At 38.3% G+C, this 72,089-nt stretch overlaps 1 protein-coding gene across 1 annotated transcript; it reads right to left on the reverse strand.

Annotated features, from left to right (window-relative positions):
* Positions 1–7,746: 7,746 nt before the first annotated feature.
* Positions 7,747–55,213, reverse strand: LOC126355795 (splicing factor 3B subunit 3). The gene is made up of 20 exons (XM_050006214.1): positions 54,538–55,213; positions 49,060–49,317; positions 48,804–48,974; positions 41,520–41,692; positions 39,674–39,928; positions 37,254–37,495; positions 29,317–29,495; positions 28,923–29,078; positions 19,226–19,377; positions 18,072–18,227; positions 15,820–15,975; positions 15,335–15,601; positions 14,909–15,103; positions 14,456–14,796; positions 14,054–14,173; positions 10,568–10,733; positions 10,196–10,408; positions 8,370–8,519; positions 8,073–8,270; positions 7,747–7,990 (listed from the first exon to the last, which is right to left on the reverse strand). Exons 2-20 carry the CDS (start codon positions 49,283–49,285, stop codon positions 7,850–7,852), a joined length of 3,657 nt encoding a protein of 1,218 aa, XP_049862171.1. The 5' UTR covers positions 49,286–49,317; positions 54,538–55,213; the 3' UTR covers positions 7,747–7,849.
* Between the last annotated feature and the right edge of the window lie 16,876 nt (positions 55,214–72,089).

Raw genomic sequence — 72,089 nt, forward strand, 5'->3', positions numbered from 1 at the left:
CTGGGTAACACAAGATATATTGAATTTAACTGACGAAAGGAGAACATAATAGTGCTGTAAATGAAGCAAAAAAAGAAAGAGAGAGGGGCCGTCGAAAGTGCAAAATGTCGAAGCGGGAATGGCTAGAGGACAAATGTAAGGATGTAGAAGCATTTACCACTAGGGGGTAAGATAGATGTCACCTACAGGAAAATTACAGAGACCTTTGGAGGAACGAGAACCACCTGTGTGAATATCAAGAGCTCAGATGGAAAACCAGTCCTAAGCAAAGAAGGGAAATCAAAGGTGGAATGAGTATTATAGTGTCTACACAAGGGCGATGTACTTGAAGGCAATATAGTAGAAATGGAAGAGGGTGTAGATGAAGATGAAATCGGAGATATAATACTGCGTGAAGAGTTTGACAGAGCACTGGAAGACCTGAGTTGAAACAGTGACCCAGGAGCAGACAACATTCTGTTAGAATTGAGAGCAGCTACGAAGGCAGATGTCTTGCACTTTCTGTGCAGAGAGTAAAGATACATTGTGATGCTGTCAATTTCCTTCCATCAAGTCAAGCACAGACAGCTGATGGCACACTAGCATAAACATCGTTCCACAGTGAACTTTAAGAACTGCATTCTTAGTAACAAGAGGCCTTTTGCGTGTACTCGCACAACCTTCCACAAAAAAATAAATTATGTTGAACTCAATCACAACATTCCCAATCGTATAAAATATAGAAACAAATAATTTCTCTACATTAAGTTCTATAAGGTTTAAGACAACAGACTCAAAGTAAAAGAGCTGTAACTAAAATAAAAACAGGAAAACAAGGTATGTATGCAAAACTTCATGCTATTTTCCGATTTGTAAAAGCTTTCTTGAAAATTCTAATTTATATGTAAGTAACAACGAATATTTTTCCTATTGTAAAACATAAAGCAAATTAAAGCCCAGCGATGACGCTGAAACCTCAACGGAATGTCTCTGGGTGATAGCACAAAAAGAAACAATGTTTTGCTCAAGTCCGATCCCTTCCAAAAGACAAATTTATTTGTATAGCAGACAGAAGAGCTTCAACCTCAAGATGATACACAAGATTATTTTGTCAGTAATCATGACGTAGCTCCATTTTTTCTTTAAATACTGTCAATGTTTGATGTTCCATCTTTTGAACGACTATTTGTTTTGATAAAAACATGAATGTTTGCATTGCTTACATTAGGCACCCACAGTGATCAAATACTTTTAAAGCATTTTCTAGTTTTAATAATATGTGACCATAAGAATGATTTAACGTGTTACTAAAAGTTAATTTCTTTCATTGTGCAACCTGCTATGGAGTTATAGTATACGTACTTAATTGAACTAAATATGTTTTATGAAGAAAATGTCATTATTACGAGGTCAAAGATGAAACTTGAGCTACTAAATTTTTTATACTGCTGCACTCAGTCATTCACAGTCACACAAAGTCATACTTGACAGCAAGAAGTCCATGCCATCGTCTTCACTGATGTAGAGGGATCAGACTCTGCAAGATTTAGATGAATGGTTCCAGATGGAAGTTTTGGCCTGGCTGGCCCTCCCAAGGCTATCAGTAGTTTTGGATTGGAGAGTAGCTGTGAAGGTGGGTCAGGGTCAGGGTCAGGGTCAGATGCACAGAAGCATGCACGTGTGTACCGTGTGACTCTCAGCCAGTCGCACACCAGTGACATTCTTGTCTTTGTTCTGTGCGGGTTGCGCTGTGTTCAGAAATTCTTTTTGTTTCAGTCAGTGTTCGGTGCTGACGGCCTTAATAGTGGTCATGAGTGATAGAAAGCAATCATGCCAAGTGCTATACAAATAGGCAAAAGGAAGTGTTCCACGTGTACCAATACTTTGAGACAATCTTCCGCTGAATCCATGCTGGCACAACGAGTGCGTTCCGTCATGAAATGCCAGGAGCAGCAGACATCAGAGAAGACTGTGGTATTGATTTGAGGACCATTCAGAGAATATCCAGCATAGCTACGACGTTAGTGCAAGCCTGCAGCTCAGCTGTTTTCAGATCACCAGGAAAGCAACACAACCGGGGGCAAAAAATAAATAAAAAATAAAAAAAATTGTAGGTGAGCTAGACAATTTTGCAAAAAGCGTTTTGTGGCGCATAGTGTTCAGCATGTATGCTGAATACGAGTATCCAACAGCAGAAACTTAAGTTTCGCGTATCAAAGAAGATGAAAATTTTAACAGAAGCAAATGGATCATGTCGAGGATACCGAAAGACATGGAGTTCAGGTATTAGAAAATGAATGGTGGTAGAAAATTACTGGAACGAAGTGATACTGTAGCTGCAAGAATAGTGTTTTGAAAACAATGCAGATCAGAGAAGCTGGCACATCTTGAATTTATTACTTAGATGAACAACATTCCATTGGAACCACTGACGGCCTTGGGAGAGCCAGTGCTGACAAAACCCTACCATCTGGTGAACAAGATGTATGAGACAGGCGAAATACCCTCAGACTTCAAGAAGAATATAATAATTCCAGCCCCAAAGAAAGCAGGTGTTGACAGATGTGAAAATTACCAACACAAATTCTTTATATATGAATGCAAAAACTAGTAGAAGCCGACCTCGGGGAATATCAGTTTGGATTCCGTAGAAATGTTGGAATATGTGAGGCAATACTGTCCCTATGACTTACCCTAGAAGCTAGATTAAGGAAAGGCAAACCTACGTTTATAGCATTTGTAGACTTAAGAGAAAGCTTTTGACAATGTTGATTGGAATACCGCCTCAAATTCTAAAGGCAGCAGGGATAAAATACAGACAACAAAATCCTATTTACAATTTGTACGGAAGGGGCATAAAAGTGAAGGGGCATGAGAATGAAGCAGTCGTTGAGAAGGGAGTGAGGCAGGGCCGTAGCCTATCCCCAGGGTTATTAAATCTGTACACTGAGCAAACAGTGAAGGAAACAAACGAAAAATTTGGAGAAGTAATTAAAATCCAGGGAGTTTGACTGTTCAGAGATGTCAAACCCACCCAAAGATGTAAACAACTGTTCACATGTGCAGCACCTATTAGATGGAGGGGGCCTAACAGCCAATCGGTTCCAGTTGTTCCACCAGGAAGGAGGTACATGGCTTGTGTTGTCTGTTAGTTCAACCATGGTCAATACCACAGTTCGTTTGCATCCACATTGTTACTTTGTTCCAGGAAGGGCCCAAGTGTCCCGGCATGTAGGAGTGAATCAAAGCGATGTTCGGACATGGAGGAGACACAAAGAGATAGGAACTGTCAATGACATGCCATGCTCAGGCCACCCCAAGGCAACTACTGCAGTGGATGACTACTACTCACAGATCATGGCTTGGAGGAACCCCGACAGCAATACTACCATGTTAAATAAAGCTTTTTGTACAGCCACAAGAAGTCCTGTTACGATAAACTGTGCACAATAGGCTGCATGATGTGAAACTTCACTCCCGACATCCATGGCGAGGTCCCTTTGCAACCAAGAGAGCATGCCAGTCCGGTACAGATGGGCTCAACAACATGCCGAATGGACCGCTCAGCATTGGCACCACATTCTCTTGACCAATGGGTGTCTCATACGCATTCAACCAGATAATTGTCAGAGACATGTTTGGACACAACTCAGGCTGAATGCCTTAAGACACTGTCCAGCAAGTGCAGCAAGGTGGAGGTCACCTGTTTTCGTATGGCATTACGTGGGGGGCCAACATACGATGCTGGTGGTCATGGAAGGCACCGTAACTACTGTACAATACATGAATACCATCCTCTGATAGCGAAACCATATTGGCGAGGCATTCGTCTTCATGGACAACAATTCACTCCCCCCATTGTGCACATCTTGTGAATAACTTCCTTCAGGATGACACTGCTCAACTAGAGAGGCCAGCGTTTTCTCCAGACATGAACCCTATCGAACATGCCGGGGACAGATTAAAAGGGCTGGTTATTGACATGACACACCAACCACTCTGAGGGATCTGCGCTGAATCGTCGTTGAGGAGAGAGAGAATGTGGACCAACAGTGCCATGATGAACTTGTGGATAGTACGCCACAACAAATACAGGCATGCATCAATGAAAGAGGATGTGCTACTGGGTATTAGAGGTACCCAGTGTGTACAGCAATCTGGACCACCACCACTAAAGGTCTCACTGTATGGTGGTACAACGTGCAATGTGTGGTTTTCATTAGCAATAAAAAGAGTGGAAATGGTGCCTATGTTGATCTCTGTTAATTTCCTGTAAAGGTTCTGGAACTCTCAGAACCGAGGTGATAAAGTTTTGCCTGTGTGTAAAAACCTTGAGATTTACCAATGATATTGTAATTCTGTAATACAGAGCAGAGGACTTGGAAGAGCACATGAACAGAATGGACAGTGTCTTCAAAGGAGGATATGAGATGAACATCAATAAAAGCCAAACAAAGATAATGGAATCTAGTCTAAATCAGGTGATGATGGAATTGAGACTAGGAAACGCAACACTTAGTAGACAAGTTTTACTATTTGGGGAGCAAAATAACTGGTGATGGTCGAAAGAAAGGATATAAAATGTAGACGGGCTATGGCAAAGAAAATGTTTCTAAAGAAAAGAAATTTGTTAACATCGAGTATAGATTTAAGTGTCAGGAAGTCATTTCTGAAAGAATTTGTATGGAGTGTAGCCATGTATGGAAGTGAAACACTGGCAATAAAAAGTTTAGACATGAAGAGAATATAAGCTTTTGAAACGTGGTGCTACAGAAGAATGCTGAAGATTAGATGGGTAGATCATATAACTAATGAGGAAGTTTTGAATAGGATTGGCGAGAAAAGTTTGTGGCACAACTTGACTAGAAGGAATCGCTAGGTAGGACACATTCTAAGGCATCAAGGGATCACCAGTTTAGCATTGAAGTGTGGAGGGTAAAAAATCAGAGACGGGCCAAGAGATGAATACACAACGAAGAAGGATGTAGGTATTTAGTTACTCTGAGATGAAGACAGAGGCACAGGATAGAGTAGGGTGGAAAGATGAAAGATGCATCACATCAAGACGATGGACTGAAGACCAAAACAACACTTTTATTGATATTAAAGCTCATTATGTACCATTTAACGTATACCACAGTTTTTGCGAAAAATAGTGTCATTTTGAATCGATGATCCTTTTCTCCAAACCCCCACCCACAGACCAATGTGTCTGCAGGGATGGCTACAATTTCCTGGATGACTGCATGTTTCAACTGGTTCAAATTTCGCAATTTGTGGTTACACACACTGCTAGAAGTATCTCCACAGAAAGGGGTAACACACTGATAGTTCTGGAGATATGCAAGGCCACAGAACATTGCCAAGAGAGAATCAAGGAAACTGCCACTCAAATATTTGTGGTGTGTGATGTAGCACTAGCGCTATCTTGCTAGAACCAAGTACCTTTTAAAGGGATTCTTCACCTTGTCAGTTCTTGTTCCAAGCAAGCTGAATGAACAGTCAGTCACCCCAATTTCATTGAAAAAAATACAATCCAATAATGTTGAAAGAGCCAATGGCACATATGAGTGACTTACAGTGTGCAAAGGATGCTAGTGAATAAGGTGTGGATCCTAAGGAGCCCAGTACCACAGGTTTTGTTTATTGATGGTCCCACTTAAAGGAAAATGAGCTCATCAATAAAATCACATCATCCAAAATCACTTGGGTCTTTGTGTACAACAAAATCAATTTGTTCGAATGGAATTTTAATATGTGCAAAATATGTCAAAACTGATTCACAACAGACTGCTACCTCACTAGTGTGACATCTCGCTGGCCATCCTGGGCTTCTGATTATTGCTTCCCTTGTCCTTGCACCATTTTCTGGTGTTACACTGGATCTGAATCTGAAGTCTGTACACTACTTCTGTTCCCAACTGATCTGAAGTGTTCCACCCATCATCAGAACTGTCACTACTCTGAACAACTCTGTGTCTACAGAGATTGAATCTTACTCATAGCATTCACTATGTAACTAACACTCACTACTACTAACAAAACTGCCAGACCAACAAACAAGGTTGCAGTACAACTATTCAAGTGTAACTGGAAAGGCAGCTGGTGAGGAGAAGTACTGGCGGTGGTTAGTATTTAACGTCCCGTCGACGAGGTCATTAGAGACGGAGCGCAAGCCTGGGTTAGGGAAGGAAATCGGCCGTGCCCTTTCAAAGGAACCATCCCGGCATTTGCCTGAAACGATTTAGGGAAATCACGGAAAACCTAAATCAGGATGGCCGGAGACGGGATTGAACCGTCGTCCTCCCGAATGCGAGTCCAGTGTGCTAACCACTGCGCCACCTCGCTTGGTGGAGAAGTACTACCTACCCCTATTACAATATCTCTTAGCACTGCACTTTCACTCACAGTACTAGGCAATTCAAAACTATCCATCTGCCATGTGTCACCCACAAAGCTTTAGTTTCACCAAAATTTAAATTTTCACACAATACAAGTTGGTTCTGATGCAACACTGCACTTCTGGCTATGAAACTGCTTGAATTTCTCAATCTCTTTCATATCTGACTACTGATACGTACGTTATCAGATGATAATGCATTTGAAACATGGTGCTACAGAGAATGCTGAAAATCAGGTGGACTGATTAATGAGGTTCTCTGCAACATCAGCAAAGAAAGGAGTATGGAAAAAGGGACAGGATGACAGGAGGTGCTAAGGCATCAGGAAATATCCTCCATGGTACTTTGAAACTGAAGAGGAAAAAATGTAAAACAAGAATAGAGACTGTTACACATACAGCAAATAATTGAGGGTGAAGGGCACAAGTGTTGCTCTGCAATAAAGAGGTTGGCACAGGAAAGGAATTTGCGTGGCAGGCCATATCAAACCAGTCAGAAGACCAAGGAAAAGAAAAAACCCACACAGCCCTACTGTTACATGAATCCAATTTACACTTCTGGTTTTCTTTTTAGAAATTGCAATCAACATTAACATTTACTGAAATGTAAAACCACTTCTTATTTGCAGTGACAACATGTGGAACATCTTCCATGAACTAATCCTACCAAGGCTGGTAAGCTGAGCACTGCCAAACTTATTCCACACTTTCCTTAAAAAGCATTTTACCGCATTTGAAGTACTTCAAAGTACAAGATCAATATTTCAATTAATGTCAATTAAACTCATTAAAATTCACTGATAAGTTTCAAAGCTTCTTCCCTAGATTAAATCCAATTCTACTAATCAAATGCAAATCATCTGATGTGCAACCACCACATTTTGTTTGGTTTTACTATGCTGAGTGCCTTGTTAATATACCCGTAGCACTGTCAAGTATAGCTCATCCATGAATGTCCACAGAAGATCAAACTTTACATTCTGCAGATTTCTAACAATCAAGTTTGGTGGGCAAACAAAAATGTCAAGAAACACCTTTAGTCAGAGAAGCCTTAAGTTCACTGGGGGAAAAAAAACCACTAAAGGAAATTTTTGCAAGAGCAAACAAGTCTTTCGAAAAGACTCTAACCACAATTTTTTTCAAATAACCTATTTCAAAGCACCAACACTTTGTTCTGGCTGCGTAACGATCTTTTAAATTTTCATGTACTTACAAACAAAACAAAATTTTGTTGGTGTGAATTCTGCCAAATACAGGTATTAAATTTTCAGGTCCTGAGGCATGCCTCTACAAGCAACACAGGGAAGCCTGTGTGCCATTGACCAATATTAGGCATATATTACACATTTTAAAAAATAGAATACCAATCACTTTTACTAAACTTTATTTACAAAATATAGCATTATAAAGAAATAGAAGTCATAAATAAAATAATTTGTACTCAATGGTAGTAATATAATGGAAATGTGCTTAAAACGCATAACGTGTGCGAATATCCTCAAGTTTCTTTGAAACTTCACTCGGTGTCCGGTCGAGATCTTCTGCAATACTTTTCTGTTTTGATATGTCTATGGAATTGAACTGCTCACACAGGTCCCCATCCAACACATTCTGAAAAAAAATATTGCAGAAGATGAATGTTAAGCTTACTTCTTGACTGGAACATAATATGAAGCATTTGAAGTTGTCATACCTTTACTGGGTAATAGTATGATCTGAAGGACAAATGATCCCTTCCACACAGAGGTGGGTTTTCTGACCTCATATGCATTTCAAGATGCTGAAAGAAGTCTTGGTCTTCATGGGAAGTGAATGGTACAAGAACACCTACTGTTCCTGATAGTGTAGTATACACCAAGGATTCACTTCCACCTGGGATCAATGTTGCTTTCTAAAGAAAAAAATCAAGAGCAAAGTATGATTAAAATCACCAGCTGAAAATATTTATATTTCCCAAAGAAAGCATATATCCTAGCAATTTACTCCTCACCTGAAGGGACATGCAGATCTCTCCCACATGAAAGTTAGCAACCACACCAGCCTTTTGAGAAGCCCCATTTAGCAAGCCCCTGTCCCAAAGTGCTTTGTTTCCTGTTGGATCTTCATCTACATCATCCGAGATATTACCAGATAGTCTTATCTAAAAAAGAATATGTGTACAATAATGAAGAAACAAACTAACTTTTCGCACAAAAGACTAAGTACTACAACCACATACATTAAACAGAATACTAACTACTAAGGATTAACTAGCCGTGCTATACTGGTGTAAGACCTTTGAACTTTTAAGTGTATTCGTGTGGTGCAACAAGTTTCACATGAACTTAATTGCAGCAGCATATGAAACAAGGTAACTGCAAGAGTGCTAGTGTTCTGCTGGGAAATATGTGAAGGTTTAATGAAAAATAATCTAGCATCCTAGCCTTCCTACAGCATGTCTATTGAAAAAGGTGAGTGAAGCTGTATCTTAAGTACTACAGTAGTAAACAGTTTCTTAGCAATATGATTAGACTTTTCCTTCTTTTGTATCAAAATACTACACCATGTATATTGAATGCACTTTTAATACAGATGAACTAAATTTTCTATAAGACAGAACTACAGGAATGGGAAGTAACTGGAAACGAACCTTCACTACTTTATGAAAAATTTACAACACTGAAATAGAATAAGTAGTAAGTTCTATACAGATTTAAAGCATAGGTTCCCTACCCCAAAATAAGACAAAATATCCATCAAACATGGGGCTCTAAAATGCATAATTTAAGAGTTACGAGCACTTTTTCAACGTAATAAGACATTTCATAATAGCTAAGATGAGCAAGTGCCCATAGCACACTCTAGAGCACATGTTCAGAGTTTTTTCTGGTTTTGATGTAAAGAACATGTCCTCAAAGTCTTTAAAGGGAATTCTGTTACAACCTGTACATCATTTCAAGTCACTCAGTGTCTGGTAACAGCAGATAAAATTTAATAATTTACTGTACCATGTCAAAACCGTGACAATACACAGCCATGATTAAAGCATTACTCATAAAGAAATGAAGAAAACTACTTTCATTTTACACTTCGGTAACATCACAAAGCTTAGCTTAATAACTAGAATTTACAATAATATTCACAAGCCTTGACAAATTTTGAGGAATCCTTTAAGGGTGCTTAATCATGACAGATTAATACTGTTTATCCAGGCTGTTGTAATTTTGTCTAAAGCACCACCAATGTCCACACTATGAACTAATCTGCTGACAGTTCATCTTTAAACACACACAACTGAGTCCCCACCACATTTTTCGTCCCTCTGTAAGGGCTTATATCAAGAAATACGGTAGGGATTTCAATACAGTTACCACTAACAGACTAAAACACAAGGAAGATTTGTGTCTATAATTTATTATCGCTGTGCCAGGCAAGTCGCCTGACTAGATATTTAGTGCTACCCATGTGAAGTCATGACAGGTCCTAGTATCTTACACTTCACTTGTTTGAAAGAACTCCAGTCCCTATTACTTTGAAGAGTTACTGCACTGGTCACCTGAGCCTTAAAAAGCTGCAGCTTCAGTAAGGCTTTTGCACCATTGTGTCAGGTTTAATTTATGGCAGCATGTCACCGTTAGTGGAGTGACTGCCCTTTCCGACAAGACAATCAGTTCCCACAAAATGATTTTGCTGTGACAAATTGAATTTTCTCAAATAACAACAACAACAATAACAACAACAACAACAATAATAATCCACTGCAACATCCTGAATTTGTATAATATAGAAACACAGACTGGTATGTTAAAAGTAGGTTGAATGTTGTGACCTACTTACCACAGCAATATTGCCAAATTTGTCTGCAGTGGCTACAGTATCATAGTCCAAAATAGTTGCTGTAGTTATCCACCGGGGGTGTGTGTCATCAGCAAAAATTATTAACTGGTTTTCACGCCTTTTGTAACGCACCATGAATACGCTCTCTTGTACATCAGATACAAATATCCTCTGACCCATGGCCTGAATGTTAACTATTAAGTTAGGTATATGCTGTGGAAGAAGAATGAATTAGATATGCAATGTTAACAAGGAAAAATCCATCTGATAGTGACAGATCAGAAAGTTGAATATATCACAGTGTATCAAAAGTCTAACATGTGCGAAGCATCATTTCATTAAAAGGCATTATAGTTAATCAAATATTCAAACCTTGTTCTCACACTTCCGGAGTAGTTTTTTTTTGCCCATGTCATACAGACGCAGCATGCGCCCAACCCCAACAAGTACACGTCCTTGGAATGGAGTGATAGCTGTAGGTACTTCATCAACAGGGGTCTTGTGTACTAACTCCATGTTTGTACAGTCCGCATTTAATCTAAAAAGTGCATAATTGCAAAAGAGCAAATGTAATCCATCTTGCATAAATATTCATGTGCATTCACATCCAACAGCAAAAACAATAACTAAAGACAATGACCATCTGTACATATTTAACTGAATGTCCACCTTGATCAGCAAAAGTAAATCATTCAAGTATTAGTTTTTAGCTATATCAGTGTCTGACAGCACTAATACTCCAGCTTTACAGTGTGATAAATTAGCTGTCACTTGACAGGTACAGCAATGCACAGCTCCCACCATCAATAAACCAATGGGAGCCTGGCAATGTTGGCACACAGTATGTTGCCAATTCTGTTACACTGTCCTGCCTAAAGCATTCTGCCAGTCCGCCCTCAGCGACCGGTTGCATAGTGAGATTTTGGTGACTTAGCTTCACTTGCCTATAGATGTGGATGAAAGCAGTTGAAAGAGGAGCAGACAGTCTGCACACCCTGAGGAAACTTACGAAAGTGTCAGGCATGGTGTGATCATAAGCAGTCAGCTGCATGGGCCTCTGCTTCCTTAGGATAGAGTGGTGGAGTGCACTGTAGTTGCTCTACAATTCAACAAAATCAGGGATAGGAAACTGCAAGGAGAAATTCACAAAAGAACAATCAGCACTGTCATAAATTGGACAAAGAGAGGCGCCACGAGTAGGGGCTCCCAAAACAGCTCTCTTCAGGAAGATGCAATTTGTCATCATATACACACAAATTATTGAAGGAATGAGTGTAAATCCTGTTTCAGGGTACTAAAGCATCCTTGTTGCGAGTCATGAGAAAGTCATGATTCTGCTGTCAATTCGTTTGTCGACTAGTTATTAGTGGAATACTAAGATATTGATGCCTGGTGCTGCCACTTTCTTAGAGTGTTAGGAGGAACAAATTTTGACAATATCATTTGGCTTGATGAAACAAGGGTGAATGCAGCACACAGGCTGGAGAGATGATACCATCAGCAGTGTGGTAGCTTTGAATGGAAAAGGAAAAGAATAATTGTAGCACATGCCAGAAATTCAATGGTTTTATTGTCTGCTGTTATTCAGTTCAAACAAGTCCTTTGACTACCATGAAAAAAAGAACCACAATAACTGCTTCAAAAATTAACAACACACTATAATTTTTATGGATAATGTGCCACATCACTCTGTTACACAAGATAGGCACCTATAGAGGCAATGATAAAAAGGACATCATTTATTGTCCACAGAAGTGTAAAATACAGAATCCAACAGTGGCAGAATTATTAGAAAGCAAAAGTATCCAGTTTACATTGTGGACAAAATTGTGAAAAAATACCAGCTCATAAAATGCTCAAATTGCCTCCCTATTATTGCCACTTCAATGCAATAGAACTGTTACAGGCTCAAGTTAATCATCATACTGCTACAGAAAATAATAATGTTAAGTTGACCAAAATGGAACACCTTTTGAAGGAGCATTTGAGAAAGAGCCACAGATGACTGGGAAAAGATAGTGGATAACATCAAAGGAATGATACAGGAAGTGTGGAATAATTTAGGTATGCCACAACAGTGCACCGAAGATGTGATGTGTCACTACAAACAGCAACACTGATACTTACACTGACTCTGAATTAAGCAATTTTTCCTGTTGTCTGATTTGTGAGTAATGTAAAGTACACTTTGAAGAACATCTTACTCCCATTAAATATTGTGCCTGTGAATTTATTTCGATTCATTTCTCTTTCCCAAAGTACGACTAAGGAATACTGTCCATCCATATAATAATAACAATAATAATAATAATAATAATAATAATAATAATAATAATAATAATATGGTAAGTTAGACTGAATGTTAAATATACTTCATCTTATATAGGCACCAAGATGTGACAATAATCTATGAAGATGGAAATTGCGTAGTGGAAATAATGAACTGCAGACTAGTACAACAAAAAGCCTTCTGAAGTAAGTTTCTGGCCATAAAGCCTTCTGAATTACAACACACTCAACACACTTTAGAGTGTGGTCATCTGGGTGATAGTTTCCATTTACATTTGTGTGTTTTTATCTAATTCAGAAGATTTTTGGATAAAAATGTACTTACTTAGTGATCTTTTTGATGTACCTGTCAGCAACTTCATTTCCACTATACAGTGAGTAGTGATCTATCCATTTAATAATATCATCCCATGCTGGATACTTCACTGTTCAGTTTTTACATTCCTGTCAAAGATTATTGCTGGGGATCAAAGTTAGTGCTACCAGCATGACCCTTACACACAGTCAAAGTTCTGGATCACCAGCCTCAAAAAAAGTAAAACGACAACCCTTGAGAACACACAATGTTTATCGCATTCTGTGACAGTAAAGAATTAGTTCACCAAGACTATGTTCCTCCAGATCAAACAGTGAACTAAAGTATTTGAAACATTTGAGAAAAGCAAATCGATGTTGCCACCCTGATTTGTAGCACTCTAGGACTGGTTCTTACTGCTAGACTCCATAATACTGCTTTATCTGTTACTCAGTACCTGGCCAGACAAGTTGTCATTGTCTCCCATATGTGCTGTACCTGCCAAACCTCTCACCTAGTGATTTTTTCTTATTTCCACGAATGAAAAGGCGACTGAACGGAAAGCTTCAAAACATCGGACATATCCCAATGTGATGCGATAAATGAGCTTACAAGCATTGCAGTTGAAAATTTCCCTGTTCACTTATGTCAGAAACATTAGCAACTGTGTATAGACAGCCAAGATGACTACTTCTTAAAAAGACTTGCATTTGTACTTTTCTGACAAAGGTAGTAATACTACAGGGACATTCTGTGGTACTATTATTATAGCCATAATTGTAACTGAAAAATTAAATATGGAAGTTACGACAATCTAATCATAAGCACTAAGAAAGTTTCAGAAAGACAAGTTATCAAGCATGAAGAAACAAAATGACCTCAACTATCTTGAAACGCTGGGCAACAAGTGCACCACCGCAAGCTCCTGTCTGCCACCCACTAATTAACACTGCAGTATCTTTTTCACATTTACTATATAGCACGACATGGTTTAATATGTCTATGTCCTATATTCTTAATTCTGATAGAAACAGTAGGAATATTTTATTTAGGATTTAATTTTGTGCATTTTTACTGCATCTTTAGAACGGGTCCCTACAGCCATGGTCCCTTGAGTGCGCGTAGATATTACAAATCTGGATCTTATGGAAAAATAAATAGAATGACTTCAGTGCTGTAATTATAATCAATGGCTTCAGAGTCCCGGACACAGCTTAATCATCATAGTCACTCATCTTAAAAAATTCTATATATGTATTTCCAATGTTACTTACTTGTAGGTATACAGAAAACCTCCAGCAACTTGTCTTGGATTCAGCTGGTAATCTTTGGCAACACCAACAACTACAAACTGCTGGTTATCTGGTTGATTAGCAAACTTCACCAGGGTTATGCTAGTAAAAAAAACCACAGCATGTATTAATATTTAACAAAATCAAAGTTTTTTAATATTTGCATCAAACCTTGTCAGTACTGCAGGACTATCATCAACAATAACAGACTTTTATTTTATCATCATAAATTATCCTAGAAGATTTACTCCTTCATATCTGAGCTCAACCCCCCCCCCCCCCCCCACACACACACACACACACACACACACTGTATCCAAAATTAAATTCAAGCATACCAAACTATAAACAAAACATACAAATGTTTCTGAATTTCCAACATACCACATGGCAGCTTCATTTTGATCAAGCTTTATGAGCTGTTCTGTTTTTCCCTCCACTGGATCAAGAAGCCTTATAACAGATGCCCACATTCCAGGGCCTGCCTTAGGCGCACTGAATATATTTTCAGGTAGATCTTCATTCAAGAACGCTTCTGCCATTTCGCGAGCAAGTTCTTGCTCTTCTTCTCCAGCTGCTTCCTTCATTTCTTCTGCCATCTGAATACGTCGCTGTTTTTTAGTTTCCTCAGTATAAGCATTATGCTCCGTTTCTGTAATAATCAGATGAGCTGACTCTTGATGAATTACAAATTTACGAGGTGTGTAGTCTACTGGAAACGAAACCTGCAAGGGAAGTAAATTTTTAACTGTTGTGAACCAATACAACTCTAGGACTGTAGTTTAACATTTGAACTGAGCTTAAGTTTCGGCATCCAAATGCAGATTAGGGTGTTACCTGGTTAAACACAGCTCCCAGTTTTTCAAGGGCCAGAATTCTAAGTGTATTGGTTGAAATTGCAACAATACCCTCCGGACATTGCTCAGAAGAAAAACCAGATGCATATTCAAGAGACTCATATGAAAGTGGTGTCAAGTGGAACCTGTTCTGGTAATAGTAACTAAGCCAAGACCTACTGGACATAGCCAACACCTGAAACAAAGAAAATTACAAATTATACAATTATATGTTCGAGCACACATTTAAAAAACCACCACTTTATGCAAAGAGTTTTTATAAAAAAAAAAACACCACTTATGCAGAGTTTTTATAAGGATATTTTAGAAAATGTGTAACAGCACAGTTCAACAACTTGAGCAAGATAAGGTACAATTCATTCTAATGACTATTATACTTGGCAACCACTCACTGAAAACCACTTACAGCTTCACTATCCTGCATTCTGATGCGAAATAATTTCACTGGCCTCGATCCAAGGTATCGAGTACGTGTGTCTGAGAGATCACCAGTCACTGGGTCCAAAACTGTTCTTAGTAACACCCCATTCTGCAAGCCAATGTTGAGATACAAGTGGCTTGCAGCACCTGGACCAGATTCTCCTTCCTGACCCTCGCCAGCTCCCATTTCAACAATACACAAGGATTCTGCTGCTGCAGGTAGTGCTTGCATGCTCAAAGGTGACAAGCAGTCCTGAAAATATATACAGTCTTATGACAGAAAAATTTATGTGGAGAATAAAGGTCAATCTTAAACAGTTACAATCAGTGTAACTTTTTGCAGCAGCAGCAGTCAGATGAAACACGGACAAAATCATCATAATAACAACAACTATCCACAATAACTTCTAAATGTGCATTAGAGGCTATCTCAGACTAGTCTAAGTGCTTAAAATTCAAATTATAACTTACTGATGGATCCAGAGAAATTATCCTGACAGTGTTATCAGCAAGACCAACAGCTAAAAATCGTGATCTTTGTTCACCTGGAGGAACATTTGCAAGTGCCATACAAACTGCTTCAGATGGCATTTCTTTCCTTTCAGTGAATTCATTCAACTGTCCCGTCTATAACAGCAGATAACACCACAATGTAAACAATGTTATCAAGGTAAACAGAACAAACTTCAAGTAATAAAAATTGCTGAACTATTTTTTTATTTTGGTTCTCATCATACACTTATTGACAAACTTAATCCTTCTACAGTCATTTGCAAAAGTTCATTTTTTATAAAGAAACCTTCGTATGATGTTTGCCTTATTACTTCATTTTAATAACTAGCCATGACATGATTTAAGAAGCTTTCTTGGCAGCTTTCTAAAAGTTACAATACATTTCTCCCAGGAGCCACTTTTCTACTGCACAATTTTTCAACAAGCTGATGGTAGCTGCCAACAGCAGATACGAGCACAACACTGAAGATGGAAATACTGTACACATGCTGTCCCCCTCCCCCTTCTTTGGACTGCACCATTACAATAGCTCTCAGCTTAAGAAATAAATAAGCTATTGGAGCAAACTCCAGTCGTCTTACAATAACAGTAAAAATTACACTGACATGTTTGTGCAAAACTACAGCAAACAAATTAGTGAACTGAACCTGTACACACTTGAGTTCACTCCAACTGAAACCGATTTCATATGGAGGCGACAAGTGGGTATTTATTTCTGCACAATCTTGTGACCATCAACAACCATGATGCTGATGGTGTTGCTGTGTGCAGTAGTCTGTCTACAATCAAGTCTGTTTACAACTTACAATGATTACCTAGTCAATTACAAGGAGGACTGAAGGTGTAAACTGGTGAAATTTCGTAAGTGGAATGCTGATAGCAATATACCTAATCACTACACATCACGTCATTACAAAAGTATAAGCAAGTATTACAGAGTGCTTCCTAACTACATTTTTCTGACATCCACCTTCACTCTGCAATACTCTCTCACTCTTTAAATACTGTTACTTTTGTCTGCAACTAAAGTGACTGCAGTTAATATTTGCTGAAATGTAATTTAAATACAGGAAGCACAAAGTCTGGGAACACTTTACTGTACAAGAGCTTAACATTGTACAGATATCATACATATTGCATTTCAAAGAGAAACTCAGTTTTTTTTTTTTTGAACAAGCATTTGATATGCGAACCATGTGTGACCTAAGAGACATCAATATGGTGATCAAATTCTTGCCATACCTGTCAGAGCATGGCATCATCGATTGTGGCCGTCCCTTCCCGTATTCTCACCCAGAGTTCTGCTACATCACATGGTCGAGGTGGTACATACATAAGATCTTTAATGTGTCCCCACAGAAAAAAAAAAAAAAAAAAAAAAAAAAAAAAATCACACCGAGTGAAATATGGTGATCGGGGAGGCCATTTCATGAAACAGCTGACCCCTTCTGTAGCACGGCCAATCCATCAAAATGTCAGCTCTGTGTTCAGATACCCACAAACTTCACAATGAAAATGGGGTGAAGCCCCATCCTGCTGAACGATGAATGGAGAGTTCGATTGCAATTGAGGCATCAGTTATTGCTGCAACATGTCTTAGTCTTTGGACTCCTTATGACTGTCCCTCGTACGCACTCCACATTTGCTTCACTCGCATTGGGACATCTGCTTCTCTTTGCTGGGCACAAGCAACCTGTCCCTAACAGATTTGTTGTGCCAGTGGTAAATGGCCTTTCTTGTTGGTGGCTTCTTACCGTACTTTTTTCTAAACATCCGTTAAACAGCTGTAGCACACTATTTGTTGAGCGCCAACACACAAAAAGCTCACACCGCACCTGAACTCATCATGTTGGCAACTAGCGCTGACTATTGGCAACTTGCTAAACTACGCTGTGGCGGTATACACGGAAAATAACTTTCAGAGTTTTTCTTCAAAATGACATATGTACGATATCTGTACAAAGTTTGGTTCTTGTGCAATAAATAATTGAAAAGTGTTCCCAGATGTTAAGTACACCCAGTATTTGTAAGCCCTCAAGACACTATTCACTATTCCCAGGGCAAGCAATGCAATTTTTCACAAAATCTATCATTTTCTTTAGTAGCTATAGGTGAGCTTCCTCTTGCCAAACTCTGAAGCACAAGAAACACATCAATACAATCTAAAATAAAATTACTCTAACAAAATTAGTTATTATGAAAGTACTCACAGGATCCATCTCGAAATATATAAGTTCACCTCCTGTCAGTGCAATTACAACCTGCCGCTGATTGACAGCACATTTTACAATTGTCTTCTTTCCTGGAGCTGACCATTCATTGACACGTTTATCTGCTCTGATATGTCTGATTCCATTTGGGTAAACCTGGAACATACACAACCTCTATTGGATTCATTTAGATAACATCAGACAACAAATACTGTAGCGCCAAATAGAAGAAAGCATTAATTGGAACACAAATGCCTTTAAATTCTGATAGAGCAGGAAGGCTATTTTCATTTATGCCATCTTGCTTTTGTGCTTAATCCCAAAATTTAGGGAAGAGTTTCTACTGCAATGTCTTTGCACAAACATTGTATGAATCAGCACAAAACAGTATGTTCTGGGTAAATGTTAAAAGATTACAATAACTTGATCTCTGAAGACACCCAAGATCCAGAATTATCTTTTTTGTTAATTGTACAGTGACTGGCACAATAAGCCACAGCTTCAAGTAAAGAATTCAGTTTTATATTTACACATTTTACAGTGTATTGGCACCACTGATTGATGGATAAAAAGTCAACTGTGAAGTACCAGTAACGGAAAGCAGACAAGTATCATGTGTGTAAGGTGTGCTTGCTTCTATGAGTGGATGGTGTGTGTTTTTCTGTATTTTTTGCTGACTAAGGTTGTGGCTGAAAGCTTTGAGTAAGTGTCTGAACTGTGCATGTCTGCAACTTAACGTGTCATCTGTATGGTAAATAGCAATCTGTATTTCCCTTATACTAATAACTTTTACGAGATACTGTCACGTTCTAGAACAGTGATAAGCAGGGTTTTATTCACAGAATTATTCTCATTTAACTCTATAAGGTATTCTTTCAGTAAGAATGTAGAAAAAGTGACTATTCCTGCCATGAAAGTGCTATTTCAACACTTTCCAAATCTGTTGCTTATTACACTTTGCACAGATGTAGTCTGGGCGCACACATTTTCCTGCTCATCACAACTCCACAGTTGGTAAGCACTCTGCCAGCTTCACTCCGGTTATGGTATGATATAAGTGAAGATAAATTAAGAGGAAGAAAAAGAAGTGGAATGAATAATGTGGTCATAAATATTAAGTGAACAGATAAAAGGATAAACCACTGATTGCACACCTGCACTAGAGCATCCTCACCCAATGCTGAGCAGGAAAGTGTTGGCGTAGTGCCCAGGAATCCAGAATCTGTCACTTCTTCTACAGTTTCTCCAATGGAAAGAACCAAAGTTGCATTTACGAATGCCACAATGATATATGCATCATATTCCTCTGAAAAACACGTTAAAAGTTCATCATCAGGCAATTTCAGAAGACAGCATACAGAAAGATTCCAACTACACAAATAAACCACTGTGTTATATGCAATATTACTGAACTGTTAGACCACTTTTCTCTAAACATTAGCACCCTTTATAAAATTACTTCTGATATTTGATTCATCCAGGCCTGCAGTAACTACCCCAACTTATTGTATGACTAAAATTAGTTGCAACTTTTGACATCTGGCTAACCGGAGGTGATGTGCTGCCACTCCCAGGTAACATCAATGGCAAGGAGACTTTCCCTACAGTGCCAAAAGTTCAATCAGTACAGTATAACTGTTACCATGCCATGAATAAATAGTAAAACGTCGTGTGCGCATACTGGTACTCAAGAAAATTTACATCCGAATCTGGACATACGATTGTGAACTATAAGCCAAATTATGCATTTTAGTATAGTTCACGAAATTCCGATGCTCCTGAAGTATCCTTTGATGCCATACGAGCTAGAAAATGGACACTGGAAATGCAGTGAACAGTTGAAACTAGCCAACAGTGTGAAACTAAACACATCGCTTCAAATAAATTGACCACCCAAGCGCAAAATATTAATAAAAGCCAAATCTCTTTACCAAACTGACAAAAACAACTTCATTGTTCTGCAAGGTGATTAATGCTCAACTGTCAGAAAGGTGGAAATAAAACAAACTAACATATTTTAGCCTTCCGTAATTATGCGAACATATTTTAATTAACATTGGTAGCTCCCGGCCACAGAAATCTGTTTTGTTTTCATTTAATGTGAGAGCAATAAACGGAGAGGGAACGGCAAAATCACTAAACAAACAGGTCACGTGGAGACTACCCACCTCCCCACTACAACTCAGACTGCTCTATGCATCAGCCCTGGATGTACGATATTTCCGAACCGGAGCAATTTAGATAGTGGCGCCCAGCCACACATCTGTAGCCAGAAGCGGGAGAAGGTACTACTCATAGGCGACTGTACTACGCATGCGCAAGAGCCCACCCAAAACTGCTCAAATGAATCAAATGTAAGCAGCTGTCATGTCACGCTCAGAGGCAATTTTTTGTTAGGAAGCACTGCACAATCTTCCTAAAGGCTTTGACACACTTTGGTTGGCAGACGCTTGTAAGAGCATTGTGTTTTGTTGTTATATATGGCACATTTCCTTAGCAACTTAAGTTTTTTTTTTATCCCGTTCGTGTTTTTTTTGCTGCAGCATTATTCTGCAGAAGGAGGATACAGTAATATCCTTCGTTAGAGTATTGGTTCTTACCAGTGAAAATCACAAAAATTTAACTGGTAACCAAAACAAAGAAAAGTTCCAGGAATTCTAAAAAATTCCCAGGTTTTCCCCCCGGACGAAAAAATTCCCGAGTTTTTCCAGATCATATACACCCTGCAACAGTAACGGACAATGCACCATACCTCTGTTGTGATGGCTAAAGCTCCAACAATGTAGTGGAAGAAACCGGATATCTTGCTCTGGGTACAAATAAATATTTCATTGGATGAAGTTCAACCTAGCACATACAAGGTGCGAGTTAATGAAACTTTTAGTGCTGTACAAGCCAAAAACTCCATTGTACGAGGTCAATAAACTGGCAAATGCCATAGGACATAGTTTTAGCTGGCTTTTTCTGTATAACATTTAAATCAAACTGAGAATGTATGGGCCTAGGTGAAAAGTAAGCAAGTTTATGCTCAGTGAGGTTGAAATGTTGACAAAAATAGCCATTCCAAATGTCACACCACAGGATTGACCTCGAGCTGTCATCTATACCAAAATGGTAGTTGATGAGGTATGGATTCTTGAAGTACTATTACGAGTTTTGAGTAGTATGTAACTATGACTATTGCCACATTAAAATTGCTTCATTTGCCAAAACACAGCAGAGTTTACAAATACGAATCCCACTAACATCTAGTGCAGCTGGAACTGTCACAGGATCCTAAAACAGTGTTAAACTTGCAAGTCAGGGCAATAGTTTACGAAAAAGCCCATCCACAGAATAAAAACCAAACTTTTGTACTTATGTTGTTTCTCAAGATTGCTGTCTGGCTCAAAATATCCTTCCGGCCTTGTAGAATAATTCGAAGCAATCCCTATTTTCACTGCAAACTTTAGGAATTTCTTGCAGTAGTGTACCTGATATCAAAATATCAGAATAACTATAATCATTTACAAAAGATAGGCAGTTCATCACGAAGCTAAAGAATTAAGCTATAAAATGTACAAGAATCAAGACTTCTGGCTCACTGTTTGTGCAGCCAAGTGAGCCGTATAGATTCTGTGCAGAGCATTACTTGCTTTATCGTCACCTCAGCACATGTTTGCAACTATGCTTACCTCCATTCACTCTACACTGAACTGTCAAAAGTTACAACTAATTTTAAACACCTAATCAGGCAAATAAGGCACATATGGCAACAAGACATATCTCAGTTTAAGTATTTTTGCCACTTGACACATGCATTGTCTTGAGCTTCCTTGCCAAAACTGGTATTTTTCCATGTATCTTTTCTGTAGTTGGTCCAGAGGGTTAGCTTAGTATTATCTTTATACTGTGACCAGTAGAAAAGACACAACACAATGATCTTTCCATCCCACTACATTGCCTTTGCTTTGTTGGGTGGTGATTAAACAATATGCAACATGTTTCCACTGCTATTTCTCAGAGGTACAGTAATGCTAACAAATTTCATCTGCAGTCACAAACAGGCAAAATAAATTTTGTTGGTTTCTCTGAAAACAGGTCAAATTGTTTTGACATTTCCATTTTCATGCATTTCTGATCCTGCATTAAGAGATGTGACACCCACCTAGAAGATAATTTTTCACAACCAATACCACTGTTAAGAAGTGATACGTCCATTTAGATGACATCCCTACTTCAGCAGTTTCTCGCCCCTTTAGATGACATCCCTACTTCAGCAGTTTCTCGCCCCTTTAGTAAGTGATCCCCATGACCATCTTATGCACTTCTGCAATAGTTTTTGGGGTAGGGGGCACATCTTGACCAACCACTATGCAAATCATCTAACCTGTTGCAACCAAAATTAAACTTGTCTGTACATTTGGCGGCAGTTTAACATGGAAAAGCAGAGTCAAACAGTGCATTCTAAAAATCTGCATGCATTGCACTTTGTTTCATATCTTTAAGTAGTACTTAACTACTGCTCAAATCGCAAATTATTTTTTTCTTTTCATTCTAGCAAATCAACAGACAACATCACAGATCTCTACCCAGAACACAGGCAGATAACTTATTTACTCAAAGGATGTGAGGATCTCATTGCACTATTGCAGACATCTGGTGGTGAAGATTAACTAGGAAATTAATGTTTGGTACAGAGAATAGTACAGTAGATCATTAAGGCAATTGGCAGAAATATTCTTGAACTTTTAATTGCTTGTGTGATGCAGTGAATAATAGATGGTCATGTAAACAATTTCTTAACTGCAATGTGAGGCAAATTAAATTAGGCTATACTGTGATCAAACTAAATTCAATGACTGGGGAAAGGCTTTATGGTGTGTGGCAAGCTATCTTTCTTACAACAAGATTTTTCTTTGTATAATTTTTAGTCTTGTACAGTGCTGTAGGTAGTTAAAATACCCTGAAATTATGCTCATTACATAAAAAGCAAGCAGAATTCAAGTATTCCACTACAAGGAACACCTCGGAGTGCCCAACATTCACAGCAAAGTTACCTAAATAGTGATTTAGTGTTGCTGTATAATGCAGTTATTCATTGAACAACACTGACTTGACAACTTTTAATGATCACTAATTTATATGAAAGATTGTAGTGTAGGCACTAACTTCAACACGGCAACCACAAGTGCGAACAAATGTATTTGTACCACCATGGGGAGAGAAGTGCCTGGGAACAGACGCTGCCTCTGTCTCACAGGGCTGGCTGTAGGACAGCAGATCCGCCTTTATGCCCTGGAAGTCTGACTTTAACCGTAAGCTGTATCAGGATTAGTCTCTTCACTCATCTCAAAGGACAAAAACAATGAGTAACACGAAACTACCATATATACTCAAATCTAAGCCGCACCTGAAATTTGAGACACTAGATTTGGAGGTGTGGCCTGAAACTTTTCTCTCCCCTTGAATTTAAACAAAGTTGGTCCATAGTATTATGAGACAATTTAGGTCAAATGAATGACGATAGAGCTACAGTAGTTTGGTTCGAGTTGTAAGCTTAGCAGTGAAGCTTTACCAGGTAGCCATTACTATGCGTCAGGCACTCCGTCCGTATTTATACGGGTACCCTTCCTTTTTCACGTGTTTCATCTGGTTTGAATTGATTGCTTATTTTTCTTTGATCTGATAAGTGCCATTCTCTTTGTTACATGTGTTTACATCACTAAGCTGAAGATTCATTACTGTACTGTCATGCATTGTCGCATTCTGATAATGAATGTTCATGACCTGCCGCCACTCACGGCATGGCTTGCTTTTGTGCACACTACCGCCGCTTACAATTAAAAAGAGAGGAATCGTCTCACTAGCAAAACAATGGCAAGAGACTGCTATTCGTTTTCTTTGCTGCTTTCTTTGATGATGATCAACAAGAACCAAATAATAAGACTGCACATGATCGAAGATGTTCTGAACAATAGTTAAGCGAAAATTTTTCTCTGTTTGAAACACTTTGCAGGCGCCTCTTTCGTACATTACATTCTGCACAGAAATTAGAGTTGTGTTAGATTTAAAAATCTAGTCAATTGCCGTGCTTCATTTCTGACTATCACTATTACACATAAGAATAATACTCTTGTTTCTTAGTTTATTAGGCAGACAGGATTTAAATGAGATAGCAGCAAACACGAAAGTATACACGGCAAAATGTTTATATTCGTATTATTCTTATGGTGAAGAGAATACTGCATGTGATTCACAATTCATGTAAGTTCCTATCTGCAACCATATCTTCTCACATGTAAGAAAAAATTCAGAATGTAGAGTTGACCTTATTGACAAACATCCCAAACAGTCTTATCAGTCAGATTTTCGTAGTACATTGAAATGCTGCAACATTCAAAGATGAACAATACGGAATTTGTATTTACTTTGTTGGATAATGTATGAAAATGCAATGGTCGAAACTCGGGGCGGAGGAAAAAGCTAGTCTCCCACCTTTTTTTTAAAAAAAAATTTATTTACTGACAGAGGTTTTGGCTCCAGTATTTATCTTTGTGCCTGCAAAGCACACCTGTGTAGCACTACACATATTCAACGGCACCTACCAACATTTCTCCGAACTTCCGGTTACTTTGCACTCTATTCTAAGCAGCAGGTGGGTTTTTTTTTTTTTTAATTACAGAAACCGGAAGGCTTAGATACGAGTAAATATTGGTAAGCAGAGTACACACAGGATTTTTTAATGGCCCAACTTTTATCTTAAGCAACAGTTCACGACATATCTACCTGAAACTGCCACATTAAAATGTCCACACAATAATTAAGTCTCAGTTTCTACTAAGAAAGCCATATTTAACGCATCAGAATACTGAAAATAAGTGCTCTTAGAAAACTATTTGCTCAAAAGCAAGTGCTGTCCTAGATTCTTCGTCTACTGCAGCATATTCATTCTCCTCTTATCCAAATTTTTGCAGAATTGTGGAACGAATGCCAGACAAACTATTTTTAACAATATTTATGCCATAGTTTCAGTTAACTCTTGACTGCTATTTGTCTTTCAGATTTGTTCTCCAGCATAATTTTTAATTATTGGAATACAAAAGTTCCACAAAATGCCCAACTTTAAGATTAAACTACAGGCACAGTAAATCAGTATCAACCATGTTATACAGGAGCACATGCTGAATATGCACAATTCTCAAAAACACATTGCTTACATCAAGAAAAATGGGGACACAAAATACTACTTGCAAGAATTAATACAAAGTATATCCTGTCCTGTATAAGCAAACACTACAAAATTTGTTGTTCTGCTTCAGTACAACAGTGATTTGTGTAGTTACCACAGCCTGTTATAGAAAATCAGACAGCAAACTTTTTCAATATTATGTATATTCTTCACCTAACTACCTTTACTAATCTATTATTGAGGTTTCTTCTTATTCAGGTATATATGGAACACAGGAAGAATTATTCTTCGAATGCCTCTGCGAAGAGTAACTATTCTAATAGTACCTTTAGGATCCCTTGGTGAGCAACAATTAGGGGGTTTTAATATATTCCTGGAGTAGACATTTAAAGCCAGTTCTTGAAACTTTGTTAATAGACTTTCTTGGGATAGTTTAAGGCATCTTTAGGAGTCTTCCAGTCCAGTATCTCTTGTCACACCCATGGAATAAATGAACCTGGGACCATTCATGCTGCTCTTCCCTGTTTACATTCAACATCCCCTATTAATCCTATCTGGCACAGGTCCCACACACTTTAGCAATATCTTAGAATCAGTCGCATGTGTGATTTGTAAGCAATCTCCTTTGTAGACTAATTGTACTTCCCCAGTATTCTACCAATAAACTGCCGAAGTCTACCAACTGCCTTACCCACTACTGAACCTATGTGATCATTCCATTTCATATCCCTACAAAATGTTACACCATGGGATTTGTAGGAGTTAGCCAATTCCAACAGTGACAGTCTTAGTATATTACATTTTTCGTTTTGTGCAGTGCAAAATTTTAAATTTCTGAACATTTAGAGCAGGTTGCCATGTCTGCACCATGTTGAAATATTATCAAGAGCTGACTAAATATTTACACAGTTTCTTCCCGGGGCACACCCAAAGTTAATTCTACATCTGACAATGACTATTCAAGATAACATGCTGCATCCTTCCAACCAAAACATCTTCAATCCAGTGAAAAACTGGACTTTATACCACATATGATAGAGCTTTTAACAATATGCATAGGTATAGTTCTGAGTCAAATGGTTTTGGGAATCAAGAAATAATACAGCAGTACCTGGTTGTCTTGATCCAAAGTTTTCAGTGTGTCATGTGACAACTGAGTTTCATATGATTGATGTTTCCAAAACCCACGCCAGTTTGCAATGAGGTCATTCTGTTCAAGATACCTCATTTTGTTTGAGCTCAGCATATGTGGTCACATAATATTAATTGCAATAATTAACATAATGCATAGGATAGATCAATTCTAAAAACAGAATTTATGTGGACATTACCAGGAAGGGCTCACTCACATCTGTATTTTGTAAGTCTTTATAATGTCACAGTATTTGTTGCAAGAACAGCTAATGTACAGAGTAACTATTCAGTACTCTTACTACACACACCTGAATTTTACCCACTGCCTCTGCACAAATGGGAAGTTGGATGAAGTATGTTCTATTTAATTTTGACATTAAGACTCATCACACTGCATTATACTCTTCTGGACATGTCTTCCCATTGGGACTTAATTTGTAACAACATCCAGCATGAATGATGCAGCAACAGGACTAACATATTAATTATACAAATGATGAAAAATTCTGCTAGAATTAGCAGCAAAATATTCCTATGGAAAGAAGCTTGAAACAACAGTTTGGAATATTAACCTGCAGAACAAGGCAAAACTAAAGGTCCAGAACTAGTCCCACCTAGTCCAGCAAATTTTACTTCTCAAGAAGGCTATTTCATAACACACTGCACTGCAGAAGTTTCATTCTGCAACCATGAATACTCCTAAAAGCAACTTTTCAATTTTTACATGTTTTTGAGGTGGTGGCGGAGTACAGCTTGTGAAAACAGTTAAAAATCATGGCTGCACACATGTATTTAATTATTACACAACCAGTTTAGGTCATAAAACGACTATTTTCTGGTGTATTATTGCATAGAAATCTAGTGTCAGCAACCCACAATACTCTGTATTGTCACGTGCTTCCCCAAAGATTTATTGGGTGTTGTAAGTGCTTCTGATTTACGGTTGTTGAGATTTTGGTTTTCAGCATGCTTGTTAGTGGTTGTGGGTTGTTGTGCATATGGTTACAGTTTCACAATATTCAAGATGGTCCATTTAGCGTAAACTAGTTATGTGAAATATTGCCTTGTCCAACAATCATTTTTTTAATAATTTAAAGTTTTGACTGCACAAGCAAATCAATGACCATGCTAAACTGGGTGTAAAAGAATAAACATTTAGCAGCCACAAGCATAAATCAGTGCCTTGTTTTATTATCAGTGCTTGTCAGCAACACGGACCAAAGCATTATCATCACAACGCTTGTGAATGCCAATTCTCCCTCGAAAAAACTTTTGAAAACCGTTCTATTTTAAATGGGTAATATTATTAAAGACATTTATCTCGATATGAATGTGTGTTACAGAATGAAACTTTTGCCTTAATGGGTATATGCTCATTGTCTCAATTGCCCACTCTCGTGGACCCAGTTTAAGAATTGAATAATACAATTATTTTACCCTATTAGTTCTCACCTTATTCAGAAGCTTGCCATATTCTTCAGTTCTACCCAGTGAGGCCGCCTGAAAGAAAAATCAACTGGTGTTTGATAGATTTTATCAATTTCACCAGTCTGTCTATTATTAAGCTCAGAATTCCAAAATACATAATTATAACATATTAACTTAATATATTTTTTAAAATAATAATGGTGCGAACCAATATGTAAGTAAAGCAACATACATTGGCCAATTAATTGGTAAAGAATCTGAACTACTGATTAAAAATTGATCAACTTATTTTCATTGTTAAAATATATACCTAAGAAACTATTGAGTGTGCCTGCTACTACCAAAGACCCAAGTACGAGCAGAACTCTTATTTTCTCTTCTCACTCCTGAATAAAACAGAATTTTGATGAAATCACTTTTTGCCATAGATCAAACTAAAATTGGCTCGAAAAATTGCCGTCAGACCAAATTACACCTCTTATTAATTACTGCTTTTCATTTCCCAATACGTCATTGCTTGTTGCTTAAACAATTTTATTCACTTATATTTCAAGAACTTTTGAGCTTAAGCATCAATACTTTGGGCAATATTTATCCCTCTCTATTAATTTAAGTAACAGGTTTCAACATTTCTCTGATGTCTTATTCCTCTCTAATTCTGCCTTTAGGTATAGTCAGGAATAGTTGGGTGATTATTCAGCTTAACCAGTCTTTATTTTTTTTTAAATTAGGAGATAATCTCTTTAGCGAAATACAGATACAGAAGCATGACAGTGGGAAAAAGTTTGAGGAAGTTTCCTTAAAATGAAGGGTACAGCGAAGAACCATAGGTACAAGCCTAGGCAAAATGGCAGGAAGGGGAGAAAGATGGATTTGTAAATATTCTCTGATTGACAAGGCTGAAAATTCTCAAACTTACGAAGGAAAAAAAAAAAACACCCATGAGGGAGACTTTGTTTAACTAGTAACCATCTTAGTATTAACTTGCACATTTCATGTCCAAACTGAGACTAGAATTTGAAATTTAAGCACACTTCCAACAACCAATACATTCTAATGATGGGATTACAAAGTCTTACAACCTTGTGATATTAATGCTTTACAAGATAAATGCTCACCATCAACTCTTCGTTTCACTGTCCAAACGGCATTGGGGTTGCCTGGAAGTTCTGAAACTGCCATCTCTGACACTTCCAGACCATGTCTAAGGACCCTAACAGTAGAGCGAGGTCCTCTGCCACAAAGCATGTACAACTGTGGTGTATCTTCATTTGCTGTTGGGACAAAAATAGCACTGAAACTACAAACATTCACATTAATGTTACTTATAAATAAAAATTACTTTCCCTCAGCTCTCATAATCTCTGCACACAGGGCAACCCTGCATTTCTACGCAACCCTTACAGGTTTCACAGAATCGCAGCCCCCCTTGCAACGGTTGCTTTCATCATAAGGAACTATGAACTTATGTAAAGAAAATACTTATTACAGTGTAAAACAAAGGAAACTCACCCAAATCTGCTACCTGACAAGCCATTATAGGGGACAAAGAATCAAGTTCATCAACCAGCACCAAGTTCCTCAAATGTCTTGGTGCAAAGAAAAATGTGTCTCCTTCTTCCAAAGGCATTGCAGAGCTAAATTCTGGCTCATCATCGTCATCACCTAAGTGTGCAATCTGGTACAAATAACTGTAAGAAAATTTAAACAATTTTCAGACCAAAAATAAGACTATCATCTAGTATACATTTTCAATAGTTTAGTCACAAATTGTAAAAACTTAAAATCTCACAAAAACAAATTCCATCACTTCAAAATATCACGTGATGGTGAAAAATAACACTTTTTCAAATGAATGTTGACTTCCTATTTGTGTGTACATAGGTCACAATTAAAAATACAGAAACATTGAAAGCACAACACATTACCACACTTAATATGGGGCTGGAATGCCACGAGCAATCAAAAACAGCTTTTAGTCATCCCAGTTTTCAACGTAATCTTTTATCATTCCTTCTGCAAAATGGTGGCAATTCCATGTAGTGATCACACAATATTCTCTTCAAAGTGGACCATAAAGCTACAATATTGAGATCTGGTGACCTGTGGCCAGGGAAGATGCCAAAACTCATCCATGTGCTAACAAACGTCATGGATGATGTGAGCTTTGCGAACAGGGACCCTGTTATCTTTGAACCCATCACCATTGGGGAACAAACACTGTAGCATCGGATAGACCTGAACAGCCAAAATGATTACACAATCATAGACAGTAATGCGACCCTTAAGAGTACCAATGGAATGCCACAACATAGCTGCCCAAATCACCACCAACCCCATCCACATTTCACTCTTAGGATGAAACCAGAAGTTCTGAAGACTGTGCAAGAATACTCATTCAACCAAACAATTTTCTTCCATTCACCATAAACCAGGTTTTATTGCCTCACCACTACACTTTTCTGTTACAGGGATTTACAGTGATGAGTAGTTTTGGAATTCCAGCTCATCCTAAGATTCCCTGCTTTTAGAGCTCAGTGTTGTTTGGCGTTGACAGGGTTCGAGAGTGCAACTTTCAGTTCTGCAGTGAGTCAAGTAGTAGTTTTCATTTTGCCACTGTCACCTTCACTAGCCACCAATCACAATCACATTAACACAGCCCTTTGGTCTGCATTGTCACTGGGTGGATGATTATTTTCCACTTTCTTTGTATGCTGTATAAATCTTTTGATCCAGTGCCTCTTGAAACCACATTGGTGTATGCATGTCTACGTGTTTCCAATTTTAGTCCGATCTCTGTACATTTGCACTATTTTTGACCATTACATCTTAATGCCTGCACATCATATCTCACCATATCAATCAACTGGTGGATCCCACAGATCAGAGTAGCCTTCTCCTTTCCAACCCTCCTCAAATCTCATTTCCCAAGAAGGAACTAACAGTTCCCAAAGTTCATCCTACTTTTATGTATAGACAGTAATCGGAATTACAACTCACCTCCCCCCAAAGCCAAGTTCTGGCCAACAATTTCATCTTTTTGTAACTTAAGACATTTCAAGTAAGCATGAAAACTTTCTTGAGTGGATGGAACCTGTGGAATTCCATGGAGCAGATCTTAATGGAGAGTTAGTAACAAGTTTTCAGATAAATTTTTAAGTTACATTACACTAGAAAATAAACAATTTTTAAAGACACAAAACTATCAGAGAAAAATCAATGAGCTAGTATCAGTTTTAATTATAAAGGGACAGGTTACAGCAAAAAATGAACAAAGTACAAAAGTTTAACAAGCAAATATGGGTGCAACTATGCAGTGAGGAACAAATGGAGAAACTATTAAGTGAAGAACATGTTAAGAGTGCAACCCCACTTCCAGTTAAGGGAAACACCATAGTAGCAAGTCCAAGTATACAATCTGGTATGATATACGGAGAGTATACATGGTTGAGGAGAAAAAATTCCTGGATTTATCCCAGATTTCCTGGTTAAAAATACACTTTCTCCCAGATGAAAATACACCTTTTCTGTGTTAAGTAATAGTATACTTTTTCCTGGAAGTGTAAAACTTATCAATCCTTTCAATGGTTGTGGTTTTATACACCGGCATAGAATTTCCCAGCACTTTTGAAATCGAAACTCAGGGGAGAAAAAAAAAAAAAAAAAGTTTTGGAAAGATAAGTCTGACGTGCAGCGACATGTACACTGCACATTTTCATATTATGAAAGTATAAATTAGAATTCCACCAAAGACCATATGTTACTTTCTGAAGTATTGACATCAAGATTGCAATGAACTTTTGTAAGCCAGCCGTAGCTCATGTCAAGCCATCTCGCCAGCAGATGACAGTGGATCTTCAGAGCATAGGACACATGATGTAGTCAGCCAATAGCAACAACACTTAAGCAGCACAAACACACAAATAGGAAATGGGAATGGTTTAAATTAATATACATAGTGTTGCTACAAGAAAGGAAAACAAAAACTTTCATATATAATATTGGTCTCTAAGATTAACAAGCTGTGAGAGAAGCTAAGCCTTCACACATAATGTTGATCTTTTTTTGCATGTGTTTCACTTTAAGATACATCACAGAAGTGTACCAAGAAAATTTTTTAACAACGAAATAAATGGGCTTGAAAATATTCTAAATGGCCATCCTCAAAGATTGATTTTTGAATGAGAGTCAAACACCTGTGATTTAAAAAAATTCATTGTACATTCTCAAACATAATTCATCTTGCACAACAGGAAATTTATTTTGAAAGTAACGCTTTACAAACAACCATTTGGAATAGTTTCCTATGACCTGTTAGAAATATTCTTTTCAGCAGTTGCCAGAGAGCATCAGATAACAGGTGTTGCCATGCTTGCACAGCTACGATGACGCAGGAAGCCCGTACATATAAAACATAAAAGATCTTACATTATGTCGTAAAGAAAGAAGACATTGGATGATACTCCAAGAGCATGGGAATTTTGCGAACCATACTAAAATGCATTATTCAGCTTGAAGTGCACATTCATATGTATAGATTCACAATGCCATACATGCTACAAGATGAAAATGTGAACTTGAAATGCAGTGAACAGTTGAAACTAGCCAATAGTGTGGAATTAAACACTTTGTTTCAAATAAATTGACCGCCTCAGCATAAAAGATTAATAAAAGACATTTCTTTAACAAACCGACAAAGAACTTCGTTATTCAAGGTGTTAATACTTGATTGTCAGGAATGACATGAGAGCAATGAAGGAAAAAGCAAAATCACTTAATGTAAACAGGGGTCACGTGGAGACTACCACATCCTCACAACAACTCAAGAGTGCTCTGTGTATAAGGTCTGGATCTACGATATTTCTGAACTGGGACAATATTAGATAGTGGCGCTCCCCCTCCCTTGAGCATTTGAGGCAGGACACCAAAAAATTAAGAAATCAACTTTTCAAAAGTATCTTCCATTTTATAGCACACATCTTTCTCAAGAGTCTGATGCATAAAACATATGTCCGAGGGAACATAAGACATGTTATTTGGTCTTAAGTGCGCCGAAGTGCAGTGCCATGCCTCTTCACACAGCATTATTCTATCGCACATCTATATTTGGCTCTGTGGAATTCGAACGTGTAATATTTAGTAATGGGTGCCATCAAACTATATTCAGGCCAGTGGAAATTAACATGTCCTGGAATGCCTCTCCTGGTCCCAGTCAGCCCCTTTTTAAAAAATCTGCAATTAGTACTGGATGGGACTCTTTGTAACTGGCAGAACAAGAACTCTTCAGAAAATTTGCACCCTTTACTGCCTATTAGCTAGTAACTTGCTGCTTTGTGCGACAAAATTGAATATAGGATACATAAAACGCATAATGCCAAGGGACAAGCAAAACAACACATATTTCTTCAATCGTGCCACAGTTTCATATGGCATACTTTCCTTTCTGGAAAAGAATCTAAAAAATGGATCTGAGCACCATAGGACTTAACATCTAGTCATCAGAGCCCTAGAACTTAGAACTACTTAAACCTAACTAACCTAAGGACATCACACACATCCATGCCCGAAGCAGGATTTGAACATGTGACCGTAGCAGTCGCGCTGCTCCGGACTGAGCACCTAGAACCGCTAGACCACTGCGGCCGGTGGAAAAGAATCTATTACCTCATCAAAGTTCATCAACGTTTTGCTACATGAGAAAACGGAAGGTCATTGCCTAATACTAGACTGCGGCCGGTGGAAAAGAATCTATTACCTCATCAAAGTTCATCAACGTTTTGCTACATGAGAAAACGGAAGGTCATTGCCTAATACTAGAAAAGCTGAAAATACAAACAGTACCCAAGACTGATGTGGTTCTTAATCTGATTATGTATATTTTATCACTGCTATACAAAACGAAGTAGGCCTGTTTAATATTGCAGCAATTGTTACACATACCAAATAAACTAGATTTTTTGCACAAATGTTTAATTTTCATGACATTACAGAATATAATTCACGAAGCACCGATATCAAATGCCTATTAGGCCTACTGCAAGCAATAAGTTTTATGTTGGCAAATAGTTTCATATTTCATTCATACTATCTAGCTTCTGAAGCTAGAGATCAAAAAGTAGTTAATATGAAATTTATTTATAAATTTGAAATAATCATTCTTCCATAATTTGTGTGGGTCCCTATTTCTTCTCCTTCCTCGTTCTAACAAACAATCCTGTCATCACTAATTCTTTAACTATTCTTGCCAGTGTCAAAACTTATTCTGTTTAACTTCACTATTCCTGCCACAATCACCAGTTTAGTTTTCCCACATTTATTCTCCAGTCAGGTGTTATTACATGTTCACACAACGCGTTTTCGACGCTACTCGCAGAATAGAACTTCAGTGGCTGCTAGCCGGGGACTACATAACTGGCCCTTAGTCATGTAGCGGTCCAGCCAAACCTTTTCTATCAAAATTTCTTTTTTTTGGATACACAGAAAAGATTATGGAGACTTTGTTGCCTGTTATTCCTGTTAGTTGTTTATAACAATGCTGAGCATTTGCAAATCCAGTCATCCACATGAACAGCGATTGGCATTCTCCCATTTTCGATTTATTCTGCTCAGCTCATATAGACTCGTCCCCAATAAAAGCCAATCAAAAGCAAGCGATTGCAAATCCGCGCATGCCCACTGCGGGGCGCACGAACACAAAATGGCTAGCAGACAACACAGGTGTGCTATTCTTCCTAGTACCGAATATTGTGTTAACGTTGTCATAACACATGACGCCACTTTCCATCAAGCTGACGTGCCCGCCTTCATTGCCCTTGCCTCCTCCTCAACAGTATCAGATGCAGTATGCCCATTTCCATGATTCTCAGCTGAAATGCATAAAATTTTTTACAGTTTCTCTGACTGCATGTTTCCATGCATGCATAATAATGATAGCGTATTTGACTGTATTCTGCAGATTGTCATAAATGCTGCATTATGTCATCTTATTCTCATTCACACTGACATTGTGATTTGGATTTTGCGTTTCATAAAATGAGTTAGAAATAGTGTGTAGTACCACATTGTACTAATACATCTATAACAACATATAAAAAATTGATTCTGAGAGTTTCAAAGCATGCTCTCAGATTCTTGTCTAACCACATACTTGGAAATAGTTACATATTCGGAAAAAATTGTGAATTATTTCTGACAAGAAAAAAAATGTCACTGTCCATTGTTTCATTCACAGCAATTTCAGCTCCAACATATTTCATATTTTGTATCTTTAACACACAGAAATCACGGAATAATTACCGAGGAAGTGTGCTCTTACATGTAAGTAATGACTAATATTACACAAAAAAATAAATAAATAAAATCTTAACTTACACAAGTAACAATGTCTCAGAACATGGTGAATACGTTAAGAGGGAGAGGGGGGGGGGGGGGAAGAATAATTTTTTTTTTAAATCCAGCCATGCGCGAACCTGCGTCTGTTTCGCATTCCCGCGCGCTAACCACTTGGCCACGTCAAACAACAGACAAACAGAGCTCGATTCTTTTAGTATTATGTAAAGGAACGTAGGCTGACCGATGTCAAACGGTGCTGCGTAACTCAAATGCGTGATAGTTTGGAAGATTAGAATATCAGGCTCCACATAATTGCTTTCCGTTGTTACTTGAAAGTTGTAAACACATTTCTATAATTACTAACCCATTTGTGAGAAAAGTACACAAAGGCACTAGTAAAGTCAGTTCACACATAAGCAGGGCCGATGCCTTGATATTTAATGATCTTTAAACTCTTATTTGCATAAAAATAACACGTATTTTGAGAGAATATTGACCGAAAACGTTTCTTTTGGATGTAATCATTCACAGTAGCAACCTAAACCTAACCACAATTCTGACAAAGGAAAATAGTCTATTATGAACTCGCTTTCCAACCGGATGCAACCTCTGGTTATTTCTTTAGTAACACAATTACTAAATCCAATATGTGTAAAATAAGAAATTATAGTTCTATGTAAACCACAGCTCACCGATCAACAGGGCCAGACTGAAATCCAAAACCTCTCAGAACAATTGTTGTAAAATCAGTGGGAGGACTGTTCGGTAAGAAGTCTTCTGCTTACTGAATAGGCTATTTCGATAAAGAACCAAAAATGACGTCACTACTGAGACTAACCTACTACACCAATCAGTATGAACGATACAGAATGGGGACTCTGGCACACATCAAATACACTATGCATGCATTCAAAAGTCGACTTATGATTCATTCAAATTCATATGAGTAATCGATAGACCAATGAATGCTGGATGATTTGTGAAACAAGGTCTTTTTCCTCAATAATATGAATTGCCCCCCCTCACCCCCCCCCCCCGAAACTGTCACCTGGGGCTGATACCTCTGTTTGCCCCAACCCCCTAGTTCCTGGTCTGATGCGCGTACGTGAATACGGCAACTTCAGTGCACCAGTATAATTTTTTCTGATATTTGGCTGCTTGCTGCTATTGATTACACAGCTAACTACCACACTTCTGTAGCCAGAAACTGAAGAATGTACTACTCATACGCAACTCAAATGAACATGCGCGTAAGCTCGCTCGCAACCGCTCAAACAAATCTATTGTAAACAGTAGTGACGACATGGTCATCGGAGGAAATTTGTTATGAAACATTACATAGTCTTCCTAAAGTCTTTGACATATTTTGCTGTTGGCAGACACTTGTATGAGCACTGTGTTGTATATGGTCCATTTCCTTTGCAACTTTAGTTTTTTCCCTTATTCGTGTATTGCTGCAGTACTACTCTGCAATACCGAGATATAATAATATTCTTTGCTAGAGTATTGGTTCTTACCAATCAAAGTTAGAAAAATTTAACTGACAACTAAAACAATGAAAAATTTACGGAATTCTGAAAAATTCCCATTTTTTTCCCAGATCTCCCGGGTCTTATGCACCCTGAGGATACTATCAGGAAATTCATCCAGTATGGTCTACAGCAGTCGCATGCTTGACTGTCTCCTAAGTTGTTTTTATTTTCATCTACAAGTCTGATGGATTTAACCGTATGTAAAATATTCTGTTTACACCTTTTTAACAATGACAGAAGCAGCTCTCTTAAATTGGATGCAGTAGGCCTTTTCGCAGTTTGTATCAGGTAATCATATCTATGTGCTGCCTTTTGAATAATATTCTAACTTATTCCTGCATTGGAGAACAAGTAACCTTATGTTGTTACTTCAGTATCTACCTCTAGTACTGTAACTTAATACATTTGTGGCTTGAAAAATCCTCAGCTCTCATAATCTTTGCACACAGGGCAACCCTGACATTTCTTCCATAGAACCTTACGGTTCCATTTCAGACAGTCAGTCCCCCTTGCAAGAGTACTTGTCATCCTTGGAAATACATAGACTACAACCAAACATATTAATACTGAAAGCTCTTCACTTACTGATTGCCAAATTCTGAAGCAACAAAGAGAAATCCAGTTTTCATAACACACATGGCAGTAGCCACAGGTACAGTATCAAAGTATTTCAGTTTTATTTCTGTAACCATATCTTCATCAGTTTCTAACGTTATTTTGAATATGTCTCCTTGTTCTGTCTGAGCCAAGAAAAAGAACATTGATTTTGTCTTGTGTGTTGCAGAACACACAAAAATCATTCCTCGTTCAGGATCATCTAAATCATTCTGTAAAAAGAAAGCAAAGAACTAGGTTATTTTGTTAAGGAAATGACAAAATTCAGTTCTAAACAGTAACTTAATTACATTTTTCCTTTGCACACACCAATTGATGATCTATTTCCCATGTGAGTCACAATTATTAATGATCAACATGTCAATGTGAGCCACAATTATTAATGATCAACATGTCAATTAAAAAAGCAGCAAATATGACTACATTCAATTCATATTTTAAAGGTCTTCTAACTAAAATCATTTCACATCATATAAATCTTACAAAAGTTAACTAACTACAAAGGTTTTTGGATATAACCAACATTTAAACATAGTAAATTAGCACTGTTTTCCTGAGATACAAAAGTGGAGCAGAATTTAAGACCCTGGTTTGACAGGTAAATTATAAAAACCAACAAAGATTATTTTTATTTCTGAAAATACATCCAATACCATTGTGTTGAAACCAAATGGCCCCTTGTCATTCCTCACCATACTCTATTTCAAGGAGTAAATATTTCTCTAGCATCTCTCAATAGTGTACAGAGTTCAGAGTAAGAGCTGCACGTCGACAGTCAAAAAAGTACAGCTCATTAACACCTGTGGAGGACACGGTGCAACAAACTGTCACTATGGGACCGTGCAGTGGTCTTTGTGGAAGTTCACAAGGGTTTTTAGTCACCCAGTAACAAAAATTTTGCATACTTTTTTGAGCCGGTTAGTGTAAGATTGCTTTGCAAGCATCTGTACATTTCACCCAGTCTTTTGGACTAAATTCTTTAACAACCAACTTATAGGGGTGTACATTTTACTGTCCTGGACAATATTCCGAGAGCAGCTGCATGTTTCCACATAGGGCGCAATGGGAGACTGTTCAATGGATGACTGGATTTGCAAATGCTCAGCATTGTTATAAACAACTAACAGGAATAACAGGCAACAAAGTCTCCATAATCTTTTCTGTGTATCCAAAAAAAAAGAAATTTTGATAGAAAAGGTTTGGCTGGACCGCTACATGACTAAGGGCCAGTTATGTAGTCCCCGGCTAGCAGCCACTGAAGTTCTATTCTGCGAGTAGCATCGAAAACGCGTTGTGTGAACATGTAATAACACCTAACTGGAGAATAAATGTGGGAAAACTAAACTGGTGATTGTGGCAGGAATAGTGAAGTTAATCAGAATAAGTTTTGACACTGGCAAGAATAGTTAAAGAATTAGTGATGACAGGATTGTTTGTTAGAACGAGGAAGGAGAAGAAATAGGGACCCACACAAATTATGGAAGAATGATTATTTCAAATTTATTTATAAATAAATTTGGGCTGATAAGGTGAACGAGGCGGTTCTGCACAGAATCAGAGGAAAGGAATAAATGGAAAACACTGATAAGAAGGGACAGGATGATAGGACACCTGTTAACACATTAGGGAATGACCTTCACAGTAGTAGAGGGGGCTGTAGTTCTCACAAATTCAATAAAAAAAGTCACGGGGCTAAGGCCTCAGGCCAGGTAGACCGTTCACCAGGTGCAAGCAACTTGCGCGTCGATGGGGATGAAAAAATGATGATGATTAGGACAACAACACCCAGTTCCTGAACAAAGAAAATCTCTGACCCAGCCAGGTACCGAACCTGGGCTTTTAGGATTGACATTTGTCGCACTGACCACTCTGCAACCGTGGGCAGACACAAATTCATTATTACTGGTAACACTAACTTCATAGGTATTTAACAATTTCCAGGGATGTTAGATCAAACTTTAAATACAGTGACTTCCAAAAATCTTGTGTAGGAAGCCTAAACCACCACATGAGATACAAATCTCACATGAACGATGCAATAACCTCCAAGTAATATTGCACTGCTTACGACCAACACTCAATAATTTAAGTGTTGGAGATACCCAGTGCAAAAATATAAGCACAGCAAATTTTTTTTAAATTAATCACGCTTATCAATACTAATCCTCAACAGGCACATAAATAAGAAATCTTTGGTAGCTTTCAGACAAACTTTTTCAAGCTAAAATAAAGCGGGCAAGGGTTTCCAGCTTATATTACTGTTGTCTCAATGCATCTATTGTGCAGCAAACGGTAACCTTGATTCCTAGGTAAAAGAGCATTCTATGACATTAACTTAAAAAAAAAATAATAATAATACCCTAACAATCAATCAAATACTGACAACTTACCCTGCGGCGTGGAATAGGACATCTTATGTCATGCTGATCTCCCAAATTCTTGTAAGTAAGATAGTTCTCTGAACATATAAGAACTCCACTTGGACCATCATTGCCACCAGGAACAGAAACTAAAAAATTGGCATGTTCTTCTAAAGGTTCACTGTACTTTCTGACAACATGATTAAGACCTAAATCCAGTTCATAAAAGGTCAGTGTCTGTTGTGTCTTATGGGCTGCTTCCCCTGTTGGGTCCGTATCTGCTTCCTGTATAACAAATGTATTAATCAAAGCTAGATGTAAGTTGCAATATCAGGAAATAAAATATTGCAGAAACCACACAATGAAGGTAAGTCAAATTCAAGTATCACCAACACTGAGGTACAAAACAACCACAGATGTATCAGAGCGTATACTTTGAAAAGAAAGAATTCCTGAATTTCCCCCTTTTTTTAATTCGTACTCTGCAATATTGTTATGTAACTTTTCATCAAGTTTACATCTACACAGCACTGTAAAAAGCTAGTACGATGGAATACATAAAAAAGTTTCTTGTGTAGCTTACACTGGAATAAAGCACAATAAATTGCATGACTATTTCAAAATATGTAAAAAATTAACAAGGTTGTCTGTGAGGCAAACTGTACAACTCCAAAAAAATAAAACATAGTATGCTGCCAGTCTACAATTTAGCATAGAATGGCATTCTATAAATTGAAGACAAACAAATTAAGAAATAACTTCAGGCCTAGAGGAAGCACTAGACAAGTGCCTTGTGATCGAAAAACTCTTTCACAGAAGGCAGAAACCATAACTCTGCTACAGCTGTCATTATATTTGAAACAAAATATTTAGTTCAAAACTACTGACCAAATTTGCCTACTTAGCTTCAAAAAAGTCAATGTTTACATACGTATATAGCATTAAGAGATCTTTCAGTGTCATAAAAGGAACAGGACATCAGACTACTCCAGCAGCATCAGAATTTCATAAACCACACTAAAATGCTTTATTCCACTCTAACTGCACATTTTTATGTCCAGATGCACTTTGAAGTACCTGATATTCAGCTTTTCATGTGGTTTTCGCGATACCAATTTTCTTGGAGATCCAGTACTGTATTCTCATGTATGGTTCTTTATTATGGTGTAACATCATTCGCCCCAGAAAATGAAAATTTGCACTTTAAATTGAACGAGATTGAAAGTGTCTAATAGTAAGGAATGAAACACTTCGTTTCAAATAAACTAACTGCCTCAGTGGAAAAAAAATTTAATATAAGCAAATTTCTCTATCAAACAGACAGAAATAGCTTCATTACGATATTAATGGTTGATTGCTAATAATGTGGCAATAATATAAAATCAGAAAATTGAAAGTACTAACTTATTTTGGTCTTTCACGATTATGAGAATGTATTAATTCACTTGATGGCTCACGGCCACAAATCTGATTTGATTTCATTTGACATGGGAGCTGTACCGAAGAGACCAGCAATATTACAAAGACACAAAACATATACATGGGCCCCACTATAACTCAGATTGCTCTGCACATGTGCGAATCTGGCAGCTTGGACACTCCAAAAAAAAAATTATCCGGGTAGCTTCTGGCTACTTGCTGCCACTGCTCATACAGCAAACAGCCACACTTCAAGTAGCCAGAAGCGGGAGGAAGGCACTGCTCATACACTAATTCAGCACTGCACATGCACACGAGCCCACTGGCAACTGCTCATACGAACCTTAACTAAGAAAAAAATTAATCCAACAGTGCATATCAAAGAACCAATTAGAAGCAGATAGTTACATTTAACTAGCTTTAACTTTATAGGCTGGTTAGAATTTACAGTACATACCTCATAATCAATTTCCAAACAAGCAAACATTGGATTTTCAAAACCAACATCCACTCCAACCATGTGGTAAACTAAAGTGTTACTTTTGTGGGCTTCCAATGGTGAAGAAATGGTAAGCCTTGCCTCAGCATCTCTGTTGAGGATATATACTAACTTCTGCTTCTCTATTGCTCCTGCAATAGATAATTTACATCACAATTACACAAATCATATCCAATTTAACTTCAGGACTAAAAGCTATAACAAATGGCTGTACAACTGAAGGAAATAATAGTAAAAAAAATGTAAAATCCAGTATAGAATGTAGCATTATTATGAAAAGGATAGTTGCTATCACCAAATAGCAAACACGCTGAGTCACAAATGGGCACAACAAGATACTATCACAAAATAAGCTTTCGGCCAAGAAGACCCCCCCTTCCCCTGCCCTCCGTCTAACCTCCTGACTGCCCCTAACTGCCCTATCTTCTCACCACCTTGTACCTGCATCCCCCACCCGTACCCTGTTATCCCTCCCCGTCCCCACCCCAGCCTCCTCCTTACCCCCACCCTGTTACCTCCCCCATTATCCACTGCTCCTCGAAGTGTGGCTTCAGCTACCAGAGACTAGTCATGTGTGAGAGATGCATTTGCACGAGTGTGCACGCCTATCTATTTTTGACAAAGCCCTCGTAGGCTTTTTGTTGTGCCTATCTGCAACTCAACATTTGTTATATGGTGAGTCAACTCTCCTTTTCATAATATTGTTGGAAATAGAAGATTAAGATAATCCACACACTATAGACAAATCCTGTTTAACAATATCAAAAATACCATTGTGATAAAAGATCACACAAAAGGAGTCTGAATACACTGAATATATACACACAATACTAGTTAGTCAAACCAATACATTGAAGCAACCCTCACAACTGTAATATTAGTCAGTTGGTAACAATTTTAGAAGGTTGGTGATGTCAAATACATAAAAGACAGAGTTTGCAGGTAGTTAGCACGTTACAAAAAAGACGACAAAATGAGAAAGCATAGCTACAGACCTAAATATGTCAAGACTATTTTGAAATTAATCCTGCATCTTATCACAAATTTTTGATGTTGACACGACATACAATCTAGAAGTAAAACACATTTGATGGGAAAGGCAATCGCCGTCAACGAGAGATTAGACATTAAATTTGTAGCGACAGGCACAAAATTTGGCACTGTAATATCAGCAAACTATTAGCAGAACTGTTATTGAAACCTAGAGTTATTATATCTGTCTTGCAATTATACAGGGTCGTCAGGAAACAGTCTGGCAAAGTTGTAAGGGTGCTGCTGGAGGGTAGGTTGTGCTGATAATCTTTATGAAAAAAATCTGATATGTTCTGTTGCTTCAGAGTTAATTAGAATTGAAGTTAGTCAATCAGGCAGTTGCACAAAAACTTCAAGGAGCCCTCCAGAGAAGGTGTGGTGCGACATTGATTTTTGGTTGGTTTCCTACAACCAAAGAGCAATGCAAAAATTTGACATGGCAGAGTAGTAAGGACCAAACCCAAGCCAAAGGCTAAGCAGTCTGGTGCACTATCATCTACACTATGTTTACTGGCAGTAATTGTCTCTGGCAGGATGTCTGAATTTGGACATTCAGCAGCCATTTTGGCTATCTTCATGCTAATTAACTTGCAAACTGCAACAATAATAATTCCTCAGCACAACCTACCCTGCAACAGACTTGCAAAGCTTTTCAGACAACCTGACCATTCTGTATATTTCGGTAATCTTATTTCACAGCCATTTCAAATATACAGCAATGCCTTCTACGTTTTCAAATACATGAAGCACTGCCATAGTGAATACTCCATTGACCACCCTAAGGTGCTGGATACTACTATCACTGCACAGCCTATTAAACTGTTGAGATATAAAGAACTTCAACAATTGAACCAGAGGGATTTAATGTTCAAAGACAAACTGAAAATAGTGCACACCACCAATTTGCCTGATCCACACAGCTCTGTCAACATGTAAGTTGCAAATACAAATATTGTCATGTCATCAATTTTCAGCTTCACCACACATCGTACATATCAATAACACTGGGTACTTTTTGGGCCATCAATATGGTCTGTCAATTCTAGTAATAACAATATGTCAATACACACTCTCCGATGAACTACATACACAGTTTAACAGTGTGTGTGTGTGTGTGTGTGTGTGTGTGTGTGTGTGTGTGTTTTTGTGGCCTACACGTGTGTTGAAATTCAGTTAACAAAGGGTTATCAGAGGCCAAATGTTACTCACCAGTTGCATACATTACAATGACTGAGAAATTGTCCCATTTCAATACTAACGTAATATTAACATGTTTTGCCTCTTAGTGACAAAGCTAAAGATGTCCTGAACACTTCCATGCTTTGCTAGACATTGTAATACTGAAAGTGGTATGCCCTTGCCTTTTTCCTGTCTTCAAAGCAGCTCATAAGAAACCAGGAGTTCACCAGCAGCTCTGAGTCAAAGTGCAACTTTTCGTTCATCACATTAATAAAATAATCATAATAGATGAAAACTGATATCTGAGAAAGTCTGGTACTTTTAGGTTTCCAATCTAGCACTCTCAACTAAATTTCTCTTCATGATTATCTTGGTAAAATTATTGCAACAGACTGGGAAAAAAATGCAACCAACAGAAAAGTCAAGGTCCTAGTCCATCCCAGCTACAGCTGCTATGTTAGTCAATCAGAAATCAAAGACAGGACCAATAGAGGCTTAAAACTGCCCAAACAAATCCTCATTTTACACTGATCATTAATGGTAAGTATATACGCAAAAGGGCTGTTGCAATAGTTATCTTTTTCCAGAGCATTTCAATGAACAGCACTCTTTCTGCAGGACAAGTCATTCGTAATTAAGAATGAGAACCGTTTGGAAGAAAATACATCTTTGGGTAAACAGGAATTTTATGAATGTTTCCTGTTAATTTGTTTACTTTTGGACAACTACATGCATACATCAGTGCCTTGTTGTTTTTATCAGTGTATTATCAGCAACACGGACCAAAGCAGTATCATCACAATGCATGCAGTTACCCAATATTACAGGAATTACACAGAATATACAGGGTGATTTAGGAATTTAAAACTCAGCAACGACAAAAGGCAGAGCTAATCACTACCTATAGGCGAATTAAGGGAGCTATAAAGTTTCATTTAGTTGTACATTTGTTCGCTTGAGGCGCTGTTGACTAGGCGTCAGCGTCAGTTGATGCTAAGATGGCGACCGCTCAACAGAAAGCTTTTTGTGTTATTGAGTACGGCAGAAGTGAATCGACGACAGTTGTTCAGCGTGCCTTTCAAACGAGGTATGGTGTTAAACCTCCTGATAGGTGGTGTATTAAACGTTGGTATAAACAGTTTACACAGAATTGGTGTTTGTGCAGAGGGAAAAGTTCTGGACGGCCGAGAACGAGTGATGATTTTGTTCGCAGCCCAGGAAAATCTACTCGCAGAGAGCTGCAAATTCCATAAGCAACTGTATGGAGAGTCCTATGAAAAAGATTAGTTATGAAACCTTATCATCTGAACGTCAACTACCCAAGGCGATGGATCGCCCACCAGGCAGCCCGTGACAGAGCACTTCATTACTGGCCTCCAAGAAGCCCTAATCTTACCCCCTGCAATTTTTTCTTATGGGGGTATGTTAAGGATATGGTGTTTCGGCCACCTCTCCCAGCCACCACTGATGAGAAATAACAGCAGCTATCTAAACTGTTACATCTGATATGCTACAGAGAGTGTGGAACGAGTTGGAGTATCGGGTTGATATTGCTCGAGTGTCTGGAGGGGGCCATATTGAGCATCTCTGAACTTGTTTTTGAGTGAAAAAAAAAAAAAACCTTTTTAAATACTCTTTGTAATGATGTATAACAGAAGGTTATATTATGTTTCTTTCATTAAATACACATTTTTAAAGTTGTGGTATTCTTTTTTAATCACCCTGTAGATTAATTGCATAGAATCACTTTTGTTGCAAACAAATTTATTAAGCAATAAAATAAACGTTAACAAAAGAATGCACACTGCAATAAATTTGAGCCCAATTTATCAGTGTACTGAACAATAAATTTTACTATTGTTAAGGAATAATATTAGCTGTAGGATACACACTATTTCTTTTTGCCCTAAAATACTTCAAATATTCCCTTACATCTACTGCTTCAAAATAATGCAAGCAATGAACAGTATAAAACCTGAAATCTATTATTCACATATTCCTTGCAGACACACTGTGCCATGATTCACACTTTCCCTTGTGGTCAAATTAGACTGAACTCTTTAGCATACAGTACTGAATCTATCATGTCTTTCTGCTTTCATATATGAAGCACAGATCACACACACACACACACACACAAACAAACACACACACACACAAACAAACACACACACACACACACACACACAAACAAACACACACACACACACACACAAACAAACACACACACACACACAAACAAACACACACACACACACAAACAAACAAACAAACAAACAAACAAAAACACACACACACACACACACACACACACACACACACACACACACACACACACACACAAACACAAACACACAAACAAACAAACAAACACAAACAAACAAACAAACAAACACAAACACAAACAAACAAACAAACAAACAAACAAACAAACACAAACAACACACACACACACACACACACACACAAACTTAAAAATGCAACACAGAATGACAAGGGGACGTGGTATTTTATGCAGAGAAGGCTGGTGGTGACCCAAAACCTCTTTCAATATCTATCTGTTTCTAATCTTGGCAGTATTTACGTACAGGGAATACATGTTCTACTGCACATAGTACAGTAAAAAACTGCATGACAATTTAAAAGAAAACCAATATCAGTTTTCAAACAACAAAGTTGCTCTCTTCACATCATTAATTCAGATGTACAATCTGCTGACAAATAGAATGCCATCGTCTGGGTAACAGAATCTGGAAGCATTATTTGATAAATGTTTCCACATTTTACATGACTCGTCATAAATGGCAGGAAGTCGAGTAAAGGAAAAATAATGCAAAACCCGTGAGGTGTTATTACGTACACCATCTGTAACTATGCTAATGCTGTTTATTTACTAGTTCTTCCATCCACTTAAGTTTGTACACCACAATGTGAACGTCTTATGACAGCTCTGACAAAATACAAGAGCAGAGCTGGACAGGGAAGCACTCACTGGAGGGGAAGGCGTGCCAGCCTCCTGTCTTACGAAAGTGAACTGGCAACCCATGAGAAAAATGACAAACTATCTAATGCTTCTGAATACTATTCCATTGCCGAAGACTTCAAGAGCTCTAGTGTTGCGAGCTGATACTGACAATTCATTAACTAAGCCAACTGGGTGGCAGTATGCAGCAGCCAATCAGAATCAATGAATGAATTATTTCTTTCAGCAGAAGATACAAATTGATTATACATATTTAACAACTATGAAAAGGTATTAAAAAATCTGAGTTCCCCAGTCATTAAGAAGGAAACAAAAGAATAAGTTTATTGAGTATGTTTATTAGCTTCAGAAACAATCTGATTTAAAAACCGATAAAGTTTCATAAGCAGTTTGTGTAAAACCATTTGCCGTGCAGCTCAACATAGCCCCCAATGTCCATCTGGCATGTGTTTACGTTTACACGTGAAACCATGTGCAAAATTCAGCTGCTGTAAGCTCTTCATGAAGGTGACAAGCAACAAGTGGAGTTCTGCGACATCTAACTTTTTTTGTGCAGTTTCACATGAAAATATGTATAGTCCATTTTTCTTTGCCAAAAAACAATGTTATAAGAAACATGCACCTCGATATGCTTGAGAACTTTATTTTCCCCCAGTTTGAGACCGATTCGAATGACCATTTACCAACATGATGGGGCACCACTACACTGGTATCTGAAATTGTGGGAATTTTTAAATCAAAGGATTCCTGAATTATGACTCAACTGCACTGGACCAAATGATTCAGCCTTACATTATTCGCCTCCATGGCCACCAGGTGTTTATGACTGTTAATGCACCTCCTGTTACCAACAACAATGAAGGGACATACACTGCAAACAGCAGCTGTGGAAGCTGTAATTCAAGACATGTTTGCTGCATTGTGGGAACAATCTGAATACAGCAGCATCTCAAGGGAGGCATATTGACCACCTATGAAAAGGTATGAAAAAGAAGTTTATCATTCATCAAAAAACATAATTCATTGTATGTATTTATTCGTTTCAGAAATACAGACATGCAAAATCAGATGATTCTTTTTGCTACTCCCTGTGTTTCCAATATGGAGAATCAAAAAATAGTATTAACTTATCTGGTTTTCAAGTTGCTTACCAATATACCTATTACTGGCACACAGGTAAGTCTGGGACCTCTGTTACATTAGAATACGACAGTCTGGTTGTTAAGTTGTCAAAGTCAACAAATGTGAATAGAAGAAAACTAGATGTGCCGTAACTCAAATTGTAGGCCAGGTTGGAATATGATTAGTGATTCGATGAAGCAAACAAATCAACACAAAAATACAACTGTCATAGATTGGACACACAGCCTACACTGAGATCTACATGATCATTTTGATGACCTACTCTTCTGTCTCAATTTCCGGTTTTGACAAAAACTGATGTTGAATTCTAAACTTAATGGAACAAAATACGAACTAACTTTATTTGCAGATCCTTGGTAATTATGAATGATTAACGACAACTGACTATAGGTTCATCCTATTTCACTGCCAACACTCAATACAAAATTGCACAATGTACAAGCTGCATATTTGGAACAGAGATTTGAGATAACATTCTTATACACAATGTAACAATTACGAACTTGGATTATATCAACCCATACAAAAACACCTTTAATGAGCCAGTGCATCTAACATATTTTCAATCTGTAAATTATAATATGAAAGCTGGAGATATAAGCTTAGGAATGATGGACCTGAATGTGACAAAGTTAGTCTCCATGGTGGTAACTAACATTACAAGTGTCCCATGTGCAAGAAAAGACAAACCTGCATTTTAACAGAAACAAAATCCAAAACTTTTTCAAACTATTCAAAGTTACATGCTCAAGCTAGTTTGCATATTTGAATAAAACCAGTTTCTTTCGCCACTTTGCTGAACAATAGACTGGTTCTATAAAACATCACAATCACTGTCTTATGCTCTGAACAGTCAACTAACTTTAACAGCGACAATACAAACTAAATGCAACACACTAACTTACCAATCATCACAGCTCTTCCCTTAGGATCAATAGCCAAGTATTGTCCTGGTACTATCCTCCTACATCCACTCTTCCCAAAAGTTTCCTGATGAACTTTCTCAAAAATATTTTTTGATGGTGAGTACTCTAGAATCACTATTCTTCCTGAATCTGAACCAACTACTATATAATCTGGAATGAACAAGAATTTAAACCGTTACAAAACTGCCAATAAAACAAAGAATATAGCATTCACATTGTTAATGCACTGACAAACCTTTTGTCCCACCAGTAAGACGGAAAGCCATCAGAGACCGAATAATTCCAAACACTTCCACAGTCAGCAATGTATGAACTTTTCCTGTGTTTGGATCCGGTCTCATAAGTTCCAAAGATTTCCCACGGGAAACTAAAATCTCTTGAGTCTTACTGCCACTAAAGTTTCCATGGACAGCATGAGTAATGCCAGTGGCACGCTGTAGTGTTAAATTGTATAGATGCATCTTGTGTTTATCTTATTCTTGGAAACCTGGAACTATTAAATTATGTATGAAATATAAAATCTCTTCACAATATATATCCAACTACTTATGACAATATCTGCATAAATCTTCGATCTCTCAACACTGAAATACTTTACATTAACTTCTGTAGCCAGTTAACCGTTTTCTGTTTGATAAATGTAATGCAAGTCCTAAGCCTGATACATCCCACTAAACAGCATCTGAATTAAATGGAATGAAACACCATAATTATTTTATGCTGAGTATAGGACAATATCATGTGGTTGCTTGAAACAAATCCCAATAATCATTAAATCCAATGCCAACATTTTAAATTTTGCTCATCAGATCATATTCCAATACACGACAGTACAGGTAATTTCTTGCAAGCATTCCATTTCCAGAGATGAAATTAATTATGTAACAATTATAGCAAATAAAAATATGTCAACAACTGATACCAAGGCTCTATCACAATTTGAAAGACTAATCTATAAAATCTGAGTAGTGTATCAATGTTTTTCAATGATTACATTAACCTTCCTAACACAAAGCAGTATTGGATCTGACATTTGTTTTCATTTGCACAGGGAACTGTGCTAGTGTTTATCAAACATATTTTCTTTTATTTTACACATCTGGTTCCATAGGACCAAATTGACAAGCAAGTCTCCAATGTGATGGAATGTGTCAGTGCATTAAATTACAACATAAAAGAAATAACAAAAATCAGTTTTCATCGAACACCTCGACAATAGAAGCGATGCAGGAGGAAATATTTCTGTTTAGATTTGAAAGAGTGTGGATTATTGGTAAGATTTTTGAATCCTTGAAGTAACTTAATGAAAATTGGCGCAGCAGACTACTACACATCTTTCTACAGAGTCAATGAAGTGAGACAAATGCAGGTTAAATTTCTGCCTAATATTAACTGAGTGAAAGCTGCTAATTCATGGGAATAAACTGATATTGTTAACCAGAAAGTGTAGTAAAGAATATACATGTAGGGGGGCCAATGTCAGAATACCCAAACATGGGCCAACATGAGTTTCATGAAGTTACAACACTGTCAGCCCAGACCAACCATTTCTGAGCCAAAATTACCCTTTGAGAATGGTAAGAAATAACCAAAATATAATACTGTATTTCCAAAGGAAAATAAGCAAAGTAGACTACTTTTTGTGTATCACTTCAGATACTTCTAATCACAGCATTAAGTCTAACAAGATTCTGGACATGGACTTTTCACAACAGTTTACTATCTGAACACCTACACATTTGAACTATGCAGTCTCACTAATCATATGCTCATTTCTTTAACTGCACTATTTGAAACAACACCAACATTGCATACAGCATTCTTTATTACCAAGATAGTGTCATCAACAAACAAATATTAACCTCTGGCACTCCTATTAAACTGTGCCCCACTTGGACCCCACATTATAGCCATTCTCAATACTGTGGAGAATGACGTATTGCTGTCTGTTGTTAAAGTATGAGGTGAACCAATTGTGAGCTACTCCTTATTTCCATAACGGTCCAACTTCTGGAGCAATATTTTGTGAACACAAACACCTTAGTTAAAGATGCCTAGCATTCAAAATCTTGGTTAATACATGCAGTACCTCATGGAGAAAAGCAAATATAGCATTTCCAGTTGTTAAGCCACTTCTAAAACCAAACTGTACTTTTCACAGCAAATTATGTGAAATGAAATGATCAATTATTTTTATATACACAGCCTTTTCAATAACAACAGCAAACACTGATGGCATGGATATAAGTCTACAATTGTCTACATTAATCCCCCTGTTATACATCAGTGTTACTACTGAGTAATTTAACTGTTCTGAAAATTGACTATTCCTAAAGGAAAAAAAATAGATAAATATGGCAGGGTACATTGCTAATATGTGCAGCATATGTATTTGCTAGATACTATCACACTCATGAAAGTCCTAGTCTTAGTGATTTAATTACTGACAATCTCCCTCTAGTCAGTACGACACGAGTATTTCCAATATCTGTCTCAGAAAGGCATTATCCAAGAGGGTTAGATTCCCTGCAGTAACTCAGTTTTTATTTAATTCACCAGCTATGTTCAGAAAGTGACATATTTTACATACATATGGCATCAGTAGCAGAAGCATTTTTACCACATACCATCTTTACATCATCAACACTGTGCTGCTGACCAGATACTTCCTTCAAGACTGACCACATGGTTTTAATTTTATCCTGCGAATTACCTATTCTATTCGTGTACTGCAACTCTTCTTTCCTATAACACTTTTGAGCACCTTACAGTACAGTTTGTAATGGGCTACTATAGTTCAACTGTGACTACATGTAACATTTTGATATAATTCCCACTTTCTTCTACAGTATCCCGTTTAGAATGTTCTAATAAAAAGCAATTTTCAAAGAACATGAGAAATATGCTATGGAAAGCATTTTTGTCATCTACATTGTCAGCACAACAAGCCCCCTACCTACTCTAGTACCTTATGGCTATAAAAAAACTTCAATAGTTTGTAATTATACATAATTTTTGTTTAAAACCTTTCAGTGTTTTAATCTGTATCATGGCTGGATTGGCAATTCACCCCTTTACCAACGGAATGCCTACCTAATAAAAATTAAAAATATTATCTATAGTCTTACTACTGTTCCCCTGCACCCTGGTTCGGAAAAAATAGTCTTCATCAGATCGTATGAATTTAGATCATCCAATGTCCTTTTCCCTGCACAATCACATACAAAAGTAACTAAGCAGGGATAACTATCAGCGGTGAACGTGTAAAACCAACTACTACAGGAATTTTACTATGTGTAATCCTACCACAGCCCTCTACACCTGCCACCTGTAAGCTCTACCAACCTTTCATTCCCCTTTACATGCCTGTGATGTGCACATCATGCCAAGTGCAAGCCTAGGTTCGTATGAGCAGTTGCCAGCAGGCTCGTGCGCATGCGCAGAGCTGAATTCCCATATGAGCAGTGCCTTCCTCCCGCTTCTGGCTACTTTAAGTGTGGCGGTTTGCTGTATGAGCAGTGGCAGCCAGAAGCTACCCGGAAAATTTTTCTGGCACACCCAAGCTGCCAGATTCATACATGCTGGACATAGAAATGTCCAATTAGAACGGAATGAAGCATTCTAGTATGGTTTATGAAAATCCAATGCTGCTGGAATAGTCTCTGATGTCCTGTTCCTTTTATGACACTAAAATCTCTTAATGCTATATACATACGAACATATGAACTAAGTAGGCAAATTTGGTCAGTACTTTTGAACTAATTATTTTGTTTTGAATATAAATGACAGCTGTAGCAGAATTTTACAAATCTGGCTTCTGTGAAAGTGTTTTTCAATCACAAGGTATTTGCCTAGTACTTCCTCTAGGCCTGAAGTTATTTCTTAATTTGTGTTTATGTCTTAGATTTATAGAATGCCATTCTATGCTAAATTGTACACACAGCATACAGTGTTTTAACGAGAATATCAACTATCAGTTGTACAGCTTCTTTGCCTCGCAGAAAACCATGTTAATTTTTTCAAATTTTGAAATAGTCCTGAAATTTATTATCCTTTGTTCCGGTGTAAGCTACACAAGAAACTGCATTTGTTGCAAGAAATTTTATGGTACTTCGAGCTGTGGAATCTAATTTTGAAATGATATTTTGCAAAGAACTGCTTCGTTATTTGCATCCTTTGTGTGGGATATGATAAAATGATTGTTCTAAATACAACTCAGTATGTCCTCAACATGGTGCATGATTACACATGCTCACATGATGCCCCAAGAGAAATACAATGAAAAGCGTATGAGCAGAGCAAGCACCAAGCATGGACTGCCTACGTCATCGTAGCTGCGCATGCGCAGTACAGCCTGTTGTCTAGCGCTCTCTGGAAACTTCTCAAACGAACCTCCTATCTACTGAAATGCCTCTGCCACCAGTGGCTTCTCAAACCCCATGTACAACTAACAGCAGCAATGAGGCAGATCATAAAACAGTTTCATGAAGTGCACTTTAGTGCCACCAGTTTGAGTAGGTATCTTTTCCAGGTCGTCATCTACATCACACTCTCCAACCCTACCAAGAATATTCCCAGCTCCACTCACATCACTACCTGATCCTCTTTCAGAAAACTACTACATAACTTTCCTACATTAACAGTCAGTTGGCCCACAATATTTCAGAATGCTGGTGAGTTGGTACTCACTCCCACCACTTCTTCCAAACAATGGCCTACACTCTGTCATGTGATCTAACAGCACAACCTCCTTTACATTCGAAATTGCAGCTGTCTTAAGGTCTGTAACTGCTGAGGTCAGCTGCACATTTCCCCAAACCTACAAGAGTCTCCTCTCCACTAAACTAACAGCCGTCAGATTTGTTGGTGATACAAAAGTACAACTCTCTGAATATCTCCTCCTCCTAAATCAAAAGTACCTGATTTATAAAGGGAAAAACAGTTTAACTGTCATATACAACACGACCTGATATTCCACCTTGTGGCTGGAAGGATAACCTTGTAAAATTCTGTTCAATAAGATTTGTTACGCGCAGAAATATCAGATAAAAAAAAATAGATAATTATCCACTGTAAACACGATGTTCCATGGGGCAATTCCGAGCAAGAGCTTACATACACCCTAAATTTCCTTACACCTCTAACTTTCACATATGTTAATATAACTAGGAACACTAAAATGCTGGCTTTCAATTTCAACTGTGTGGCCTTTAAACACCATTCCCTAAGCAAAACACACACGATTAATTACTAAAGATGTGTTGCTTTACAAAGACACGTGAAAGGAGACCGCTATTCACGCAAACGGTTCTCCACATTACACAAAATGAATCAAATTCAGGCAGCTGCACATCGCTACACTGAGTCGGCAAAAAAATATCTAGCATGTCTAAACTAGTCTCACCCCCTTCCACAATGACAAATTACAGTACAAGTATTTAAACACTGCTTTACAATCCGTTGCCCATAAATAGAAGAAAATGCTTGGGAGCCGATTGGAAAACAATTCCAAATCAAAATGATACACAGACATACAGAATAGCAATAACTGTAACATAACTTCATCAAAATTAAACAATATGGACAGCGAAAATCAACAAAGGAAAACAGCACAGAACGAACTATTTACGAAAAGAACGAATATTAATATATATTAAATCAGAAATCATAAATCATGTATCACCACAGTAAGCACAAAAAACTTATTAGTTACCTCTAAGTTTAAAAACGGCCGTTATGTGCAAAACAATTATCCATTTCCGAGAAAACTTCTACCGTCTGAACGCCACGACACACTTTCTAATATGGCTACCAGCAAAATGAGAAGGAGGCAGACTGCTGCGAACTGATGTAGCACATCTCTGAACGGCAACCGGAAGTACAAACTGGCTTCCATAGGCGTAGCCCCCACCCTCAACGACAGAATCAGAAGTGGGGGATCAACGACCCCTGGGTTCGCTAGAATAAATCGAATAAATGCCAATTTAAATCGGCCGTAATGGTACTTTCCATCAAGTCACAGCATCGTCACGTCGCATCAGCTACCCACACATTAGCGGATTTTAGTGACGGGTCACAGATACTTCGGACGGATCCTGCAAAACCTGCAGGCCCTGCCTGTTGGTTAGTAGGGTATTAGACGATGATTCGCAGCGAATGGTACAGGTGTACCGTGACGATCATTTGGCGCTAGAACGGGTGGAACCAAGAGACTTTGCCGACATATTATTTGTGCTCAGATATAAAAAGCAGTTCTAAACTCCGATTAATTCGCATATGCTCACTAGAGGGTGATATCTCTCGAAGGTGCTGAATAGTCAAAAGGAAGGTTGATATGCGTTGAATCTATCTCTGATAATGACAGAAGCCTCCCATCGTAGAGATCGTTGTATAGCAAGCTGTTTGCTGTGACTTCCGCTTCCAGAACATAGAGAGGCATCTCTGTGTTAGCTGCTGAAATCGTCCGAATGTTAGCCGGAAGTAGTTTGAACCACACCATGTGGCTGGAATTTCCTGGTAACAAATCTGTCCCCATCAACTACTTAAGTTCCTTCAGTAGCTATTTGGGAGACTTGTCTCCTAATTGTTTGCCTCCAAGTAATCTTTGGAATTGTATCTTTTAATCAAAAGTAACAGTTTGCAACACAGTTCTGCTTGAACTTCGTGCATTTCATTTAATTGGGTCTAAACACAATGAAATAGATCGACATTATCCCTCACACTATGTTGTTTGAAGATGCTCTCTGTTTGCACGAACCATAATTTCGGTCTTGTCATTCAGACCGTCGAAATTTTAAAGTGTCTAAGAATCCTACCTTGGGTAAATGTTGGATGTAGCCCAAAGTGGTCACTGGATGATGGGACTTGCCCCGGACTCTTGTGTGGTTGGTGTGCTCTGCTGTGTTTGCTCTTGCTTGTTGCTGCCAACGTTCCTGTTAGCCATTGATGTAGCAATTCCGAATACTTTTGCATACGCTTAATAGGGTCACTGCTGTAAAAGTTTTAGCTTCTAAGGTAAGCATACACCTACCCTGAATCAAACCATGTTTTGAAAAACCCAAGATTATTTCACCACAATTTAACACTTTTACAAGCGTGTCACAGTTGGAGCAGTGTGCATCAAACGGCCAGAGCAAAGTAAAGTGATCTAAAAAATATCAAACACTAATTATATTTCATTGTCCATGACCAATAGGTAGATCGCTGAGGTCGCTACATCCATGTTAACTTGGCTCACTTTAAAGGGAAGGCAGTATAAATAGAAATATGCATGATATAAAATTACACTTATATTGTTGAAATTAAACTGCATTTAAGATTCATAATCTCTGGACAAATTGTAGCCACTCCATGCCAATTTCACAAGTGATAATTTTTGTTGAAACTAGATAATTTCAAACACTTGTAAGGTTTGGGCATTTACTAAAATATAGTTTTCTATAAATTGTCGAAATGAGTTGTGTCAAGCATGAAAAAGAAGTTATCTACCAGACATAATGTTTCATTATATAAATCAGAACGATTCAGCAACGCAAAGAAAGTACACGTGTCAACTGACGCCACATATGAGCAAACAACGAAACACGCGAAATATGCGTTAGAGTAATGGAAAGGTTTCATGACGATCACAACGATCACAAAGTTGCTCCTGCAGAGTAGAGATAGTTTGAAAACGGTTGTAATCGGTCACGATACCTTACCTCGAATTACCGCAATTGGACAGACAGCAATTGCCAGATGCTGTCGCCACAGGTCAACCGATAACTTCGGCCAACAGCTCAGTCACAGCGCGCCGAGTTCCTTCGTCAGTTTTCGGCGGAATCAGATTGGGTTAGGTTACAAACTCTTTTAATGGGACCACACCCTGCCTATCTAACCCATGTTCATTTAGGCAAGTATTTGACCCATTTCTGAAAAAAAACTATTTGATGCAAGACCTTAATATTTATACTGTACGTTACATGAAGATAATAGAGTCAACTGTACTAAAATCTACATTATCCATTTTATACTTTTCAAGAAATACTTTTTTTTAAATTTATTAACAAAATTTTCCACAGAAAATATTTTTTGTGAACTTCCTAATGAGTGAATATTAATGAATGTAGTACCAGAGTCTCTGAAAATTTAATTCATTTATTTATGATAGTTTCTGATGTTATGGGGGATATGTACTGAAAATTTTAGTTTGCAGGAAATTGACTTTAAAGAAAAAAAAACTTTTGATATTTGTTACATACAGTCAATTAAAACTGTTCTTCTGCAAATGATAGCCCTTCCTTGGCCTCTAGTAGGTTTTCCGGTTTCTTTTTCACCTTCCTGGATGTTTGTCTTGTTTTCTTGGCCATATTAGATGCAGACCTGTCTGCATTGGCTATCCTCATTGTATCGGAATGCTGCAACCCAGTGAACATATTTCCACCAGGATTAATTCCAAGCCTTTTCAGTACCCAACACTTTCCACTATTATCAGAATTCAATGTAATAACAGCATCATGCACTCCTAGTTTCATTGTATGCATGCCTATAAATACAGTTTTAAGAAGGTGGTTCCAAATTATGCTGCTGAAACATTCATTTGTGTTCTGTGTCTGCCCATGCAGATATTTCCTTAGAAGGTCAGGATGAGCCAAGTATCTGAAAATAGGTTTAATTGATATAATAATAGCAGCAGGAAGCGAATGCTGGTGAGAATAATATACTCCAGTTGCCTGAGCCCTATTGTATTTGCACCATGAATTTTCTCCTGATAGACACAGTACATGACATAGCTTACCATCAGTAGAGGTCTTATCGAAGAATATGGCCCAAACATCTCTCTTCATTGCCTCCAGATTTTCTTTATTTCTCCTAATTGCGTGCCCACAGTATAGGTGCAAGTTTTCTATTTCAGTCAATAATTTTTCATCTTCTAATTTTTTCCCACTCGTTTCAACAGTTAGTTTTCTCAGCCTTGTTCCCAAACGTTTTCGAACATGGCCAACACATTCTATTTTGCTAATAATGGCGTCTCCATATGTCTTAGAGTTCACCATATTGTTGTATGCCTTACTGTCACCATCGCCCAAATATTTGGTGTACTGTACGGCTCTTGTTTCTACAGAGCGATTAAATATTTGTTGTACACCATGAACTTCCATACCACCACTTATTCCTCTAAAATTAACCACAAGGTTGTGTTCTTTATGTTCATTGACTTTACAACATTTGCAATATTTAGACATTATTTCCACATCTAACACTTTTTCAGTGTCTACACTCGTGGCAGTCACTGCTCCTTTCAGAGAAGTATGCCCTCTTTTCTACCAACTTCCATCAAGTGCAACTGCAATATCCGAACACCCATCATTTTCTTCCACTGCTTCCCTAGCAGCCAGTTTCATGCTTTCCTCACTGACCTCATATGCAGCTTTGTCTAATATTGCAATCAGTTTTTCAAATTTATTGGGTGGTTGATTTAAATGTTCTCCCTGCAGCCATGCCCTTCCCAATATACCGAAGGCCTAAACAAATCTAGTATTGATTTCATAAGGGCCACTTGCATCTGGTTTTAAAGAACTCATAAATGAAATCACAGTTGAGCATTTAATGCTAGGCCTTTTCTCCCACTGGCACTTTCACAAATTTTCACACTCTGTGACTCACCACACTGTCTACATTATACAAATTTAGAATACACATCTGATAATATTCTCAATTTTATAATAATGGTACTGCAGCCCTTGTGACTTACAGTAAATTCGTTGTAACTCTCTTAAAATGATGATAGCTTGTTTGATGATGCACTTGTTGATGAACTACAATTATAAACATCGTTGCCAGGCAACATAACCTCTTGTACATAAAGTTTTCTAAACTTGTTTCCTCTAAATTTTCACTTCTTGAAAATGCCTTTTCGTTTCGTCATCTTCAATAAACACCACAAAACACACGTAAGCAAGCACTGGAAGCGTAAGTATAGCAAGTACTCGCAATCACACTTGAACAAAACTAACTGCTTATTTGAAAGCATGTTGCTTACAAACAGCAGAAGCAAGAGAACACCGACCGTTGCATTCCAAGGATGGCCAACACACTCGGGAGTAAAAAGAAATCCCTAGCGTGCAAAGTAGGGGATAGAAAGATCTAAAATATATGCAGAAAAGTGGGTGACAGACAAGTGAGCAAGGCACATAAACACATGTGGTAGGGAAATGCTCTTTAAATGTTTGAAAAACATTTTTTTCAGTTAATTCCTTTTCAGAGGACTTAAAAAAAAACTTAATTTATCGAAATATGATGAAAACAGAAAATCGATTTTTTTTTACCTGAACCATGGTGTGGTCCCCTTAATCTGGGTTCACACAGGCATTTAATGTGGCGCTACATCTAGGGGTTTTCTGTAGTAGCATCGTGAGAAACCATTCACACAAGACGCCACAAATTCTACATAGTTGCACAGCTTTCAATATGGTATCAATTGAAACCAAATCATATGGGCGGATGGATGGATTGATTGATTTTATTTCGTGTTCCATAACTCTAACTGTGTTGGGTTCACAAGGACGTGAAATGAGTCAGTTTTTTTACAAATACAAATTTATAATCTTATAACATGTACAGATATTTGAGTACACAATTATATAAAAATTTATACAGTAATTTCTTTGATCAGTAATACAGAAAAAAGGCGATATATATTTTCTTAGAATCATTAAAGCAGCATAGAAAAATGGATATAGGCCACAACTGGATATATAGCTCAAGTTAAGTAACATTTTTATTGCCATTATGTCAACTTGTATTATAAATATTAAAATTTCACAATTTATTTGTTTAAAAATTCATCTACGCTGTAAAATGCTTTTGCTAGCAGAAACATTTCTAATGCTTTCTTAAACTTACTCATGTTATGAATCTCTGTATTTATTTCAGGAGGAAGAGTACTGAAGAGCTTTGTTCCAGTGTAGTGGACAACATTTTGCACCAAGCACAGATTTCTATGCTTACTGTGTATGCCATTCTTCTTCTGTGTGTTATGCTCATGATAATTACTGTTAGTTGAAACATCTCTATATTTTTACAGTCTAAATACATAAGAGAAAAAATATATTGCTATGTTATTGTGTATATTTTAAGTTTTCGAAAGCTATTTCTACACAACTCTCTTGGGTGCAATCCACATACAGCTCTTAAAGCTCGCTTATCAGCAATGAACACTTTCCTTGCTAATGGCTGGTTGCCCCAAAAAATAATGAGTGAGTGAAAATAGTTATAGCATGCCACTTTTGCATTGTTAGGTTTAACACATGTATTGATAACCCGCAAAGCATTTATAGCAATGCTAAGCCTCTTACGGAGATCTATAATATGCATAGACCAGTCCATTTTCTTGTCGATGTGGAACTCCAAGAAATTTTGTTGTTTCTGTTCTTTCTATTCGCTGATTACCAAATCTCACACTGATCTCTCTGTCCTTTTCTGCTTCTGTACAGAAGTGAATAAAACTGGTCTTGCTGGAATTTAATGAGAGACCATTTACCTTGAACCAATTAACCACATCTGAGATTATGTGTTTAATGGATTTCTCAAGATTACTGTCTGTTCTACTGCTCATAAGAACTGCGGTATCATCAGCAAATAAAGTAAATTTACACGGCAGCTTGTAGATGATGGTAGATCATTTATAAAAATCAAGAATAATAATGGCCCGAGACAAACCTTCAGAAAAAATAGCAAACAGAATGGGTCTAAAAACTTCAGCTGAAAAAAAATTCTTTAGACATACAAAAAATGCGCCAAAATTCATAGAAACACAAATAGGTAAAATGGATTGAGTAAATAAATATAAATACCTTGGAGAAACTCTACAACAGAATGGACTAGAAAAATCTGAAATAAATGTAAGAATTAACAAACTGCAAAGAGCATATAGTTTGACCAAACATATTTACAACAAGAGATGTATATCTATAAAAACAGAACTAAAACACAACACCACAGTGTTACGATCAGACTGTTTATATGGATCTGAATTCCTAACGATGAGCTATGAGATGGACAAACTAGAGGTACTGGAAAGAAGGATTATACGAAAAATAATGGGTGCAACAAAAACTGCAGATGGCTGGAGAAAAAGAAGTCACGAGATCTACAAAAATATAGAGAAAATATCTGAAGTAATGCCCAAACGAAGATTAATTTTTCCGACAACTCTACTGAATGGATGAAAATAAACTAACAAATCAAGTACTACGATATTTCTGGAAGAAGTAAGGAAAGATCCGGAAAGAAACAACATAAAAGAGTCAGAAATAGCAGAAAGCAACCGTTTTAAAAATAAAATACTAAATTTGGAAGGCTTTCAAAGCAGAAGAAATAAAAAACCGTGAACAACATGGACAGAAGAAAGGAGGAGACTTCGTGAGTGTAAAATGAGGGAATACTGGAAAAAATAGGAAACAAAAAAAAAGGAAGAAGAGGAACTGAAGTTGTTAACATGATCCTAGTTGAGCAATACGATTGTAAAGAAAGAGAAAAAAGAAATGGCACAAGGATTGAGCCCTGAGGCACTCCAAATGTGATGGAAATCCATTCAGTATGTGCAGAAACATTACACACTCCACCTGAGCTATTGAAGACATCATTTTGTTTTCTGTCTTGAAAATACGACTGTAGACAGTTACCTGCAACACCACTTATTCCTACTAATTTTGCTTTTTGCGAGAGAATCAGGTGGTCAACACAGTCAAATACTTTAGACAAATCACAGAAGATACCAAGTACTAGCAATTTCTCATTAAGGTCTCTAGGACTTCATTTGAATTGATGGTGTCTCTTATTGGAAAGCCCTTTTGAAATCCAAATTTGCTCTTGTTGATATCTCTATTCTTCATGAGATGATTAGTAATTCTTACATGTATCAGCTTTTGTAGTTATTATTGAAAGCTGTCAGCAGAGAGATACGTCGACAGTTAGTTAATTCAGTTTCATTGCTCTTCTTGTACAGGGGCTTCACAATGGCATAATTAAGTCTACTGGAAACAACACCTTTTTGAAGGGAAGCATTGAAAATACGACAGAGAATGTCCCTTATCCACACATAAGAATATTTCAATAAATTGTTAGAAATATTATCAACTTCTGCAGAGTTTGAATTTCATCCACAGTGACCGGATTATGGTGCAATTCTGGAATGACTGTACAGCTTCACAAAGAGTTATGGCTTCATCAACAACGGGCTTGCAACCAATCTCTTAAGTTACTGATAGGAAGGGTTTATTAAAAATCTTGGCCACACTTTTTGGGTAATCTTCTAGGGTACCTTCATATCTGATTTCATTTACATCTTCTCTGCTTGTTGTATCTCTTCCTGTTTCTTTTTTTACAATGCTCTAAATTATCATTATTTTATTATACAATTACACTCCTGGAAATGGAAAAAAGAACACATTGACACCGGTGTGTCAGACCCACCATACTTGCTCCGGACACTGCGAGAGGGCTGTACAAGCAATGATCACACGCACGGCACAGCGGACACACCAGGAACCGCGGTGTTGGCCGTCGAATGGCGCTAGCTGCGCAGCATTTGTGCACCGCCGCCGTCAGTGTCAGCCAGTTTGCCGTGGCATACGGAGCTCCATCGCAGTCTTTAACACTGGTAGCATGCCGCGACAGCGTGGACGTGAACCGTATGTGCAGTTGACGGACTTTGAGCGAGGGCGTATAGTGGGCATGCGGGAGGCGGGGTGGACGTACCGCCGAATTGCTCAACAAGTGGTGTGTGAGGTCTCCACAGTACATCGATGTTGTCGCCAGTGGTCGGCGGAAGGTGCACTTGCCCGTCGACCTGGGACCGGACCGCAGCGACTCACGGATGCACGCCAAGACCGTAGGATCCTACACAGTGCCGTAGGGGACCGCACCGCCACTTCCCAGCAAATTAGGGACACTGTTGCTCCTGGGGTATCAGCGAGGACCATTCGCAACCGTCTCCATGAAGCTGGGCTACGGTCCCGCACACCGTTAGGCCGTCTTCCGCTCACGCTCCAACATCGTGCAGCCCGCCTCCAGTGGTGTCGCGACAGGAGTGAATGGAGGGACGAATGGAGACGTGTCGTCTTCAGCGATGAGAGTCGCTTCTGCCTTGGTGCCAATTATGGTCGTATGCGTGTTTGGCACCGTGCAGGTGAGCGCCACAATCAGGACTGCATACGACCGAGGCACACAGGGCCAACACCCGGCATCATGGTGTGGGGAGCGATTTCCTACTCTGGCCGTACACCTCTGGTGATCGTCGAGGGGACACTGAATAGTGCATGGTACATCCAAACCGTCATCGAACCCATCGTTCTACCATTCCTAGACCGGCAAGGGAACTTGCTGTTCCAAGAGGACAATGCACGTCCGCATGTATCCCGTGCCACCCAACGTGCTCTAGAAGGTGTAAGTCAACTACCCTGGCCAGCAAGATCTCCGGATCTGTCCCCCATTGAGCATGTTTGGGACTGGATGAAGCGTCGTCTCACGCGGTCTGCACGTCCAGCACGAACGCTGGTCCAACTGAGGCGCCAGGTGGAAATGGCATGGCAAGCCGTTCCACAGGACTACATCCAGCATCTCTACGATCGTCTCCATGGGAGAATAGCAGCCTGCATTGCTGCGAAAGGTGGATATACACTGTACTAGTGCCGACATTGTGCATGCTCTGTTGCCTGTGTCTATGTGCCTGTGGTTCTGTCAGTGCGATCATGTGATGTATCTGACCCCAGGAATGTGTCAATAAAGTTTCCCCTTCCTGGGACAATGAATTCACGGTGTTCTTATTTCAATTTCCAGGAGTGTATTTATTTTCTTCTCATAATAAAGGGCTTTTCATTTCTGTATTACTTTCTTTAAAATTTTACAGTAACCTATAGTGTTTTCGTTTTTCTACATCTTTAGATAATCTTATTGCAGCATAAGTTTCCCTTTTGGTTCTACATGACCTTCTGTAATCCAAGGCTTACTTTCAGTATTGGAAGCACTGTTTCTGACCCATTTCTTTAGAAATGTTGCTTCAAAAAGAGCACAGAATTCATCAAACAGTTAAATTTAGTATCAATAAGACCAATCTTTTGCCTGGTTGTTCATTACTCTTATGAGTTTCCATTGAAGAAACTGTTTTTTAATAGATTATACCACACAGAGGGAGAATTTGTCCACCATGATCTGAAAGTCCATTTATAACCTGCGTGAAAGTATAGTTCTGATGTCTACTTACATAGTTTCTTGGAAAGCTTATTACCGATATCAGGTTATGTAAGGTCATCCCAATCTCAAAGTCAATTTTATTCTTATTCTCTGTCAAAAAGTTTATACTGAAATCACCTAAAACTACAATACAATTTGTTTTTGCATGTAACCCTGACAGCAGGAGTTCCACTACATGTAAAAAAGTTTTTGTGTTAGCTAATGGTGCCCTGTAGACAACAAGCACTATTATTGTGCAGAAATTAGTTATTATTTCAGTTGCACATGCCTCAAATTATTCTTCTATACAATATTTCTTAATATCTATAGCTTTGTATGCTACACTATTCTTAACATAAATTGCTACTCCACCTTTGTCTTTATTTTCCCTACAGTATTATGTTACTAAACTATAACTTACAATAGATTTCAAAGCACATTTATCAGTAGCATGGTGCTCAGTTAAGCACAAAATCTAAGCATTATTTGTACAATCTGTTTCATTAGTGTTAATAAGTAGTTGATCAGTTTTGCTTAAGATGCCTCTTATATTTTGATGGAATAAAGAACTATCTTCCTCTTGATTTTTATTCTATTACTGCTGGTATTACTTTACTCAGTATCCACTGCAGTCTGCCTTCAGACAGAGAGTGAAGACACTTGACACTACCTACTGTTGTCCCGTTTCTTTCTTCAGCACCACAAATAAAAAATCGTTGAGATGTGAGAGAGGCTCAGTCTTTCTTCCGCTCAACAACCTTTTATTTGGATTGTTTGATGAAGATGTCTTTCCATTTGCTGCATATGGAGTTTCCGTTTTTCCTGTAGATATGACATCTTTTTCTTCTTCAGATGATGTTAATCTTATAGGTGATATCAAAACTTCGGCATAGAAGAGTGTTTTAGATGGACCTTGCGTTTCGATTTGTATGGTAACTGACAATTTATTTTTCTCCTTTACATTTTCAGTACCTGGATGTCCTTGTATTCCCATTTCTAGGATAGTTTGTGACTTGTTTCGCTCTGCTATATTACTAACAAGTTCTCTAATTTGATGACACATAAATCCCTTTCCCTTGTTGTTTAAGTGCATGCCATGCCTGGTATAACGAACCTTTTCATTAGAATGATGTTGACAGCAGTGAGTTTGTTGTATTGAGTTTTTTTAGTAGCCTCATTTTTAGTTTTCATGATGTGAATGCGCCAGGTATTTATGTTCGTTATGTGTGCGGCCATGTTCCATGAGATTATAAAATAATATCTCTGTTTTTTTTGTTTTGTTCTATTGGTTACAGTGTAACGTTTGATTGCAATAAAGAAAGGAGCAATAAGTTATTTTTACTCCAATATATCGTATTTCGCTCTGTGATTTTCTGCCAAACATAATTCAAGACATAAGGTTATGGGCCCAGGTAAATGCATACATACGTATTTGTTTCTGTTCTGTGAACTGATTGCTTTTTATCGGAGTTTTATTGGTGTGAACCATGATGCTCTAGTTCTGGAAACGTGGTATTTCGCTGGTCTATTGTGGAAAACCTTCGTTTTCGTTACGAACTGAATATTATAAGTTTGACTTACATTCAGCCTACACGAAGATCGATAAATTGAAAACGTACAGTATCCAGAAATTTGACAGTAACAATTTCCAACTGTGGAAATATCAGTTGCAAATTATTTTTCATGCTGTTAAAGTACTCGATATCGTCTAGGAGAAACTGAGGTCAAATGAAGCTGGTGAGAGTCAAACCACTTGGGACGACTTAAGTGATGCTCAGTCTATCTACTGCAATGGAATTTGACCAACTGCAGTCTGTTATGATGTGCACAAATGCAGCTGAAATTTGGTCCAGCCTAAGGACTATTCATGAACAGCAATCCACAGTTAATAAAATGGCTTTGAAGCAGTAATTTTTTGATTACAGAATGTTGCCAACAGATACAATTCCACAACACATCAGTCAAGTTGAGTCCTTGGAACAAGCATTAGCTCATATTCGGGAACTTGTTACAGAAGCTGACAAAACGGATAAAATTATGGGAAGTATGCCAGCAAAGATTGCAATTTTTTCAACTACATGGGACTCGCGTGCTGAAGACCAACAAAGGTTCTATAATTTGACTTTAAGATTATTGAAAGAAGAACAAAACTCAACAGTCTTCACAGCAGTTAATGTGAACAAAACATGCAAGTCAAGTTCAAATATCGATAACAAAAGTGCATCTAACATGGTCAACAGAAAAGACGTTGAATGTTATTAACTGTCACAAAAAGGACATTTTAAATTTGAGTGCAGAAAACTTTTAGCAAAACTTAATACGAAAACTGATACATCTGAGCACCAAGCTTTGAGTGCTGAACATGTGTATGTTTTTGCTACAGGTTGCGAAAACATTTGGTTAGCTGACAGTGTTGCATCAAAGTGTATAATTTCACACAAAGGGTGGTTGAACACATTTCAGCCAATTCAGTCAGATGATTAATTTGTTCAGATTGGAGACAACTCGATCATCAAAGCAGAAGGCATTGGATGAATTGAGGTATTGTGATTAGTTGAGGGTAAATTGCAACCTAGGACTTTGGAAAACACATTATATGTTCCTAAGTTAAAGAAAAATTTATTTTCATTGGTAGCAATCACAAAAAGAGGAATCAAAGTTATTTTTGACTACAAGAGAAGGGAAGTTCACAGTTCAGGTATAATTGCAGCAGGAATTATGAAGGACAATCAGTGTTATCAAATGTTGTTTAAATGTCCAGATGTACTACAGGCAAATCGTGCTTTCCTTAATTCCGCCATGTTCTGACATGAGAGACTTGGGCACATTAATTTCAGTGGTCTCAAGAATATGGATGATCTGAACTTAATATCTGGTTTCAGTATGAAGAAAGCTGAAAATCTTCATTATGAAAAGAAAATCTTTTAATTCAAATTTGGAATCAAGATCGAACGTTCCTGGTGAAGTTATTCATGTAGATTTGAGTGGATGGAGGTGCACTATTGTACATAGTCTTCAAGGATGATTTCACTTCATACAGGTTCGTATATTATCTTAAAAGTAAACATGATACTTTCTGTGTGTTTTTGAAATTTCAGAGACTGATTGAAAGAGAAACTGGAAACAAAATCAAAGTTCTAAAAAGTGACAATGGAACCGAATTCATAAACAAGCAATTTGAAGATTATTTCAAGCAAAGTGGTAAACACTTGAGAAAACAAGTTCCTATACAGCGTAGTAGAATGGCTAAATAAAAGTGGAAACAAGAAATTAAAAGAGGAAATGACATTGTAGCGGCACTACCATTTGGGTTAGGAAAAGTCAGTTTTGGTGCAATTTTTCTGAGTGCGCATGTTACAGCCAGGTGCGGGCCTGTTTACAGTGAGTTACGCTCACCAGCAGTTGAGAAGTAAAATAGAAGTCATAGGGGCGTAGAACCACCGGAAAACGTACATGCAGCAGTCTTCATGGCATAAGTCACAGGCAGAAGGGGCACACTGAACAATCTAAGTATTATGAGTACGTGACGCGAAGCATTTAGCAAAACAGAGGCGCATAGCCACATATAAATAGGTGCCGGTTCACTAACAAAGCATTCATGTGTGGCAGCTCTCCTGGATGGCGGGACGTGTCACACGAACGGCTACACATAGCAGCAGATGGGAAACCAGCGTTCCAGTCAATGGCGGGTCACTGGTTCGAACCTCTGAGGCCGACGTGGGGTCTACAGCCAGCTAGCGGTGCGCCACACCATGGCTCGCTACTGTGGGCAGTCATGTTGGCTTCCAAGACACGCCAAAGACATCCTGAGGCGAGGGCACAGATTCGGACGTCGGATTGCAGGCGCTCATTGTCGCCACGTTCTTAGCCATGCCAGTGAGGAAGCGCGCCACGAGTCGCCTTACAACAGGTGGCGCTGAGGCGGCATGGGCGAAGACCGCTGAGTTGACTGCCGGCGCATCCTGACGTCAACACAACTCCATTGCTGTACAAGGCCAACTCACAGTAGGGCCTTGCATGGGTTGCTGAGGCAGCCATTACATGACAAGCTGTTTCATAGACAGCAAAGTGGTGTCCTCAGCATTGCGGGACCTGGTGATGCAGACCGTGAGGAACGGGGCACCTGCAACTGAAAACAATAAATCACTTGGTAAGCTCTAATGAGTCTTAATACTGTGCCTTCTACCTCTTCCCACTGTATTTGGTGTTGCTGTTACATTCGGTGTCAGAAGTTGTCAGTACATTTGGTGTCAGAATAGCGGATTTAGTTGGGGAAGGTAGCACAGTTGACAGTGAAGAATGCACAGTTAAGGAGTGCATTAACATTTAGAAGTGAGTGGGAAACTGCATCGAATCAGTCATTGTAGCTAGGATGCTGCAGCAGCAGATTGAGCCAGCAGCTGCGAGTTTGATTATTCCGTTTTCTGGCAAGGCATCTGAGGATGTGCATTCCTTTGTGGAGGACTTGGAAACATCAGCTGTGATGAATGGTTGGTCAGATGAACAGTTGATACATGTAGCCAAGATAGATTAACGGGTGAAGCAGAGACATTTGTAAGGTGTTCTGAGGCCTTAAGGAAGGCAGGACAGTTTAAGTAGTTGAAGGAGGGGCTTTTAGAAATGTACAAGAAACAGAATAGCAATCGGTACTTTAGGGAGAGGTTGAGCACAATGACAAAGAGACAGGGGGAGATGGTCGAGAGATTTGCGGACAGAATAAGAGAAACTATAAGAGAAATTAACGCGTATACTTACGAGTTGAGTCAGGGCGATGAAGCGAATGGTGTTCTGTTGCAGAACTCTGAGCAAAGGGCACTTGATGTATTTTTGAGGGGCTACCGGCGCATATATCGCGAAAAGTGCATGAAGGGACTCCGAAAAATTTGTATTTGGCCTTCAGCTGGCAATTCAGTGTGAGGAAATAGATGTGGCAATAGGGGTACATGATAGACAAAAGTGTTTACAGTGGGTATGAAATGTGATACATGTGGTCATACAGGACATGTGCAGAGGCAACGTACCCAGTCACCAAGGAATAGAAGAAGGGATGGAAAACAGCAGTGTGGAGGATGGAGAAGTGGAGTTAATAGAGGTATACAATCGTTAAACGGCAGAGGGGACCCAAGACCCACCTAAGGGAGCTACCATTTAATTTAAATGCTACAAGTACCTATGCAGAGGTGGAATGTTCAGTGGTAGGATCCATAGGAACTAAAACGTTTAAGATTTTGTTGGACACAGGGGCATAAGTGTCAGTAGCTACTAAGAGTTTAATGAGACGAAGGAAGTTAGACCCACCACGTTATAGATTGTGTGGAGTGGGGAATAAGGAGTTCATACCTTTGAGGTCAGTGACAGTTGACTTTCGCATAGGGAAAGTCCGATTTGATGCATGCATGGGTAAGCAAGGGCAACGACATGATCTTAGGAGTAGATTTCTTGCGTCAACATCATGCCAAAACTGACCTTGGACAACGAACTGTGGAACTTGGTGGAATGTTATTTCGGCTAGGGGAAACTGTCGTCGATGCAGATGTGTTGCAAGGAGCGTTCAACGTAATGAACAAACCAATTTGAACTTTGTACATTAAAATTAAGGCTTGATTCGCATGAGAGTGTGTCTGGTGGCACCAGGAAGTTGCTATGGGTAAGTGTGGAGTCGAATCTACCTGTTGGTACAGTATGCGTTATTGAACCATTGGAGGATAATGAAGTTTTGGGTCCATTGGGTTGTTTTGTGAAACCTAGTATTGTATGCGTACAGGAGGGAACAACGGGCGAGTAGTTACGTGAATGTGCATAATTTTTGTGCAGTAGACGCGAATTTGAGAAAAGGAGTTTTAGTAGCAAATTTGGATGTGCCAGATAATGAAGACTGGTGTTCGAGAGGTAGGCGAAGCGTTCAACCACTATCTGCTGACAGAACTGCATTGCGTGACAAAATTAAGCATCTGAAAGGAGGAGAAAGAAAGCATATGAAAGAATTGTTGTGGAAATTTAAGGATTTGTTTTTTCCGCCAGGGGCCGATGCCAGCAACTCCATCAGTTCAACATAGGAAACCAACAAGGAATGAAAAACCTGTTTACCGTAAACGATATCTACATCTACATCTACATCCATACTTCGCAAGCCGACTGCCACCATACAGAGTGCCAGGGAATTTGCAGCCGATTGTGGACGATTTCATTGATCAGCAGCTTGCGGACGGTATTATAGAGCAGAGTAATAGTTGCTGGGGAGCGGGCATTGTCGTTGTGCCTAAAAAATCTATGGATGAACTAAGAAATATAGATTTTGTTGTGACTACCAATACCTCAATAATAAAACAGTAAATGACGTATATCCCCTTCCAAACATATCAGAGACTTTGGAACTTTTCTACAATGGATTTGAGAAGTTGTTCTCATCAATTAGTGGTGGCTCCAGAGAATCGTCCAAAAACGGCGTTCTCTTCTCCTGGAGGCCATTATTACCAGTATATTAGAATGCCATTCGGTTTGAAAAACGCTCCAGCAAGGTTTCAGGTGTTGCTAGACAATGTATTCAAGGGCTTGAAACCATGATTGTGGCTTGTCTATTTGGATGACATTATACTGTTTTCAGGTAGTAAGGAGCAACATAGACAGCAGTTAAGGGAAGTCTTTATGAGGTTAAGAGCAGCTCATTTAACGTTGAGCCACGAGAAGTGTCATTTTGCATAGGAAGAAGTGAAATATTTAGGTCATATCATCAGTAAGGATGGGGTGCGAACAGATCCGAGGTTGGTACAAGCAGTAAGAGATTTTCGAGAACTTAAAACAGTTATGGAAGTGCAGTCATTCGTCGCAAATTGCAATTTCTATCGAAATTTCGTGAAGGGTTTTGCAGATTTAGCACAGCGATTGTTATGGAAGGGTGCGAAATTTCAGTGGACAGAAGAGTGTCAAGAAGCGTTTGACAAACTGAAAGAAGTATTAACGTCAAGTCCGGTTCGAGCGTTTCCAGATTTTGAAAAGAAGTTTATACTAGCATGCGATGCATCGAATCAAGCATTAGCGTGTGATCTTAGTCAGGAAATTGATGGGAAAGAACATCCTGTAGCCTATGTGTCTATGCAGTTGAATGCAGCTGACAGGAATTGCTCAATAACAGAGAGGGAGATGCTTAGCGTAATCTATGGAATCACATATTTTAAATGTTATGTATATGGGAGAAGATTTCGGGTAGTGACAGATCATGCTGCGTTGAAGTGGTTGTTGGGGTTGAAGGATTCGTCCACTAGACTCGCTCGATGGGCTGTGAGGCTTAGTGAATTCGACTATGAGGTGGTGCACAAATCTGGGAAGAAGCACAGTAATATGGATGCACCAAGTAGGAGGGTAGCAAAGTAGAAGTCATAGGTTATGATCTAGCGGTATGGCAAGAATTATAGGATGAGGACAACGTTTGTAAATTGTATAAGACACAGTCACAATTTAGTATGTACAACAGTCTTCTGTGCAAGGAAACGAAGTCTGGATTAAGGGTAGTAGTGCCAGAAAAGTTGAGGGATGAGGTTTTATAGGAAGCACATGATCACGTGTTATCTGGTCATGGAGGGTGTAGAGTGAGGAATAGGAGAGTGGCGGATAGGTATTTGTGCAGAGGAAGGAAAGCAGATGTGGATCAGTATGTCAAGAATTGTATACCATGTGCGCAGAGAGCAGATTTGAGTCAGAGACAGATACAGCTACAACGACTGCCGGAAGTGACATGTCAATTCTCTGTGTAGGGGATTGGTATCTTAGGACATTTCAGGCGAACACCATTGGGGAACAGATTCGTTCTGACAATAATACACCATTTTTCGAGGTATGTGAAGATGGTGGCTATGCCAAATCAACAGGCAGCAATGGTCGCACTAGCATTAGTAAACAACTGGATTTTGATGTTAGGTGTACTGGAGACAATAATTACTGACCAAGGGACTAACTTCATGTTAGATTTAATGAAGGAACTGTGTAAATTGTTGAATGTAAAGAGGTTGAGGACGAGCACATTGCATCCTCACGCCAATGGAAGGACAGAATGGG

The sequence above is a fragment of the Schistocerca gregaria genome, chromosome 3 (genome assembly GCF_023897955.1).
Source record: "Schistocerca gregaria isolate iqSchGreg1 chromosome 3, iqSchGreg1.2, whole genome shotgun sequence".
NCBI lineage: Eukaryota > Metazoa > Arthropoda > Insecta > Orthoptera > Acrididae > Schistocerca > Schistocerca gregaria.

Coding starts and splice junctions, on each gene's coding strand:
- LOC126355795 (XM_050006214.1), bottom strand. CDS start 49,285: ATGCATCTATACAATTTAACACTACAGCGTGCCACTGGCATTACTCAT. Junction 14,797..14,908: donor TGGGAGCTGTGTTTAACCAG/GTAACACCCTAA, acceptor CTTCCCTTGCAG/GTTTCGTTTCCAGTAGACTA. Junction 10,409..10,567: donor TCCGGAAGTGTGAGAACAAG/GTTTGAATATTT, acceptor CTTCTTCCACAG/CATATACCTAACTTAATAGT.